The 72089-nt window shown below is 37.4% G+C and overlaps 3 protein-coding genes across 17 annotated transcripts; 2 read left to right on the top strand and 1 right to left on the bottom strand.

Moving 5' to 3' along the window:
- The first annotated feature begins 42529 nt into the window (after positions 1-42529).
- Positions 42530-53414, top strand: LOC107810154 (uncharacterized). Of its 14 annotated transcripts, none has more exons than XR_012702454.1 (12): positions 42530-42799; positions 43254-43395; positions 45253-45778; positions 46080-46224; positions 46715-46825; positions 46922-47600; positions 48424-48636; positions 48846-48900; positions 49835-49904; positions 50895-51079; positions 51429-51495; positions 52839-53414. XR_012702454.1 is itself a non-coding variant. In XM_016634896.2 (11 exons), the coding sequence occupies exons 2-11, from the start codon at positions 43264-43266 to the stop codon at positions 52985-52987; spliced, it is 2277 nt and encodes a 758-aa protein (XP_016490382.1). In that variant the 5' UTR covers positions 42530-42799; positions 43254-43263; the 3' UTR covers positions 52988-53414. The 14 variants fall into 14 exon arrangements, 5 of the variants coding, with proteins under 5 accessions (XP_016490382.1, XP_075093715.1, XP_016490396.1 ...); XR_012702452.1 differs by having other exon boundaries at positions 49805-49904; XR_012702455.1 differs by having other exon boundaries at positions 50887-51079; positions 52839-53412.
- A 1039-nt stretch (positions 53415-54453) lies between these two features.
- LOC107810205 (photosystem II 10 kDa polypeptide, chloroplastic-like) lies at positions 54454-57349 on the top strand. Its single transcript, XM_016634963.2, has 5 exons — positions 54454-54817; positions 56062-56120; positions 56421-56476; positions 56562-56614; positions 57101-57349. The coding sequence occupies exons 1-5, from the start codon at positions 54661-54663 to the stop codon at positions 57193-57195; spliced, it is 420 nt and encodes a 139-aa protein (XP_016490449.1). The 5' UTR covers positions 54454-54660; the 3' UTR covers positions 57196-57349.
- A 404-nt stretch (positions 57350-57753) lies between these two features.
- On the bottom strand, positions 57754-67900 carry LOC107810192 (DNA repair protein recA homolog 1, chloroplastic). Of its 2 annotated transcripts, none has more exons than XM_016634944.2 (13): positions 67553-67900; positions 67285-67376; positions 67037-67112; positions 66592-66654; positions 66149-66278; positions 65939-66024; positions 65736-65861; positions 65478-65582; positions 65335-65391; positions 64880-64942; positions 64728-64804; positions 58500-58572; positions 57754-58176 (listed from the first exon to the last, which is right to left on the bottom strand). In XM_016634944.2, exons 1-13 carry the CDS (start codon positions 67754-67756, stop codon positions 58069-58071), a joined length of 1260 nt encoding a protein of 419 aa, XP_016490430.1. In that variant the 5' UTR covers positions 67757-67900; the 3' UTR covers positions 57754-58068. The 2 variants fall into 2 exon arrangements, 1 of the variants encoding a protein (XP_016490430.1); XR_012702458.1 differs by having other exon boundaries at positions 57808-58176; positions 64728-64791.
- Between the last annotated feature and the right edge of the window lie 4189 nt (positions 67901-72089).

Raw genomic sequence — 72089 nt, 5'->3', positions numbered from 1 at the left:
ATTGGTATATTCTACTGATTTTGTTATTGCTGCTACTGCTGAAATTTACTCCTTCCACCTTCATTTTCAGGTACATGTCTTTTAAATTTTAAGTTGGAAAGAGATTCAACATGACTCATCAATGAAGCTTGAATTGAAAGTCTATTTTCTATTTGTCCAAGTTCATCAATTTAAATTTCATTTTTGTTTCATGTTAGTTAATTAGTAGTGAATTCAATTTGATAGCTATGAGCTAATTGTCTTACTTTGAAAGTTCGTATAAAGGTTTGTAATAATATTAGTTCATTATCTCATTAGTTTAATAAATTGTCCAAGTAGGGAATATGGCATGAATGTTGGTCATTATTTAATTTTGTTGTTAGCTAAGTAAGAAGTGATGTAGAAGTACCAAGAAAACTACAATAATGATATTTATTGTTAAATAAGGTTAAGATGGTGTTGATGGTATATTTTTATAATATAATAGATGTGGGTATAAACGTTGGCGAAAGGTAATATGATATAGCTTGTTACAATGTTAAAACGTTATGAATGTTTATGATATACAGTTAGGTTGCATGTAAGGTAACTCTGTTGAATTAACTTGTATAATAATTCCCTTTCTATAAATTCGATGCTTATCTATCTTCATAAAACAAAGTGACCAAATAATTAGGCCTATTAGATTAAAAGCGAGTATATGAGAATGAAAAGAGATGTACAAGCATAAATTGCCACACTTTACATCAATGATAATTAGAAATAGAATTTGCATTAAGTAAATAATGAAAATTCTCGGAAAATATTTCCTTTCTTTATGAATCATTTATTTTCAGTTTCATATGCAATTTATTCTTTGGCATATATATATATGTCATATTTGTTTAAAAATAGTATTAATCATATTTTTATTCTGTTCTTTGAATTTGAATAGTTGGAATGAATATAACTTATATTCGGAAATCATAATCGACGAACAACCTTTAATAGATTGCGAATTCTTTTCAAAGAATTTATAGGCCTCTAAATAGGAGTTTCTCATGATTTTCACATAAAAGAAATACATAAATATAATAAACAATTTGTGGAAAATCCCTGAACCATTACAAATATTTTGCGCAATTAGGGATACGTTCGCGTACCCTGATTATATTTTTAAAAGTAAAAAATTCGGATTATGCGTACGCGCAATTTCGAACGAATATTTAATAAAAGGATTTATCCAAAGGCGTTAAATCAATTTCATAAAAACCCGAGATGTACAGTTCACTATTCAAGAAAAACAAATATTCTTGATTCGACACAATTTTGAAAAAAAAATGATTGCTTAATAAATATATTATCAAAAGTTATTGTGTACACGTACGCGTGACACAAGTCCGCAATTTTTTAAAAAAACACGAATATACGTACGCGTAATTCGATTCAAAGAAGGGTCCTCAAACACAGTAAGTATAAGCGGTAGCAAAAATCATGTAACATCAATATGTTTAATAAAAATCAAGATAATTAAGCCAATAATAAAAACAGTTAAGCGACCGTGCTAGAACCACGGAATTCGGAAATGCCTAACACCTTCTTCCGGATTAACAGAATTCCTTACTCAGGATTTCTGGTTCGCAGAATAATAAACAGAGTCATATTCTCCTCGATTCAGGGATTGAAATTGGTGACTTGGGACGCCTTAAAATTCCCAGGTGGCGACTCTGAAATAACTAAATAAATCCCGTTTCGACTGTCCTTCAATTGGAGAAAACTCCCCACGCGCCCCGCGGGCGCGGTAAAAAGGAGGTGTGACAGCCACTTTTACTTGTATACTAGTATTAGTACGTGCGCGGATGCGCGAACACTAATCATGTCAACTACTTAAGTTATTTGGAATGTATGTAAATAATCTTAAAACTTACACTTTCTTAGTAAATATAGATAATCATTAGATATTAACAACATGAAAAAAATTAACCATTTTTTCTATTTTTCTTTTTTGATATCATTCTTGCCGGTGTCATTAGCTCCTAAAAATAGTTAGGAAGAAAAATAATAACTCTTATTTATGGCAAAATAATCAAATGTTGTGATAATGAATGATTCTTTGGATAAGACTTAATGCTTTTACTACTACTTGAACTCTTATTTGGTGTGTTGAGTCTCTTAAAAAATATTTCTTTATTAAACTTAAACGTTATTTTTTAATAATAATTATTTTTATAATAATGTAATTGAAAATATTATTCTTAATTCAAAACTCATTTAGTTGGCCATCTAGAAATATAAAAAATTCTTTAGCTAGTGAATTGTTTTACTCAATTTTGATATTTGACATTAACCATGTTAAATATCTGAGTTATTTGAATTATATGTAAATAACCTTAACATTTAAACCTTCTAAATAATTATAGATAATCGTAAGATATTAATTAAGAAACACTACATAATAAAGACTAACATTTTCTCAATTCTCGTAGTGATAATTTTACTTTTGCACTATTCGCATAGGTGTCATTGGAACCTAAAAATACCCACAACGTGAAATAATAACTCATATTTATGGCAAAGCACAAAGATTGACACGATATAAACGATTCTTTGATTACGATGTGACTCTTATACTACGGCTTGAACTCTTATTTGGTATGATTTTATCTTTCAAAAAATATTTCTATTTTGAAATTTCAATTTCTATAATCTAAAACCTTATGTATATTATAATAATGATTATCTTTATAATGATGCAAATGAAGATATTATCCTTAATTTAAAATTTACTTTAATCGGCTATCTAAAAATTTAAATGATTCTTTGGCCGGATTTATTTCAGTATGACTCCACTTTAAGTTTATCGATATCTCTAGCCCCAGAATTTAAATTTTTAATACCCTATATATACAAATTTTTGGCTCTTTGAATCATTAAATGTTAAATTAGTTGATTATTATTATAAAAATATTACATATATTGTCCTAAAGTTATCACATAGTTTATTTTTCGATACCATACTTGACTTAACCTCAATACAAACTACTCAAAATTGCATTCCAATTCAAATTCGAATATTATATCAGCTTGTTAGTAATAATAATTTTTTTAAAATGACACATAATGTAAAGTAAAAAAAAATATTCGAAGATATTCTTATCTTATAATCTATGTATTAGAGTTGAAAAAAAATATTTGAAATCGATGAGATTAACTTCCAAATTTTTTATACTCAACAAAGATGAAACATAAGAAGAAATTTGTTGTCATCTTTTATTTCTCGTTCTTAGATCTTTCTAACATTTTTTTCAATATTTATTTTCTTTTATCTTATTTTGTATGTCATTATTTATTTTGTTACAAAAAATTAATTTATTTCACTATAAAAGGATGAGTTTTAATAAAAATTGTCTACATATGAACTTTAATTATATTTTTAATCTTTGGTTGAAATTATTTCATATTTTTCTTTTGGCTTTATCTAATTAGCCTAAATAGGTGCTCACCCGACCACTTAAATTAAAAATTGAATGATGTACAATTTATATATAATCCATATATAATATATGTATAATAGTGTGTTGTCGGCATATCATCTATTTATATTAGCTATAAAAAAGTAAACAATAAATATGGCCGGATATTATGTAAATATTCCATTAGATTTCGGTTTTTTGAGTTTATCCATGATATAACTTCTATTATAATAATTTTAAAACTCTATACTAATGTTCAAAAATATCATATCTTTTTATTATCTTTGAATAAAAAAAAATTAAAGAGTTTTTTCGAAATAATTTGTTTACATTTAAAAAAAATCACGTCATACCAATTTTTTCTTTACATATACTCTTTGTTACACTTAAAAGTCGCTATAGAAACTATCAATTAGAAACCAATTTATCTCTTGTTGAGTTTGAAAAAAAAAACCTTTCACATAATCTAATGATTCAAAACTAATACTCTTCAACGAAAAATATATTATACCCTTGCAATATTGGCTTGACTACAACTAAATGAAGGGGTTTCAGCTTAAACCCTTCAATTCCTTAAATGTGCTAAATTGAAATTAATGATAGCAATTGTATACCCAAAGTTTTGTTATTTGTTTGATGTCCATTTATGCAAATTGACTCTTCAAACAAATATTCTTCGAGAAGAAAAAAGAAACAACTTTATTTTTTAATATTGACTGATTTTGTGATGCTTCTTTCTCCAGCATGTATGTTTACTTTATTATATATGTAAGTAAACTTTTATTTGGTTTTGTAAACTCTTTTTTGTTATTTAGATAAACATAGACGTGTACCCTATATATTATATTTATTTTAAAAGAATTTCATTTTATTCAAATCTAGCTACAGTGTTTCAAAGAACTATTACTTATAGGATTTTAAATGTGAAAGAGTTTTATAGTTATATGAAGTAGATTTTTTTTTGGCTATAGGCGAAGTAGTATTTAAATAATTATAAAAAATAACAAAAGTTCCTAACATAATTGCATATGATCATTAACCGAATTAAGTATGATAACATGTTTAAAAAAAAGATAAATTTTATTTTTAATTAAATTCGATTTTTAGAACTTTATCTATAAATTCAAAATTATCTTTTAATTCAAATTCCGTATATATATACACACACACACACACACACACACACACACACACACACACACACACACACACACACACATATATATATATTTAAAATGGATTATGTCCGCACATCGTGCGAGTACTAATACTAGTTTGTATTTAACTAAAATAGTCAAATAGAGAATAAAGTTACCATATACTATTGACATTTATTAGCTTGTCACTTGGTTTAACCATAATGTCAATTATATATGGTAATTTTCTTGCTTTAATATATATAGATTTTGATTTTTAATTTTGAGGTTAAGAGGGTCCTCTCTGTCCCATTTAAAGATAGATAAACAGAAAGATGCTTCTAGAATAATAAAAAAGAAGAAAAGACATTTTCATATCAACAAGACCAAATATTTTCTCTCTCTTCATCTCTCATTCCTTCTTCTCTGATAATGGAGTTTTACATTGTAATCGAGCTTTTCTTCACTTGACATGGAAAGTCTTATTTAGGGGAATGGGGTTCTTGAAAGAAAAACGACCAGTCAGATCGTTACATCTATTAGTTGAAAAATTATTTAAAGGACGTTATATAACGACCCGGCTGATCATTTTGAATAAGTACAACCTCGTTTCTCCATATACTGCTAAATTCATGCTTCACGGTTCTTATGTAACTTGCCGGAGAAATTGGTCCGGGTTCGGAAAAGTTTTGAAAGGAATTGAGACACTTAGTCTCCAAGAAGAGAGCTTAAGTTGAATTATATTGATCGGAAGGTGAAATATGAGTAAACGAATCCAGAATGAATTTTTGATGATTTCAATAGCTTCGTATGGTGATTTCAAATTTAGTAGCGTGCCTAAAAAATTATTTGGAAGGTTGTAGTTTAATTAAGCTTGAAATGGCGAAAACGAGAAGTTGCAGTTAGGAAGTTTGACCGAGGGGTTGACATTTTGATATCGAGATCAAAATCCGACTTAAGAAGTTGGAATAGCTCTATAATGTCATTTATGACTTGTGTGCAAAATTTGGGGTCAATCGGACTTGATTTGATAGATTTCGGCGTTGTTTGTGAAATTTGAAAGTTTCTAATTCCTTAGGCTTGAACCCGAAGTGGATTTGGTGTTTTGGTATTGTTTTGAGTAATTCAAAGGCTCGACTAAATTTTTATGATGTTATGGGATATGTTGGTACATTTGGTTGAGGTCCCGGGGGCCTCAGATTAATTTCGGAGTGAATTTTGAGAGAGTCCGGATATTTCGGAACTCTGAGATGGTTCTGGCACTTTTGGGAGTGCGGACCGCACCAAAAATTTTCATACCACATAGGGGAGTGCGGACCGCACAACATTTTGTACGGACCTCAGTGCGGACCACACAAAATGGCGTGCGGCCGCACACCAAAAAATGGTCTGCAGGATCACTGGTCCGACTTCGGAAGCTCATATCTTCTGATCTACATGGAATTTGGGGATGATTCAAAAATAAAGGTTGTAGATCATTGAATCGAGTTTTCTGAAACATATTATAATAGACATTTGGATATCTGTAGCGAACGTTATGGCAAAAATACCAAAGACTATCACTGCAGTCAAATCCACCGCGGACAGCATTCGATTTTGTGCAGTCAGCGGTGCTCCACCGCGGTCAGCGGTCGATTTTGTGCGGTCAGCATTGGTGGAATCTGGGAGATGAACTATAAATATGAGGTTTAGGGTTTTATTTCATATTTTGACCTAGAGAGCTCGGATTTTGGCGATTTTTCGAAGGTTTTTCAAGAAATTCATCGGGGTAAATGATTCTAACTCGGATTTGGCTAGAATACATGAATCTATTATTGAATTCATCATTTGATTCTTGATTTGGGGTGAAAATTTGGAGAAAAATTATAGAAACTTCTAAAATGAATTTTGAGATCCGAAGAACAATCCGATATCGGAATTTGATAAAATCGGTATGGTTAAACTCGTATTGGAATGGGTGTTTGGATTTCATAAAAATCAAGTCTCGTTCCGAGAGGCAGGTCCCGCGTTGACTTTTAGTTGACTTTTTAATGTGAATTTTTATGTCGATGTTTTATTAGCTGGAATTGTTTCCGATGTATTTTTAATAAAGTTATACAATTAATTTGGATAGATTTGAGCCTCTCGGAGGTCAATTCAAGCAAGAAGGCTATTTTGGAATATCAGCCTAACTTCAAAAAGGTAAGTATCTTGCCTAACCTTGTGTTGGGGACTTCCCCTTAGGATTTGAGTCTTCTATGCTAATTGTAGTCCATGCATGCGAGGTGACGGGTGTGTGCTCGGACTTATTTGTGGGAATTTGCCTTTAGGTTTCTTAGGCCCTTATGTTCATTATGTGGGAAGTATTCCATTATGACTAAGTTTTCCTAATTGCTTAATTTACCTCGATATGCTCCATACGATGTTGTTAGCTTCCCTCTAACTCTTACTTGTTACTTGGCCTTATTTGCTTAATTGAAGCGATTGGTCTTCTTATCGTTTTGTTATCTCTAAATTTTGCATTCCTCCATGACCCCGTGTATATATGCTAGGTGTCCAAATTGTTATAGTTGTCGGTGTAGTTATCACGTGCCTGTTATGTCTTATTATTTTGTTGAGGTTATTGCATTTCTTGGTTTTTTCGTGATTCTCTTGTTGCCGTGTGTTCATACTCTTCGTGGTGGAATTCCTTGTGATTGGTTTATTGGATTATTTTTTAGTACTCCGCGTGTTGCTGCTGTGTATTTACTTTAGGACTACGGGACGATATCCGGGGAGATCCCCCTGACATTTATATTGAGGATACCAAGAGATCCTCGGGATACCAAGAGATCCCTGACATTTATATTGAGGATACCAAGAGATCCTCGGGATACCAAGAGATCTCTAGCATTTATATTGAGGATACCAAGAGATCCTCGGGATACCAAGAGATTTCTAGCATTTATATTGAGGATACCAAGAGATCCTCGGGATACCAAGAGATCCCTAGCTCATATACGGAGGATACTGAGAGATCCCCGAGTATTTACATTTGGGACTACAAGACGGTATCCTGGGAGATCCCCGGTTGTTATCTCTGCATTGAGTTGTACTCCTCTATGATTATTTTGTCTCCGTTGTAATTGTTGTTATCAATTCAAGTATTTTTTTACTATTTAGATTCCTTTATTGGGGGGAAAATATTATTATTTTATTTAATGGCACGTGAGTTACCCGTGCGGCTATGATTAGAAATATGGGCACGATATGCCGTGAAAATATGAAAGTGGACTGAGACCTATATTATTTATGATTATGAAATGATGTGTCACAAGGTGACCTTTACTCGAAAGAAATATATTTGAAAGATATTTATTTGAAGAAAATATATTTGAAACATAATTATTGGAAAGGATTATATTTTAAAGGTTTCAATATAGGCACTTACGAATGAAAGTTTATACTTGAAGGATTTGACTATAATATTGGGGTTGTTGGCTAAAGCCTGACGTGGAAATTATTGCAGTGCTGAGTTACTAATTGTCCTACTGTATTGTGATTTTTGGGTTGTGTTTCCCGTCCATCCTTTTGTGTCGTTATTAAAAAGTTTCGTTGCTACTTGTTGTTTTCATTTCTTATTGTAATTATTGTACTGTTAGCCATACTGCGAAATTTTCATATGTAGACATCATATTCTGTTGATTTTTTTATACTCACACTTATTCACTTTATTAGACCAGTAAGGTGTCTTGATTGTTCCTCGTCACTACCCCACTAAGGTTAGTCTTGATACTTACTGGGCACCGCTGCGGTGTGCTCATGCTATACTTCTGTACATATTTGTACAGATCCAGGTATTTTGCTCATTAGCAGCTGTGCGGATCATTGTTGTGGAGACTCAAGGTAAACCTGTTGTTTCATTCACAGGCCTCGAAGTCACCTTTAATTGTATTTATTTTCATATGTTCCTTTTGTTTCGGAACAGTGATGTATATATTTTGTATAACTATTCTTAAAAAGGCTTATGACTTGTACCACCGTTTTTGGGAATTAAAATTGTTAGTTATTGAATTTAGAGTTGGCAAATATCAATGTTATTTCAATTAAATGTTAGGCTTACCTAGTTTAGAGACTAGGTGCCATCACGACTCCTTCGAAGGGATTTTTGGGTTGTAACAAATTGGTATCAGAACTCTAGGTTCATAGGTGCTACAAGTCATAAGCGAATTTAGTAGAGTCTTGCGGATCGGTACGGAGATGTCTGTACTTCTTTTCGAGAGGCTACAGAACTAGTAGGAAAAAAGAATTCCCACTTCATTCATTATTTATCGTGCGGCATTTATTCACCTTGAAGCATATAACTTATGTTGTTTTACATCCACTCGTGTATGAAATTGCGCACTGGGTAATAACTATGCACCAACGGTCAATGGTACCACAAAGGGGTTATAAGGGAGCCAGGATTGCTCGATCTTTGTTACCACGTGTTGCCAAGATTGAAGATGCAGAAGTATTGAGAGATCACCTAGTGAATCATGTAGAGGTGCAATGTGCCCTGGCATCTGGTTGACTTCTATGAGCCGTGAAGGTTAACATTGTGGATTATCGAATGTTGTGACCTATGGCTTTGTTCCAAGTGAGGGGAGTCCACTATCAACGATCAAATTGCGGGGTCATGTGTTATACCAATTTGGGTCTGAGATGTATTTATTAGGTATTGAAGAGTTTTCCAAAACTTATATATGATCAAGAGCTGAGATTTGAATGGGATGATGATGAGACTTGAGATATTCCCGCGTCCTTAATAATTCTACATTTTAGTATCAGCGGGGTCATGGAAACATATTCAGTATACTCGTAGTGCTTAAGTTAATCACAACACTCGCGTGGGGCAGTCATCTTTTAATGTACCAGTGACATGGAATTTCCTGCAATGGTTATTTAAGTTATCCGGTACGAACTCAGTATGAGCAGTCGAACTGCGGATAGGTTGTTATGAATATGGTGATACTAGGAACATCCTGAGAAATTGTCCTAGACTTGGGAGAAATCTGCTCCATCAGAGCATACGTGCCACGTACTCCATTACAGTTACTACTATACTTACACTACCAATTAAGGGTGGAGAAAAAGCGGGTAGATGGCGCCTAAGAGGTGAAGGCCCGACCCATTGATATATTTGCTATGGTATAGCTGAGGTCACTACACTAGATGGAGTCGTTACAAGTACGAACTCGAGTTATCATAAAGGAACAATTTCCTCAACTTGATTCAGTTATGAGTATCGAGGCAAGTCCTCCTTATATGCTCTATTCATGAGTGAGCTTCGCAGTCTTAACTTTACTTATGTGAATACTCATGTTGGGAGATTATATGGAGATAGTATGTCTATCATTATGTGTTAGTCACTAAAAATAGTTGTGATGTGGGTTTTGATGTGATTTCAGGAAAATTGATTTAAATAGTGAATTTTATTCCCTATCGGTGTGAGGGTTCATTATATGTTGTGATTTTGTTTGACGGAATTTATTTAGAAGAAAAAGAAAGGAAATGGAAAATTTCAGTTGGCACAATGTGCATATTATTTTTGGTACGGAGTTGAGGATGAGATCCTCGTATTTTTATATGATGTGAGATATTTAAACCATCTACAAGTTTCGGTGTATGCTATATAAGGACGAGGTCCTTGTGGTAAAAAATCTATGTGTTTAAATTCTCCCTTGTGAAATTAAAAATTTGTACTATAGTACTTATAGGGAGTCATGCCTATGAGACTTATTTGAAAGTTCTTGTATGAATATCTTTGTACATAATTTGCCAAATTGTATTGTAATTTTGAGTTTTAGCCTACAAGATAAGTTCTCAGGTGGCGTTAAATGTGACTCGTTAATTCGGGTAATTAATTATGAGGTCTTCATGCCTCGTTGTTAGAAAATGGAGGTTTGAAATGAGATTTTTGTTGGCATGAGATTAATTGGCGAATTGTAATCGATTATGAAGAACTATTAAGATCAGAGAAGTGGTTATGGCCATACATATGATGTGTTTCATGTCGAGATATCATTATGATAATACTGTGATTGTAATGCAGAGATTAGTGTTATTGATATATACATTCTGGTGATTTATTGGGTTGTGGATGTGTTGTTAGGAGTTGTTTTGGTATTACTCTGACAGGTGGATAGGCCCAATTACAGGGGAGACTCTGCCGAAATTTCTGATAAATTAAAGAGTTAGAAAAATTTGGGACATTGAGATGTGCGAAGAAAAAGAAAAGTTACATTATGTGTTTGAGAGCGGTCTCTACTTCTTATTTGAGGGTGAATGACCCTAAGTGGGAGAGGATGTAACAACCGCGCTATTAAAAAGTTAATGCATGGGTAGGCATGAGTTGCTATGGCCAGGTGAGACTAAGATCGTGTGATATGTGAAAATCAGACCTTTTAGAAAATGTTCGGAGCGCAAGAAATTTGGTCTTAAAGTTTACAAATATGGGTAAGAGAAATAGCCTCAATTGAAATGGTATTGTCGAACTTATTTTGAATGTGGTAATATGGGATCAACCACGAGTAGGTGTGTAAAAGTAGAAACATCAATTTGGTAACCTCAGAATAATCTTAGTACGTTTGAGGACGAGCGTTTGTTTAAGAGGTGGAGAATGTAACGACCCGACCGGTCGTTTTGAATAAGTACAACCTCATTTCCCCATATACTGCTAAATTCATGCTTCACGGTTCTTATGTAACTTGCCGGAAAAATTAGTTCGGGTTCGGAAAGGTTTTGAAAGGAATTGAGACACTTAGTCTCCAAGAAGAGAGCTTAAGTTGAATTATATTGACCGGAAGGTGAAATATGAGTAAACGAATCCGGAATAGATTTTTGATGATTTCAATAGCTCCGTATGGTGATTTTGGATTTAGGAGCGTGCCTGAAAAATTATTTGGAAGGTTGTAGTTTAATTAGGCTTGAAATGGCGAAAAAGAGAAGTTGATGTTGGGAAGTTTGACCGAGGGTGTGACTTTTTGATATCGAGATCAAAATCCGACTCAAGAAGTTGGAATAGCTCCATTATGTCATTTATGACTTGTGTGTAAAATTTGGGGTCAATCGGACTTGATTTGATAGATTTCGGTGTTGTTTGTGGAATTTGAAAGTTTCTAAGTCCTTAGGCTTGAACCCGAGGTGGATTTGGTGTTTTGGTATTGTTTTGAATAATTCAAAGGCTCGACTAAATTTTTATGATGTTATGGGATGTGTTGGTACATTTGGTTGAGGTCCCGGAGGCCTCGGATGAGTTTCAGAGTGAATTTTGAGCAAGTCCGGACATTTTCGGAAATCCGAGATGGTTCTGGCACTTTTAAGAGTGCGGACCGCAATTTTGCATACCACCGAGGGGAGTACGGACCGCACACCAAAAAATGGTCCGTAGGATCGCTGGTCCGACTTCAGAAGCTAATATCTTTTGATCTACAAGGAATTAGAGGATGATTCAAAATCGAAAGTTGTAGATCATTGAATCTAGTTTTCAGAAACATATTATAATAGACATTTGGATATCTGTAGAGAAATTTATAGCCAAAATAACAAAGACTGTCATTGTAGTCAAATCCACCGCGGACAACATTCGATTTTGTGCGGTCAGCGGTCGATTTTGTGCAATCAGCATTGGTGGAATTTAGGAGATGAACTATAAATATGAGGTTTAGGGTTTTATTTCATATTTTGACCTAGAAAGCTCGGATTTTGGCAATTTTTCGAAGGTTTTTCAAGAAATTTATCGGGGTAAGTGATTCTAACTCGAATTTGGCTAGAATACATGAATCTATCATTGAATTCATCATTTGATTCGTGATTTGGGGTGAAAATTTGGAGAAATATTATAGAAACTTCTAACATGAATTTTTGAGATCCGAAGAACAATCCGATGTCGGAATTTGATAAAATTGGTATGGTTAAACTCGTATTGGAATGGGTGTTCGAATTTCATGAAAATCAAGTCGGGTTCCGAGAGGTGGGTCCCGCGTTGACTTTTGGTTGACTTTTTAATGTGAATTTTTAAGTCGATGTTTTATTATCCGGAATTATTTCCGATGTATTTTTAATAAAGTTACACAATTAATTTGGATAGATTTGAGCCTCTCGGAGGTCAATTCAAGCAAGAAGGCTATTTTGGAATATCAGCCTAACTTCAAAAAGGTAAGTATCTTGCCTAACCTTGTGTTGGGGACTTCCCCTTAGGATTTGAGTCTTCTATGCTAATTGTAGTCCATGCATGCAAGGTGACGGGTGTGTGCTCGGACTTATTTGTGGGAATTTGCCTTTAGGTTTCTTAGGCCCTTATGTTCATTATGTGGGAAGTATTCCGTTATGATTAAGTTTTTCTAATTGCTTAATTTACCTCTATATACTCCACACGATGTTGTTAGCTTCCCCCTAACTCGTACTTGTTACTTGGCCTTATTTGCTTAATTGAAGCGATTGTTCTTCTTATCGTTTTGTTATCTCTAAATTTTGAATTCCTCCATGACCCCGTGTATATATGCTAGGTGTCCAAATTATTATGGTTGTCGGTGTAGTTATCACATGCCTGTTATGTCTTATTGTTTTGTTGAGGTTATTGCATTTTTTGATTTTTCCGTGATTCTCTTGTTGACGTGTGTTCATACTCCTTGTGGTGGAATTTCTTGTGATTGGGTTGTTGGATTATTTTTGAGTACTCCGCGTATTGCTGCTGTGTGTTTACTTTGGACTACGGGACGATATCCCGGGAGATCCCTCTAACATTTATATTGAGGATACCAAGAGATCCTCGGGATACTAAGAGATCCCTGCATTTATATTGAGGATACCAAGAGATCCTTGGGATACCAGGAGATCCCTAACATTTATATTGAGGATACCAAGAGATCCTCAGAATACCAGGAGACCCCTGACATTTATATTGAGGATACCAAGAGATCCTCGGGATACCAAGAGATCGCTAGCATTTATATTGAGGATACCAAGAGATCCTAGGGATACCAAGAGATCCCTAGCCCATATACGGAGGATACTGAGAGATCCCCGAGTATTTACATTTGGGACTACAGGACGGTATCCTGGGAGATCCCCGGTTGTTATCTCTGCGTTGAGTTGTACTCCTTCTGTGATTATTTTGTCTCCGTTGTAATTGTTGTTATCAATTCAAGTATTTTTTTACTATTTAGATTCCTTTATTGGGGGAAAAATATTATGATTTTATTTAATGGCACGTGAGTTGCCCGTAGGGCTATGATTAGAAATATGGGCATGAGATGTCGTGAAAATATGAAAGCGGGCTGAGATCTATATTATTTATGATTATGAAATAAGGCGTCACAAGGTGACCTTTACTCGAAAGAAATATATTTGAAGGAAATATATTCGAAACATAATTATTGGAAAGGATTATATTTTAAAGGTTTCAATATAGGCACTTACGAATGAAAGTTTATACTTGAAGGATTTGACTATAATATTGGGGTTGTTGGCTAAGGCCTGACGTGGAAATTATTGCAGTGCTGAGTTACTAATTGTCCTACTGTATTGCAATTTTTGGGTTGTGTTTCCCGTCCATCCTTCTGTGTCGTTATTAAAAAGTTTCGTTGCTACTTGTTGTTTTCATTTCTTATTGTAATTATTGTACTGTTAGTTATACTGCGAAATTTTCTTATGTAGACATCATATTCTGTTGATCTTTTTATACTCACACTTATTCAGTTTATTAGACCAGTAGGCGTCATGACTGTTCCTCGTCACTACCCCACTGAGGTTAGTCTTGATACTTACTGGGCGCCGCTGTGGTGTGCTCATACTACTCTTCTGTACATTTTTTTTTGTACAGATTCAGGTAATTGATCGTTAGTGGCTGTGTGGATCATTGTTGTGTAGACTCAAGGTAAACCTGTTGTTGCGTTCGCAGGCCTCAAAGTCACCTTCAATTGTATTTATTTCCATATGTTCCTTTTTTCGGAATAGTGATGTACCTGTTTTGTATAACTATTCTTAGAAAGGCTTATGACTTGTACCATCGATTTTGGGAATTATAAATTGTTAGTTATTGAATTTAAAGCTGGCAAATATCAATATTATTTTAGTTAAATGTTAGGTTTACCTAGTTTAGAGACTAGGTGCCATCACGACTCATTCGAAGGAATTTTTGGGTCATGACACGCTAACTCTCTTTTTCCCTTTATTTGGTATACTATAAAACATATTTATTAATATCTTTCATAAGTTGCATAGCCTAAGCAAGCCAAGAGAACAAACTCAATTTCTTTATTCACATCTTCCCAAATCTTCTTCATGTTTATGGCCTTGGTTTGCTAAACAATTTGCGCATTAACTTACCTCCCTCCAGATGTGTATAATAGTTGTCCATTCTAGCAACTGATCCATAACATTTAGAGGGGCATAGAATAACTTTTTTATTTTCAAAAATTATATATTTTTATAATATTTTAATTTACACCTTGACTACATGTGTTTATATATTAATATAATTTTTACATTTATGTGGTTTGGGAACTATCTAAGTTACTCAGCGCATCCAAAGGGTTTCCGTGCGAAGTTCAAAATAAAATAAACTTGATAAGCAACATTATTGACTACTAAATTTCCTCCTTCATTCAAAGACACGGATTCCGAGGAGTCAATCAGGTTTGTTGTTGTTATTTAAATGAAAATATCAATGTAATAAAGTTGAAAAGCAAGTATGATAAACAAAAATATCACAACAGTAACAAAAATATCATTACAGTAACTTGAAAATTTGGATTATTACATGAATTTGAATTCTTAAATTTTATAAAAGTTATAAAAGTTGGAATGATATAAGAAATGTCCAACTATTAGAAGCATGTTATTTAGATTTGAAAGGAAAGAATCGGCAGTGCCCAAGATTAATTGACCTATCAATTGAAAAGATGTTATAAATAGAATTGTATTTAATCAAAACGAACTAATATTATTTCATAAAATAAATAATACTAATGACTACTACTCATGAAAAGAACTATGATTATATGATGTTTATTCACTAGCTACTACGAATAGGCAAAAATAAAAAGCAAACTACTCAATCATCTTTAACCACAGATCCATCACCGGTCAAGTGATATATTTTTCCATCTGGGTGCTCAAAGAAGGCTGTCACATCCAAGTGGGTGATGCCAAATTCATTGTCAGAGACAAAAATAGCTTCAGGGCATTTATTCTTTAAAGATGCTTGGTAAAGTTCAACCAAATGTCATGGTGTACGACAAATATTTGTCCAATGCCATTTTCCATCGCAACGATAGCATTCAGTTTCTGAACCCTCTGCCTTTGGCTTCTCATCTTTTCCTTTTCACTTTTGGTGGTTATTTTTCTTTGGGAGTGATTAATACTAGTAAAATTTCTTTCTTGGCCACGACCACGACCATGAACAGGGCCACAACCTTTTCCATGCTTAACATAATGGGAATACTGTCACGACCCGGAACGGGAGTCGTGATGGCGCCTACTAATGTGAGCTAGGCAAACCAATCTTTAACAGCTTACTTCATTAATAAATCACTTCTTTTAACGATTATCAGTGATATCATGAAAACAACGGAATTTAATGAATATATGGAAGACTTAAATTAAAGAAACTGAACAATAATACGGAAATCAACATATGCCTCTACCCAAGAACTCGTGTCACATTACTCACGAACTTCTAAGAGTACTAAATACATCCGTTTGAAAGAAAAATGTAAACTGTTTTTCTCGTATACATGAGATAACAGACTAAAATAAAGATAGAGGAGACGTCGGGCCTGCGGACGCTTGCAAGGCTACCTCGGTGTCTCACTGGACTGAAAGCTGGCTCCCGCGCTACTGCTGCTGTCCAAGACCTGGATCTGTGCAAAAGAGCACAGAATGTAGTATCAGCACAACCGACCCCATGTGCTGGTAAGTGTCTGGTCTAACCCCGGCGAGGTAGTGACGAGGCTAGGACCAGACTCCAGATAAACCTGTGCAGTTATAAACTATATGGCAGAAAAGTAAACAGGTAATAAGCAATCAAAGCTGGGAAAGGGGAAACATGCTCCGGGCGTAGCAGATAAAATAGAATATCAAAGAATAGTAAGGAAACTACAATTTAACTTCTAACATGGATAAAGAGAAATAAGGAAACTTTCACTTTCAATTTCATCTTGTTGCAGGCGTGCAACCCGATCTCATTTCTCATATCTTGTGGTAGGCGTACCACCCGCTCCCATTTCAGTATATCTTGTGGTAGGTGTACCACCCGCTCCCATTTCAGTATATCTTGTGGTAGGCATATCACCCGCTCCCATTTCATCATATCTCGTGGTAGGTGTACCACCCGCTCCCATTTCATTATATCTTGTGGTAGGCGTACCACCCGCTCCCATTTCATTATATCTTGTGGTAGGCGTACCACCCGCTACCTTTTCATTATATCTTGTGGTAGGCGTACCACCCGCTTCCTTTTATATTTGATCACACAATCACAAGAAATCCTGGAAAGGGAACATAAATAATATAATAACTTCCCAGCAAGGGAACACAATAATATTATAATTTTCCCGGCAAGGGAACAACAATATTAAATTAGTCATCCCGGCAAGGGAGAATCAACTATAACCAATCTCAACTCAACTTGTACTCAGTTCAATTATTGAAAATGCTCAATCATCGAAGATCATTAAGTAAAGCACCCAAGTGTCATTTAAGAACACAACAAATTTCAATTTAAGACTCACGGTCATGCTTGACACCAACGTATAGATACTCGTCACCATGCATATACGTCGTACTCGACAAGAAGCAAGTAGCAAGTATGACTCAACTCCTAATCCCTCAAGCTAGGGTTAGACCAAACACTTACCTCGATGCCTTGATCACCACTCAAGTCTCAACTATAGCTTTACCTCTTGATTCCACCACCAATCCGCTCGAATCTAGTCACAAGTTACTTAATTACATCAATAAGTGCTAAATGAATCAACCCCAATGCATGAAAATGAGTTTTTCTAAAGTTTAACCCCAAAAGTCAGAAATCACCGCCTGGGCCCACGTGGTCAAAACCCGAGGTTCGGACCAAAACCCGATTATCCATTCCCCCATGTATCCAAATATATCATTTGTTTTGAAATCGGACCTCAAATTGAGGTCCAAATCCCCAATTTTAGAAAAACCTAGATTCTACCCAAAACACCCAATTTCTCCCATGAAAATCTTTGATTTGAAGTTGAAATCATGTTAAAAGATGTTAAGGAATGAAGAAAATGAGTTAGAAATCACTTACCAACGTTTTGGAGAAGAAAGGTTGTTTGAAAAGTTGCCTCTTATGTTTTGGGGTTTTGAAAAGTGAAAAATAATTGAAATTCCCGTTTATTTATACTCCTCTCAGACCCCCAGTGCGGATCGCATCAAATGGACCGCGACCGCACAGCCTCCACCGCGGACCGTACAAAGGCGACCGCGGCCGCGCTGGCCCCTCCCTGAAGACCTGCAGTTCAGCACCCTGGGCGGACCGCACATAGGCGACTGCGGCCGCACAGCCTCCACCACGGACCGCACAAAGGCGACCGCGGCCGCGCTGGCCCCTCTGCGGTCGCACACGATTTCTCGCAGACCGCACTAGAGGGTTCAGAGACTGCAACTTCCTGAACCTGCAACATCTAACTTTCTAAACCTAAGGCATTCCGGAGCCCACTCGAAACTCACCCGAGCCCTCGAAACTCCTACCCAAGTATACACACAACCTCAAAAACATCCTACGGACATATTCGTGTAATCAAATTACCAAAATAACATCACGAGCATCGAATTAAACCTCGAGATCAATAAAATTTCTCAAAACTCTTTTAACATCAAATTTCTCAATTAATGTCCGGATCACGTCAAACGACGTCCATTTTTAACCAAATTTCACAGGAATGACTCAAGTCATATATAAGACCTGTACCGGGCGCTAGAACCAAAATACGGGCCCGATACCATTGCTTTATAATCAGTTTTCACTTCAAATTTCTTTAAATAATTTCTGAAAGTAATTTCACTTAAAAATTCATTTCTCGGGCTAGGGACCTTGGATTCCGATTCTGGGCATACGCCCAAGTCTCACATTTTCCTACGGACCCGTACGGGTCCAGGTTCGTTTACCCAAAATATTGACCGAAGTCAAATTCATTCATTTTAAAGTCAAGACTTAACATTTTTCACAGAATTTCATATTTAAGCTTTCCGGCTACGCGCCCGGACTGCACACGCAAATCGAGGCGACTTTAAATGAGGTTTTCAAGGCCTCGGAAGCTCATAATGGGTAAGAAAACAGGTGATAAAGGGTCGTCACATTCTCCACCTCTAAAACAACCGTTCGTCCTCGAACGGACAGAAGAAGGAACTACCTGAGTCGGGGAATAAATGAGGATAACGGCTCCGCATATCGAACTTAGACTCCCAGGTCGATGCCCCAGGAGGCTGACCTCTCCACTGAACATGAACCGAAGGAAAACTCTTCGATCTCAACTGGCGGACCTGCTGGTCTAGAATAGTCACCGGCTCCTACTCATAAGACAAGTCCTTGTCCAACTGGATAGTACTTAAATCTAACACGTGGGATGGATCGTCGTGATACTTCCGAAGCATGGACACATGAAATACTGGATGCACGACTGATAAGTTAGGTGGCAATGCAAGTCTATAAGTCACCTCTCCCACTCGATCAAGAATCTCAAATGGACCAATGAACCTAGGGCTAAGCTTGCCCTTCTTCCCAAATCTCATCACGCCCTTCATAGACGACACTCGGAGCAATACCCTCTCACCAACCATAAAAGCCACATCCCAAACTTTGCAGTCTGCATAACTCTTTTGCCTTGACTGAGCCGTACGAAGCCTCTCCTGAATGATCCTAACCTTGTCCAACACCTCCTGATCCGTACCCAACAACCGAGCCTCTCCTGGCTCAAACCACTCAACTGGAGATTGACATCGCCTACCATACAAAGCCTCATAAGGAGCCATCTGGATACTCGACTGGTAGCTATTGTTGTAGGCAAACTCTGCTAAAGGCAAAATTTGATCCCACGAACCTCCAAAATTAATGACACAAGCTCGGAGCATATCCTCCAGAACCTGAATAGTCCGCTCGGACTGGCCGTCCGTCTGGGGATGAAATGTTGCACTCAACTCCACTTGAGTGCCCAACTCTCGCTGGAATGCTCTCCAGAAACGCGAGGTAAACTACGTACCTCGGTCCGAAATGATAGACACAGGCACACCATGAAGGCGAACAATCTCCCGGATATAGATCTCAGCTAACCTCTCGGATGAATAGGAGACTGCCATAGGAATGAAATGCGCTGATTTGGTCAGCCTATCAACAATGACCCAAACTGCGTTGAACTTCTTCCGAGTCAGCGGAAGTCCAATAACGAAGTCCATAGTGGTCCGCTCCCACTTCCACTCGGGAAGCTCAATCCTTTGAAACAATCCACCAGGCCTCTAATGCTCATACTTAACCTGCTGGCAATTCAAACATCGAGCCACATGTGCAACAATATCCTTCTTCATTCTACGCCACCAATAATGCTGCCGCAAATCCTGATACATCTTCGCGGTGTCTGGATGACTAGAGTACCGGGAACTATGGGCCTCCTCTAAAATCAACTCTTGAAGCCCATCCACATTAGGCATACAAACTCGCCCCTGCAATCTCAAAACCCCATCATCACCTAAGGTAACCTGCTTGGCACCTCTACGCTGCATCGTGTCTCTAAGGACACACAAATGGGGATCATCAAACTGTCGATCACGGATACGCTTCAATAATGAAGATCGAGCGACCGTGCAAGCTAATACTCGACTAGGCTCAGAGATATCCAATCTCACAAATCGATTGGCCAAATCCTGAACATCCAACGCAAGCGGCCTTTCACCGACCGGAATATAAGCAAGACTGCCCATGCTGGCTGACTTTTTACTCAGAGCATCGGCCACCACGTTGGCCTTTCCCAGGTGATATAAGATGGTGATATCATAATCCTTCAACAACTCCAACCATCTCCTCTGCCTCAAATTAAACTCCTTTTGCTTGAACAAATACTGAAGACTCTTGTGATCAATGAACACCTCACATGCCACGCCATACAGATAATGCCTCCAAATCTTTAATGTGTGAACAATGGCTGCCAACTCTAAATCATGGACCGTATAGCACTTCTCATAAATCTTCAACTGCCTCGAAGCATAGGCAATGACCTTGCCATCCTGCGTCAACACTGCACCAAGCCCAATATGGGAAGCAACGCAATAAACTGTGTAAGGCCCTGAACCTGTGGGCAAAACCAACACTGGTGCGGTAGTCAAAGTTGTCTTGAGCTTCTGAAAGCTTGCCTCACACTCGTCTGACCATCTGAACTGGGCACCCTTCTGGGTCAACCTAGTTACCGGGGCTGCAATAGATGAGAACCCCTCCACAAATCGACGATAGTAGCCTGCCAATCCCAAGAAAGTCTGAATCTCTGTAGCTGATGTTGGTCTAGGCCAGTTCTTGACTGCCTCAATCTTCTTCGGATCAACCTGAATACCTCTACTAATACAACATGACCCAGAAATGCAACTGAACTCAGCCAGAACTCACACTTCGAGAACTTAGCATATAACTGACTATCTTTCAGAGTCTGAAGAACCACTCTGAGATGCTTCTCGTGCTCCTCCTGGTTGCGGGAATATATCAAAATATCATCAATGAAGACTATCACGAATGAGTCCAAATAAGGCCTGAACACTTGGTTCATCAAATCCATAAAAGCCGTTGGGGCATATGTCAACCCAAATAACATAACCAAAAACTCATAATGCTCATACCGAGTGCAGAAAGCTGTCTTAGGGACATCGGATGCCCTAATCCTCAACTGATGGTATCCAGATCTCAAGTCGATCTTTGAAAATACATTGGAACCCTGAAGCTGATCGAACAAATCATCGATCCTCGGCAGTGGATACTTATTCTTTATGGTGACCTTGTTCAACTGCCAGTAATCAATGCACATTCTCATCGAACCATCCTTTTTCTTAACAAACAACACCAGCGCACCCCAAGGCGTAACACTGGGTCTAATGAAACCCTTCTCAAGCAAGTCCTGCAACTGCTCCTTCAACTCTTTCAACTCAGGCGGGACCATGTGATACGGCGGAATAGAAATGGGCTGAGTGCCCGAAGCCAAATCAATGCAAAAGTCAATATCCCTGTCGGGCGGCATACCCGGCAGGTCTGAAGGGAATACCTCAGGAACTCATGAACCACGGGCAAAAAATCAATAGAGGAAACCTCCGCACTAGAATCACGAACATAAGCTAAATAGGCCAAGCACCCCTAACGCTACGGGTAGAATGACCAGGAGTCCCTTTCCACTCTAAACGAGGCATACCTGGTAAAGCTAAGGTCACAGTCTTGGCGTGACAGTCCAAGATAGCGTGGTTAGGTGATAGCCAGTCCATCCCCAATATGACATCAAAATCGACCATGTCTAGAAGCAACAAATCCACATGAGTCTCAAGACCCCTAATCACAACTACACAAGAACGATAGACTCGATCTACCACAATAGAATTACCCACCAGTGTAGAAACATAAATAGGAATACTTAACGAACCACTAGGCATGACCAGATACGGTGCAAAATAAGATGACATATACGAGTATGTAAACCTTGGATCAAATAACACTGAAGCATCTCTACTATAAACCAGAACCGTACCTGTAATAACTGCATCTGAAGCCTCAATATCGGGCCTGGCTGGGAGAGCATAACATCGGGGTTGGGCCTCACTACCCTAAACTACCTCTTTGGGATGGCCTGCTGCTGGCTGGCCTCCATCTCTGGCGGCCTAAGCTCCATCTCTAGGACCTCTACCTCTACCTCTAGCACCTCTACCCCCACCTCTAGCTGGATGGGCGGGATGTGGAACATCTGGTGCCTGAACCATAGCACGGGAACCCTGATGCGGAGAATTGTTCGAAGCCCGAGGGCAATACCTAGCAATATGCCTCGTGTCGCCACAAGTAAAACAAGCCCTTGGCTGCTGGGGCTGACAACTCTGAAAACTCTGAAGCGGCGGTGCACTGATAGGTACTGGTGGTGCACTGAAGGACTGCTGATCAAAATACTGAATCGGAGGACCATGGCTACCTGAAGCACCGTGAAAAGCCTGAAGAGCTGACTGAAAGGGCCTAGGAGGATGGCCTCTACCATATGAATCTCTACCTCCAGATGAGGTGCCATTAAATCTGCTTGAATGACGAAGCCTCTTATCTGACCCCTGACCACCTCCCTGCGACAGAACCATCTCAACTCTGCGGGCCACATTGGCCGCCTCCTAAAAAGTGATCTCACTACCGGCCTCCTTGGCCATCTGAAGACGAATCGGTTGAATAAAACCGTCGATAAACCTCCTTACCCTCTCTCTCTTAGTAGGAAGTATGACAAGAGCATGGCGAGCTAAGTCGATGAACCTGGTCTCATACTGAGTGACCGTCATGGAACCCTGTTGGAGGTGCTCGAACTGCCTCTGATAGGCCTCTCTCTGAGTAACGGGGAGAAACTTCTCCAGAAACAATACTGTAAATTGCTCCCAACTCAAAGATGGCGACCCGACTGACCTAGCTAAGCAATAATCCCTCCACCAAGTCTTGGCGGATCCAGACAAGCGGAATGTAGCAAAATCGATCCCATTGGTCTCAACAATACCCATGTTCCTGAGAACCTCGTGACAGCTATATAGAAAATTTTGGAGATCCTCAGAAGAAGCACCGTTGAAAGTAAGTATGAAGAGCTTGGTGAACCTATCCAACCTCCACAAAGCATCGGCAGACATAGCCGCTCCATCACCGGTCTGAGCTACTACAGTCGGCTGAACTGCACCAACTGGCTGAACCGCTGGAGTCTGAATCTGAGGAGTTACCTGCTCCGGAGTGTGTGTAGTAGGAGTCTGAGCCCCTCCTCCAACCTGAGAAGTGGCTGGTGCTACAGGAAGCAAACCTGCTCGGGTGACAATCTCCATGAGGCCTACCAATCGGACCAGAGCGTCCTGAAGAACTGGGGTAGTAATAAACCCCTCTGGGACCTGAGCTGGGCCCACCGGAACTGCTGGGGCCGGAACCTCCTCCTCAAAATCAACCTGAGGCTCCGCCACTCGTGTTGCTGCTCGGGGCTGAACTCTGCCCCTACCTCGGCCTCTAGCACGGCCTCGGCCTCTACCCCTAGTAAGAGCTGCTGCTAGGGGCTCGGGATGCTGAGCGGTAGATGAGGAAGCGCGTGTTCTTGCCATCTGTAAAAGAACAGAGTAGAAATCCAATTAGCATTTGAGGAACGAATCCGCACGACAAGAAAGAACAAATGTGAGATTTTCCTAACTCTGTAACCTCTAGGAGATAAATACAGACGTCTCCATACCATTCCCTCAGGCTCTACTGAGCTTGTCCGTGAGTTGTGAGACCTATGAAACCTAGAGCTCTGATACCAACTTGTCACGATCCGGAATTTCCACCATCGGGAGTCGTGATGGCGCCTACTAATGTGATCTAGCAAACCAATCTTTAACAACTTACTTCATTAACAAATCACTTCTTTTAACGATTATCAGTGATAGCATGAAAACAACAGAATTTTATGAATACACGGAAGACTTAAATTAAAGAAACTGAACAATAATACGAAAATCAACATATGCCTCTACCCAGAACTGGTGTCACATTACTCATGAACTTCTAAGAGTACTAAATACAACCGTTTGAAAGAAAAATGTAAACTGTTTGTCTCGAATACATAAGATAACAGAATGAAATAAAGATAGAGGAGACGCCGGGCTTGCGGACGCTTGCAAGGCTACCTCGGTGTCTTACTGTTGTTGTCCAAGACTTGGATCTGTGCAAAAGAGCACAGAATGTAGCATCACACAACCGACCCCATGTGCTCGTAAGTGTCTGGCCTAACCCCGGCGAGGTAGTGACGAGGCTAGGACCAGACTCCAGATAAACCTGTGCAGTTATAAACTATATGGCAGAAAAGTAAACAGGTAATAAGCAATCAAAGCTGGAAAAGGAGAAACATGCTCCAGGGGTAGCAGATAAAACAGAATATCAAAGAATACTAAGGAAACTACAATTTAACTTCTAACACGGATAAAGAGAAATAAAGCAACTTTCATTTTCAGTTTCATCTTGTTGCATGCGTGCAACCCGATCCCATTTCTCATATCTTGTGGTAGGCGTACCACCCGCTCCTATTTCAGTATATCTTATGGTAGGCGTACCACCCGCTCCTATTTCAGTATATCTAGTGGTAGGCGTACCACCCGCTCCCATTTCATCATATCTCATGGTAGGCGTACCACCCGCTCCCATTTTATTATATCTTGTGGTAGGCGTACCACCCGCTCCCATTTCATTATATCTCGTGGTAGGCGTACCACCCGCCCCCATTTTATTATATCTTGTGGTAGGTGTACCACCCGCTCCCATTTTATTATATCTCATGGTAGGCGTACCACCCGTTCCTATTTTATTATATCTTGTGGTAGGTGTACCACCCGCTCCCTTTTCATTATATCTCGTGGTAGGCGTACCACCCGCTCCCATTTTATTATATCTTGTGGTAGACGTACCACCCGCTCCGTTTTACATTTGATCACACAATCACAAGAAATCCTGGCAAGGGAACATAAATAATATAATAACTTCCCGGCAAGGGAACACAACAATATTATAATTTTCTCGACAAGGGAACAACAATATTGAATTAGTCATCCCGGCAAGGGAGAATCAACTATAACTAATATCAACTCAACTTGTACTCAGTTCAATTATTGAAAATGCTCAATCATCAAAGATCATTAAGTAAAGCACCCAAGTGTCATTTAGGAACACAACAACTTTCAATTTAAGACTCACGGTCATGCTTGACACCAACGTATAGATACTCGTCACCATACATATACGTCGTACTTGACAAGAAGCAAGTAGCAAGTATGACTCAACTCCTAATCTCTCAAGCTAGGGTTAGACCAAACACTTACCTAGATGCCTTGATCACCACTCAAGTCTCAACTATAGCTTTACCCCTTGATTCCACCACCAATCCGCTCGAATCTAGTCACAAGTTACTTAATTACATCAATAAGTGCTAAATGAATAAACCCCAATGCATGAAAATGAGTTTTTCTAAAGTTTTACCCAAAAGTCAGAAATCACCCCCCGGGCCCACGTGGTCGAAACCCGAGGTTCGGATCAAAACCCGATTACGCATTTCCCCACGAATCCAAATATATAATTTATTTTGAAATCAGACCTCAAATTGAGGTCCAAATCTCCAATTTTAGAAAACCTAGGTTCCACCCAAAACACCCAATTTCCCCAATGAAAATCTTTGATTTGAAGTTGAAATCATGTTAAAAGATGTTAAGGAGTGAAGAAAATGAGTTAGAAATCACTTACCAACGTTTTAGAGAAGAAAGGTTGTTTGAAAAATCACCTCTTATGTTGTGGGGTTTTGAAAAGTGAAAAATAACTGAAATTCCCGTTTATTTATACCCATCTCAGACCCCCAGTGTGGACCGCATCAAATGGACCGCGACCGCACAGCCTCCACCACGGACCGCACAAAGGCGTCCGCGACCGCGCTGGCCCCTCCCTGAAGACCTGCAGTTCAGCACCCTGGGCGGACCGCATAGAGGCGATTTTGGCCGCACAGCCTCCACCGCGGACCGCATAAAGGCGACCGCGGTCGCGCTGGCCTCTCCGCGGTCGCACGCGATTTCTCGCAGACCGCACTAGAGGGTTCAGAGACTGCAACTTCCTGAACCTGCAACATCTGACTTTCTAAGCCTAAGGCATTCTGGAGCCCACTCGAAACTCATCCGAGCCCTCGAAACTCCAACCCAAGTATATACACAACCTCAAAAATACCCTACGGACATATTCATGTAATCAAATTACCAAAATAACATCACGAGCATCGAATTAAACCTCGAGATCAATAAAATTTCTCAAAACTCTTTTAAACATCAAATTTCTCAATTAAGGTCCGGATCACGTCAAACGACGTCCTTTTTAACCAAATTTCACAGGAATGACTCAAGTCATATATAAGACATGGACCGGGCGCCGGAACCAAAATACGAGCCCAATATCATTGCTTTCTAATCAGTTTTCACTTCAAATTTCCTTAAACAATTTCACTTAAAAATTCATTTCTCGAGCTAGGGACCTCGGATTCCGATTCCGGGCATGTCCCATATTTTCATACGGACCCTCCGGGACCGTCAAATCACGGGTCCTGGTTCGTTTACCCAAAATATTGACCGAAGTCAAATTTATTCATTTTAAAGTCAAGACTTAACATTTTTCACAGATTTCATATTTAAGCTTTCCGGCTACGTGCTCAGACTGCGCACACAAATCGAGGCGACTCTAATGAGGTTTTCAAGGCTTCGAAAGCTCATAATGGGTAAGAAAATAGGTGATAACCCTTTGGGTCGTCACAAATACACCTCATTTACTTCGGGTAATAGTGTAGACCCAGTGGGTCGATCATCATGATTTCTCATGAGCAATTTATTATTTCATTCAGCCACAAGAAGAAGAGAAATCAACTCAGAGTATTTCTTGAAATATTTTTCTCAATACTACTTTTGCAGGACCATATTGGAGGGATGAAATGTTGTGAACATGTTTTCAAGTTTATCATTGTCACTAATATTATCTCCATAAAGCTTCAATTTAGAAGTAATTCTGAACATTGCTGAATTATATTCAGAAACAAACTTAAAGTCTTGGAGCCTTAGATAAACTCAATCATATCGTGCTTATGGAAGTGTAACTTTAGGTTGTCATATCTTTCCTTTAAGCTATTCCACAAAATAAGTGTATTTTTTACTGTGAGATATTCTATTTTCAACCCATCATCAAGGTGATGACGCAAGAAAATAAGACCTTACCACCGTCTTGGGTAGATGCTTTATTTTTATCTTTAATGGCGTCTCCAAGACCCATTACATCTAAATAGATTTTAGCATTTGACACCCATGACATATAGTTCTTTTCCGAAATTTCAAGGGCAACGAACTTCCGTTTCATAATATTAGTCATAGTTAAAAGAGGGAAAAAATTATACCTTAATCTTCTCAAAGAGCTTCTTGAGACGGTAGAGTCACGTGCTGATAACGTGAAATAAAATAATAAAGAAAAAAAGAATATTGCAAAGAGAGAGAGAGAATTCTATTGATTTTGAGATGAATTACAATGGATAAAACCCCTATATTTATAGGAAAAAATGAACTAGCCACAGAGTAACAAACTCTCTAAAAGATAGGCATTCATCTAGAATATAATTTTATTTAAAACAAATAACAATTTTTTTTATTTGTATGATGAAAAAGGTCATGCATATTATGACAGAAGAAGAAATAATTTCATAGAGAACTTTACTTCTATAGTTAAGGTTCAAATAATTCATACATTACTATCTTTTCAAGGAATTTTAAGTTTTATTATTCCTCAATCAACTTTGAATTTAGTGATTATTTTTTATGAATTTTTTATAATCACCTTAATGGATAATATGTGTATTAGTTGAAAAAATTATTTAAAGGACGCTAACTCTTTTTTTCTTTTTTGGTAAAATAGAAAACATAATTTATTAATATCTTTCATAAGTTATATAGCCTAAGCAAGCCAAGAGAAAAAACTCAATTTCTTTATTCGCATCTCCCCAAATCTTCTTCATGTTTATGGCCTTGGTTTTCTAAAAAATTTGCACATTAACTTACCTCTTATGTTTAGTTTAAAGTATATATATTTCTATGTATATACCCTCATATTTTACTCTTGTTTCATGAATTTGGGATGTTAAATGCTATGATTTATATTAATTTGAAGTGTTTTTGCTTGTAGGAATGATTCGGGAGCAATTGGGGGCGAAACGTGCAAGATTTGAGCTAAAACGAACAAAACAGGAAAAAGAGGCCATTTGGGCGCCACAGGCAGCGCCTGGCGCCACCTGTGGCACTGAAGACAATGTGCACAATTTGGGCAGAGCCCTGGTGGGCGTCGGGCTGGGCGCCGATGACGCGGATTTCGTCCTGTTTTATCCGGGACACGGTTTATTCGACCTTAGACCTATCCAACACGTATAAAAGGAAGACTAAGCCTAATTTTGGGGAGAGACGCACTTTGGAGCAAAAAAAATACACACAAGAAACATCGAGGAGCAAGAACATCTCAGAATTCTTCATCTTTTCTAGTATTTTCAATTATTCAAAACTTTTGCATTTGTTTGATTACATCATGAGTGGTTAAACACCCATTGTTTTGGGGTTGTGATTTAGCCATGAATATTGTTGTTTGACATTAACTTGACCTTGATTATAATTCACCAATATATGGTTGTTTCTTCAATTCTGTGTTTAATTGCTTAATTATCTGGCCAACAGTTAGGTTCTATTTACTATCTATTCTATGCTTGAGAAAGCCGTGTTTAGGTTAGAGAAGAATTGAAGAGAGCATGATCTTAACCCTTAGGAGGAGCGGATTTGTGGTTACGATAGGAATATACCTAGTCACCGTGCTTAATTAAATATCGTCATCTTAATGTGTTCTTAATAGATTGATTTCATAGGAATATATGCGTTAATCTATTGAGAATAAGTGAGTAGTACTTCGAGAGAAGACTATGAGAGCATTTATCGATTAATTAGTAACCATGAGTGAATTATATGAAAGGGAGAGTTAATTAGAACACAATACGAATGGTGAATCGATCACAACCCTGGAATACTTGTCTCTACTGAATACACAACAATCAACTCGTTACTTGATAATCTAGTTATTATTTAGAATCATAGTATCATATAATCATATTATTAGACTTTGATTTTAGCTGGATTGAATAACAATTTTAGCGATTTAGTGAGTAATTTACACAAGTCTCTGTGGGTTCGACACTCAACTTATTATTATATTACTTGTCGAACACGTATACTTGTGTGCGCGTTTGGGAGCAACAACCTCCTTCCAGATGTGTATAATAATTGTCCATTCTAGCAACTGATCCATAACCTTTAGAGGGGGGTAGAATATTTTTTTCTTATTTTCAAAGATTTATATATTTTTATAATATTTTAATCTACACCTTAGACTACATTTGCTTATATATTGTAATAGGGGTGTCAATGGATATTCGAAAACCGACTAGATCGACTGAACCGTACCGTATCGAATCGATTTTTAGGTGTCTTTTTAAGAAATCGTAGGTTTTTATATAAATCTATAACCGCACCGATAATTAGGGTAGGTTTTTTATTTTATAAAAATAAATCGAAAAAATACCGAACCGTACCGAATAAATTTTATATGTAGAAAATATATTTATTTAGTAAGTTTAAAAATAATAATGCATTAAATTTTCTTTGAGCCTTGGAATTATGAAAACTATTACAAGCCAACAAGTAATCAAACTCAAAATACTAATTCCTAAAACCTATTATGCTACTTCTACTTAAACTAAGTTATTTCAAGTATCTTTATTAGCAAGACACAAAGTATTCTAGCGATTATGAGTAGCAAACTACAATGTATTGAATATATTTCCTTTCATATAATTTAGATTTATCTTTTTGAATATTTAATCTTCTATAGAATTTATTCTTGAGTCGTCCCAGCTTGGTATATCTTTCAACTCGTATGATTAATATTTTATTTGCCTTTGTTTGATTTCTTTTACGTTGTTGTAGAATAGTTGATGGATCTATACTTTAGCCATCTTTTTTTTTTAAATTCATCACCCTTTAAACAGTAAAAATGTCTAGAGAGTTTTGTTAAGTCCTATAAAAGAACATATATTATTGCAATTCTACTTCTACTGGTGAATTTATATGATATTAAAAAAAATACCGAAAATTAACCAAACCGTACCGATACCGAAGAGAAACCGACATGATTGGGACGGTTTCAAAAAGTCTAATTTTGGTTATACATAATAGAATAACCAAAAAATTGATATGGTACAAATTTTATAAAATAACCGGCCGAACCGAACCATTGACACCCCCACGTTGTAATATAATTTTTACATTTGTGTGGTTTGGGAACTATCTAAGTTACTCAGCGCATTCAAAGGGTTTCCGTGCGAATTTTTCAAAATAAAATAAAATTGATAAGCAACATTATTGAATACTGAAATTTCCTCCTCCATTTAAAGACACGGATTCCGAGGAGTCAATCAGGTTTGTTATTGTTATTTAAATAAAAATATCAATGTAATAAATAATTTAAAAAGTAAGTATGATAAACAAAGATATCACAATAATTTGAAATTTTGGATTATTACATGAGTTTGATTTCTTAAAAATTATAAAAGTTTTAACAGTTGGAATAGTATAAGAAATTTCCAAATATTAAAAGCATGTTATTTAGATTTGAAAGGAAAGAATCGGCAATGCCCAAGATTAATTGACCTATCAATTGAAGAGATATTATAAATAGAATTGTATTTATTCAAACCGAACTAACACTATTTCATAAAATAAATAATACTAATTGATACTAATGACTATTATGCATGTAAAGAACTATGATTACATGATATTTATTCACTAGCTACTACAAATAGGCAAAAATAAAAATCAAATTACTCAATCATCTTTAACCACAGATCCATTACTGGTCAAGTTGTCTATTTTTCCACCAGGGTGCTCAAAAAAGGCTCCCACATCCAAGCGGGTGATGTCAAATATATTGTTAGAGACAAAATTAGCTTCAGGACCTTTATTTTTTAAAGATGCTTGGTAAAGCTCAACCAAATGTCTTGGTGTACGAAAAATATTTGCCCAATGCCCTTTTCTGCCGCAACTATAGCATTCAATTTCTGAACCATTTGCCTTTGGCTTCTCATCTTTTCCTTTCCACTTTTCGTAGTTTTTTTTTTTTGGGTGATTAATACCAAGAAAATTTCTTCCTCGGCCACTAGCACGGCCATGACCATAGCCACAAACATGGCCATGACCTTTTTCACGCTTAGCATAATGAGAATACACCTCATTTACTTCGAGCAATGGTGTAGACCCAGTGGGTCGATTATCATGATTTCTCATGAGCAATTCACTGTTTCGTTCAGCCACAAAAAGAAGAGAAATCAACTCAAAGTACTTCTTGAAATATTTTTCTCAATACTACTTTTGTAGGACCATATTGGAGGGATGAAATGTTGTGAACACGTTTTCAAGTTTATCATTGTCACTAATATTATCTCCACAAAACTTTAATTTAGAAGTAATTCTGAACATTGCTGAATTATATTCAGAAACAAACTTAAAGTCTTGGAGCCTCAGATGAACCCAATCATATTGTGCTTGCGGAAGTGTAACTTTAGGTTGTCATATCTTTCCTTTAAGACATTCCACAAAATAAGTGTATTTTTTACTGTGAGATATTCTATTTTCAACTCATCATCAAGGTGATGGCGCAAGAAAATCAAGACATTACCATCGTCTTGGCTAGATGCTTTATTTTTATCTTTAATGGCGTCTCCAAGACCCATTACATCTAAATAGATTTTAGCATGCGACACCCATGACATATAGTTCTTGCCCGAAATTTCAAGGGCAACGAACTTCCGTTTCATAATATCAGTCATAGTTAAAAGAGGAAAAAAATTATACCTTAATCTTCTCAAAGAGCTTCTTCAGATGGTAGAGTCTCGTGATGATAACGTGAAATAAAACAATAAAGAAAAAAAGAATATTGCAAAGAGAGAGAGAGAGAATTCTATTGATTTTGAGATGAATTACAATGGATACGACCCTTTTATTTATAGGAGAAAAATGACCTAGCCACTGAGTAACAAACTCTCTAAAAAAACAGACATTCATCTAGAATACAATTCTATTTAAAATAAATATTTTTTTATTCGTATGATGAAAAAGGTCATGCATATTATAATAGAAGAAGAAATAATTCCATAGAGTACTTTACTTCTATAGTTAAGGTTCGGATAATTCATACATTTGTAACGACCCGACCAGTCGTTTTGAGCTTTTGCATTTTGATTGCCAGTTTTCGGACATGAATTACCCCGTGTGGTGTATTATGACTTATGTAAATCGTTGGAGTTGGGTTTCAGGTTAATCAGAATGAATTTGGAAGAAAAGTCACAGTTGAAAGCTTAAAATTTGAAAGGTTTGACCAAGATTTGACTTGTGTGTATTTGATCTCGGATTGGAATTTTTATGGTTTAGTTAGCTCTGTTAGGTGATTTGGGACTTAGGAGCGTGATCGGAATGCATTTTGGAGGTTCGTGGAAGGTTTAGGCTTGAATTGACAAAATTGAGATTTCAGCGTTTTCCGGTTGATAGGAGAGATTTTGATATAGGGGTCGGAATGGAACTTCGAGAGTTGCAGTAGCTTCGTTGTGTCATTTGGGATGTGTGTGCCAAATTTCAGGTCATTCGGACGAGATTTGATAGACTTTTTGATCGAAAGAATAATTTAAGAGTTCTTGGGCTTGAATCCTATGTTAAATTGGTGATTTGATGTTGTTGTGAGCATTCCGAAGTTTTGAACAAGTTTGAACGATGTCATGGGATGTGTTGGCACAATTGGTTTGAAGTACCGGGGGTTTCGGGTTGTTTTAGGCCGAAAATCATAGTTGTAGCAGGTCGAGAAGGGTTGCAGGCCTCGAAACCCACCAGCGCGATCCACACAAAAAGAAGTGCGTCTGCGGTAGATGCTGTGCGGACCGCACAAAATGCAATGCGGCCGTGGTGGGGAACATTTCACTGGTCCTACTTCAGAAGCTCATATCTTTTGATCTATATGGAATTTTGAGATATTTTAAACACGAAATTGTGGCCTTTCGTGTCTAGTTTCCATAAAGGTAAAGATATTGCAATTTGGACATCTGTAGCAAAAGTTATGGCCAAAATACTAAAGCTTATCACTGCAGATGAAAACTTGTGCGGCCGCAGTCGTTTTTGTACGGACCGCACTCGTTTTTGTGCGGTCCGCAGAGATGGAAATCCGTGGGGTACTCTATAAATACGAGGTTTTGGGTTTTATTTGATTTTTTGACCTAGAGAGCTCGGATTTTGGCGATTTTTTGAAGGTTTTTCAAGAAATTCATCGAGGTAAGTGATTCTAACTAAGATTTGGTTAGAGTACATGAATCTATCATTGAATTCATCATTTAATTCATGATTTGGGATGGAATTTGGGAAGAAAATTTGTGGAATCTTCCAAAAATATAAAATGATAATTTGAAGGACCAAATGGTACCGGAATTGGATAATTTTAGTATGGTTAGACTCGTGAAGGTATGAGGAGTTTGAAAATATAAATTTTACCCGATTCTGAGACGTGGGCCCGGGGCTCGGGTTTTGGTAATTTCGGGATTTGTGCCCTTTATTGATTGTTTTCGCTTGGGATTCGTTCCCCTAGCATATTTTTATGTTCTCGTTTTGATTTTGGATAGATTCGACGCGCATGGAGGCCGATTTGAGGGGCAAAGGCGTCGCGAGCTAGAGATTTAGCTGGTTCGAGGTGAGTAATGGTTGTAAATGATGCTCTGAGGGTTTGAAACCCCAGATTTGCACATCGTAGTGCTATGTTGAGGTGATACACACGCTGGATGACGGGCGTGGGGTCGTGCACTATTGGGGATTGAGACTTGGTCCGTCTCGATTGATGATTTTACCGCGTATTTGACTGAAACTTATTTGCTATCATCATGATTTGGGCTGATTGTCATATTTGGGCTGCGTGCCAACTACTTGAACACTTCGGCGATTTTTATTACTATTTTCCTCACTGTATTTGACTTATTACTTGAACTCGGTTATGTCATTTTCCACTGGTTTTACTACTCAACCATTTTTACTCAGTTTTGAGATTTAAATGATGTTTTGGGCTGAGAAAGACTGTTTTACTATTGGCCGAGGGGCTTGTGATGATTTTTAGACTAAGTAAGGCCGAGGGCCTAGTTGTGAGGATACACTGATACTGCTATGAGGTCGAGGGCTTGAGATACATATATACGCCACGAGGTGGCTTGATTGATATGAGGCCGAGGGCCTAGATTTGATGCCACGAGATGGCTTGTTATTGCGCTTGGGCCGTAAGGGGCCCCTCCCGGAGTCTGTACACCCCCAGTGAGTGCAGGTACCCATTGTGATGTGAGATATAGCCCGCGGGGCTGATATTGTTCTATGTGATTTGCCCGAGGGGCTGGTACCGTTCTATGTGATTGCGCGATGGGCTGTTATTGTTCTGAGATATTGCCCGAGGGGCAGAGTTATTGACATTGTGCCCGAAGGGCGAATCTTTATGTGTTTATCTTTCATATTTACTTGTTATTTACCTGTTAAACTATGGGATTTGTGCCCGAGGGGCGAATTTTTGTGCTTATCTGCACTAACTATTTTGCATTTATTTGCGTAACTGTTGAAAAAGTCATTTTCAAAGAATTTTAAACCGAGCTAAGATGTTTTAAGAGATTTTTACAGCTTCAGTGCTTTCTTACTAATTTTTGAACTGCTTCTATACGGCATCTTGATATGCTTTACGTGATTCCTTACCATTCAGACTTTAGTTATGATAATTACTCACTGAGTTGGAGTACTTACTTTACTCCCTGCACCTTGTGTGCAGATTCAGGTATTTATACACCCGGTAGCGGGTTTTGGCTGATCGGAGGCAGAGTCATCAGAGTTTAGCAAGGTAGCTACTAGCGTTCACAGCACTGCTTCTCTCTCTCTTCATTCATTAGTCTGTATTTGTACACTCAGACTTTTAGTTGTGTTTATGCCCTAGTAGATGCTCGTGACTTGTGATACCCCGGTTAGGGATTGTTGGGTTGTATTTCCGCACTTTATTGGCATTATTCGCTACTTAGTATTGCTATATCATGTTTCAGACTACTGTTATGTTATTTAACTGTTTTAAAAAGTGAATTGGGTTTAATTAGCTGGCCTTGTCTTCACGAGAGGCGCCATCACGACCGGGTCCGGGTTTGGGTCGTGACAAGTTGGTATCAGAGCCTAGGTTACATAGGTCTCACGAGTCATGAGCAGGTTTAGTAAAGTCTCACGGATCGGTACAGAGACGTCTGTATTTATCCTCGAGAGGCTGCAAAACCTTTAGGAAAAACTTCACATTCTTGAATTCTTATCGTGCGTCCTTGATTCAGCTTGAGATGTAACTCTTGAATTCCTTCCACGCATTCGTATGCGCGAATGAGCACTCAGTATCAGATGTGCATCGATGGCTTGTGATTCCTCGATCGAGGGGCGAGACGTGATCTCTGTGAGTTGATGTTGGGCCAGTTTGGAGGACTTGAGGCCGGATCTTTGCCTATAGCTTGAGCACCGAGGTGCTGATTGTGTGAGCAAGTGTCTTCGAACTGATATGTTTGGTAGTGTCCCTATTAGTGGAAGTGACGGCTGCATGGCTATGTGATGAGTATGTTGTGACTGCGAGATGTATTCTTATGAATTGGAAGTGACGAGGAGGGTCTGCTGGAGGATAGAAGAACTATTAGGTGCTTGATTTTCATCTTGATTTGAGGTATAGCCCCGAGTTATGGGTGTGCGAAGAGTCTTTTCATGTGTCCTAGTTGGGAGTGAAGTAAATTTCATGTTGCAATATGAGTTCAGACTTAGGAAGGCTAAGTGAATGCGTAATGTTTGTGACGGTGGAAGGTATATAGAAATGTTAGTTGAAGACAAAGCAGGTGGGTTATCTCCTACGAAGTGTTCCGAGGTTGTGTGATTCTTATGTGTCTTTTAGAAGGTCTCATTTACAAGTGAAATATAAGTGTTGAAATTTGAATTTTGAGTCGCTTAAGAGAGTGGGCTTGACTGTTGCAAGGATGAATGCGAGATTCGCAGAAGATTCAAGGTACCAGATGGTCTATGTTTCACAAGCTTATAAAGGTTTGAGTTTAATCTCACTATGGTATTGTGGCAGCAATAGAGTATATGTGTTATGCGTTATTGTGTGTGTTTTGGTCTATGGCTCCGAGCCAAGTGGGGGAGTCTACTATTGATTAAGCGATTGCACAGTTATATGCTATGTTGGTTCCAGTTTGAGACGTTCGGGTGAATCAGTTATGGTCTACGGAGGTTGAGACCGAGGATGGCTCGGGTAAAGGAAAATTTTGACAAAGATTATATTATGCTTCATATGTGTGTGAGAATCACGAGATGTCTTGAGTTGCTATTAGCAAGAATGCTCGGTGCATAGAGCGGGAAGTTGCTTGGTTGTATTGGGATGAGGTTACATTCTGCGGTGTCGGAGTGCCAATGAGGAACGGGTTGTTCGGCTAATTTGATCAGACTAATTGCAGTTTGAATAGAGTGAATGACTCTCGAGAATGGTTCTAATGTGTTCAATATTCTACATGTAAAAATTGGGTATTTTTAGTTGTATATGTGGTTAGGAATTGAGTTTTCATGGAAAGATATTAAGACTTGTGGTGTTTTCTATATTAATTGTGGGATTCTATGTATCAGTATCAGGAGGTAACAGATTTAGATTCACAGGAAGTTCTTCAGAGTAAAGTATTTCTAATGTGGTGCTTTTGGGAATATTTAAGAGAGTATTCAACGGCTTATGAGTCTTAGACAGTGTGGTTTTATGCTTGGGTCTCGTGTGGTAATCCTGGGTTGAGGAATTTTAGTGCTACAACAAGAGGGAATATCAAGTTGAAGATGAATCAGAAGGAAACTTAGATAGATGGGATAGCTTGATAGTAGACCGGATTGATATGGTAAGGATATGATTAGTTCCTTGTATGTGTTCGAGGTAATGAGTTCTTACATGTATTTCACGGCAATGCTCTTAGGTTTTGATGGCTTGCATAACTTGGTTGAGTTAGAAGGATTCAGTCCTGGCGGGTTTGATTTGTGCAAGGGGAACTCGGAGAGTTCTTGATGGTTTTACCGTGGTTTGGAGATGCATATTTTCTATGGGCATGCGGAGCATGGGATGTCTAATGATTTTCTTCTAGATGGGACCAATGGGAAGTTCTTGACTAGTTGAGTACGTAGATGTTTGTGGCTCGGGCGGAAGATGAAGCTCTCAGGTTATCCTAGGATGGTATGGTATATGCGGTATGTTGTGGAGGACTTAGATTTGCATGTGTAAGGTCACAGATCAGTTTTGAAAGGAAGGTCTCAACTCTTAGGCAGCGGGCAGTTTCAGACAATTAGAGAAATGAGCTTCAAATAATTAGAGAAAGGGTCTTCGGATGATGAAGGAAATGGTATTGCTAATTTGGGGTGATTTGACGAGGGTATATGTAAAAAAACAAGCAATGTGATTAAGTTGATGGTACTTCGGTGGTATTACGGCACTTTCTTGTTAGATCGACTGCTGATATTCGAGTTTTCTTGGTGGCCTAGAAGAATTTTAGAGTATCTCTCGTGGAATGATTGGATATTAGAGGTGTGGTATGTATTCGGACGGCGAAAATGGGATTGGATATGGTGATTCATGTGCCATATGGATTTAGAGACTGAGAGTTCTCATATTCAGACTATATTGTGGTTGTGGGTCGCGTGAATCGGCACTGCTTAGTGAATATCAGGGTTTGAAGACCCGAGCAGATCTTTTGTTGCTTGCTATGTTAGATTTGGATGTGATATTGGGTTCAGACTGGTTGTCTCCATAATGTGTCATTCTAGACTATTGCACTAAGGAGGTGCTGGTGGCTATACCGGGAATACCACGGATTGAGTGGCGAGGTTAGACAGATTATGTCCTAGTAGAGTGGTTTTATATTTCGAAGACCCAGCGGACGGCTGAGAAGGATTGTCTTTCTTATTTGGGCTTTCATGATGAATATCAGTGTAGAGGCTTCTACCATCGATTCAATTCCGGTGGTGATGGACTTTTCGGATGCGTTTATTGTAGTTGGGCATGTCGCCGGGTAGGGTGGTTGATTTCGGTATTAATTTGATACCGGGCACCATATCGTATGGCACCGGCAGAGTTAAAGGAGTGGAAAGAGCAACTTCAGGATTTCCTTGATAAGGAGTTCGTTGGCAGGCCAATGTGGATGCGTGTTCTAACTTGAGTCGGCTTGGTTGGCTCCAAAATGTATTGTTGAGGGATGTGTTGATTCGATTATTATTGAGCTTATTAGTAATCTAGGGAGATCTATGAGTTACCTTTCCGTGTTGCGAGGCATTATGATTTGTTTGGTTATGGGCACATATGTTGCGGTTAGACTCGTGAGGGTATGGGGAGTCTAAAAATGGTACCGGAATTGGATAATTTTGGTATGGTTAGACTCGTGAGGGTATGAGGAGTTTGAAAAAATAAATTTTACCCGATTTTGAGACGTGGGCCCGGGGCTCGGGTTTTGGTAACTTCGGGATTTGTGCCCTTTATTGATTGTTTTCGCTTGGGCTTCGTTCCCTTAACATATTTTTATATTCTCATTTTGATTTTGGATAGATTCGACGCGTATGGAGGCTGATTTGAGGGGCAAAGGCGTCACGAGCTAGAGATTAACCGGTTCGAGGTGAGTAATGGTTGTAAATGATGCTTTGAGGGTTTGAAACCCCAGATTTGCACATCGTAGTGCTATGTTGAGGTGAGATACACGCTAGATGACGGGCGTGGGGTCGTGCACTATTGGGGATTGGGACTTGGTCCTTCCCGATTGATGATTTTACCGCGTATTTGACTGAAACTTATTTGCTATCATCATGATTTGGGCTGATTGTCATATTTGGGCTTCATGCCAACTACTTGAACCCTTTGAAGATTTTTATTACTATTTTCCTCACTGTGTTGACTTATTACTTGAACTCAGTCATGTCATTTTCCACTGTTTTTACTACTCAGTCATTTTTACTCAGTTTTGAGATTTAAATAATATTTTAAATGATGTTTTGGGCTGAGAAAGACTGTTTACTATTGGCCGAGGGGCTTGTGATGATTTTCAAACTGAGTAAGGCCGAGGGACTAGTTGTGAGGATACACTGATACTGCTATGAGGCCGAGGGCCTGAGATACATATATACGCCACGAGGTGGCTTGATTGATATGAGGCCGAGGGCGTAGATTTGATGCCACGAGATGACTTGTTATTGTGCTTGGGCCATAAGGGGACCCTCTCGGAGTCTGTACACCCCTAGTGAGTGCGGGTACCCATTGTGATGTGAGATATAGCCCGAGGGGCTGATATTGTTCTATGTGATAGCCCGATGGGCTGATATTGTTCTATGTGATTTGTCCGAGGGGCTGGTACCGTTTTATGTGATTGCCCGATGGGCTGTTATTGTTCTGAGTTATTGCCCAAAGGGCGAAGTTGTTGACATTGTGCCCGAGGGGCGAACCTTTATGTGTTTATCTTTCATATTTACTTGTCATTTACCTGTTAAACTATGGGATTTGTGCCTGAGGGGCGAATTTTTGTACTTATCTGCACTAACTATTTTGCATTCATTTGCGTAACTATTGAAAAAGTCATTTTCAAAGAAGTTTAAACCGAGCTAAGATGTTTTAAGAGATTTTTACAGCTTCAGTGCTTTCTTACTAGTTTTTGAACTGCTTCCATACGACACATTGATATGCTTTACGTGATTTCTTACCATTCAGACTTTAGTTATGATTATTACTCACTGAGTTGGAGTACTCACTTTACTCCCTACACCTTGTGTGCAGATTCAGGTATTTATACACCCGGTAGCGGGTTTTGGCTGATCGGAGGCAGAGTCATCGGAGGTTAGCAAGGTAGCTGCCGGCGTTCGCAGCACTGCTTCTCTCTCTCTTCATTCATTAGTCTGTATTTGTACACTCAGACTTTCAAATGTATTTATGCCCTAGTAGATGCTCGTGACTTGTGACACCCCGGTTAGGGATGTGTTGGGTTGTATTTTCGCACTTTATTGGCATTATTCGCTACTTAGTATTGCTATATCATGTTTCAAACTACTGTTATGTTATTTAACTGTTTTAAAAACTGAATTGGGTTTAATTGGCTGACCTTGTCTTCACGAGAGACGTCATCACGATCGGGTCCGGGTTTGGGTCGTGACAACATTAAATTTTATGTTTTATTATTCCTCAATCAACTTTGAATTTTGGTGAATTATATTTGGGGGAAATTTCACATTAGAACAACTGAGCTCCATACTTTTCAATTTTATAGCTCATATTTCAATTTACAACCAACTAGCCCAAAAATAATAGGCTAAGATTCAACATCCAACTCAAATAGGTTCTCAAATTACTATTTAATTTTTAAAAAAGATTCCTCAAGCTTTTAAATTAATTTTCAAATCAGTAACTGTGACTCAAATATTAATTCAACAAACCAAATTCATTTGGGTGGTGAAAATTAGATTTTTAACAACTTTAAATATGTGGGTTTAAATTTCGAATTTGATTTTGTGATAAATTTGGAGTGAGTGTTATTTAGACTTGTTAGAAATAGTATAAGAAGGTTGTATATAAAATTTGAAGTCATTTAATGGAGATTTAGACTGGTTTTGAACGAGAATTACAATTGAAAATCGTGAAAGAAGTTCGTCTACAGACGTTTGTATAAAGGTGTATAAAAGTGTATAAGGTGTGTTTCTACACTCATATGCACTATTATACAAGATTATACATAATTATACAAAAAACTGACTTCGTTTTCTTCCTTGCGTCTTTTCTGAAATTTAACTCAAATCTTGCTCAAATTACTTCAAATTTAAATTTTGAACTTCTTTTGATATTTTCAATCAATTGGAACAATACCCAATCCAAACAACTAACAAATTCAAAAAAACCAATTTTCAAAAGCAAAGCTTTGAATGGTCTTCAATGGTGGACTTCTACTCTTTAATTTTCTTACATTGCAAGCAGGTGACACAAGAGGAGAAACAGAAAATACACGGCACTTGAAGCATATGTAGAAGATGTGAGAAGAAGCGAGAGTGAAAGCAATAGTTGTGAGAATAAAGAATTAACTTCATAGCTTTTAGAAACAATGGTTGTAAGAACACAAATATTGAATTTGCAAGTGCTTTCAAAATATGTACAATGTGGGATAGATGGGGTAAAACTTAAAAAACATGGACCATTTTTTGTTATGGTGTGAAGTCATATGTATTTTCTTGTAATTCTTTCTTATTTTTTATGAATTTTATATAATCTTAATGGATAATATGTGTATTAGTTAAAAAAAATATATTTAAAGGACGCTAACTCTTTTTTTTTTCTTCTTTTTTGGTATACTAGAAAACATAATTTATTGATATGTTTCATAAGTTACATAGCCTAAACAAGCTAAGAGAACAAACTCAATTTCTTTATTTGCATCTTCCCAAATTTTCTTCATGTTTATGGCCTTGGTTTGCTAAAAAAATTGTACATTAACTTACCTCCTTCCAGATGTATATAATATTTGTCCATTCTAGCAAGTGATTCATAACCTTTAGAGGGGGATAGAATAATTTTTTTTAATTTCGAAAATTTATGTAGTTTTATAATATTTTAATTTACACCTTGACTATATTTGTTTATATATTAATATAATTTTTATATTTATGTGGTTTGGGAACTATCTAATAGCCTGTTTGGCCAAGTTTTTTTGGGCCAAAAGTACTTTTGGCAAAAAATTGAGGTGTTTCGCCAAGCTTTTAGAAGGAAAAAAGTGCTTTTGAGAAGAATCAGAAGCAATTTTTGAGAATTAAAAAAAATGTAGTTTCTCTCCAAAAACACTTTTGAGAAAAATATACTTAGAAATAATTTTTAAAACGTGGCTAAACACTAATTACTACTCAAAAGTACTTTTTAAATTAATTAATCTAATGCAAATTCTTCTTACCAAATTTTTTTTAAGCACTTTTGAAAAAACACATTGTCAAAATAATCAAACTTTAGAAGATTGGCCAAACCGACTATAAGTTACTCAGCGCATCCAAAGGGTTTCCGTGCGAATTTTTCAATTATTTTTTGATAAGCAACATTATTGAATACTGAAATTTCCTCCTCCGTTTAAAGACACGGATTCCGAGGAGTCAATCAGGTTTCTTGTCTTCAAATAAGACACTCTAATGGCTCCTTAGACCTCTCTAGAGAGAGAAATATCGCAGAAAGAAAAGCAACTGGGTTTTTTTATTGAAGACGCAGCCCCTGAGACATGCATGCTACGTTTTAGACCTAATTTCTAAAGTGAGATTGCAAATTTACTTCCATTTAAGGTACATGTTTAAGCCATTTATCAATTTTTAAGCTACGTGCGTTCTATACATTTTGTGTTGATTTGTTGGATTAGTTGCATTTATGCAGAAATTGAGCTAAAAAAAATGGTCTGATTAACAACACAGTGTCTCCTAGTAGTAAGTACCAAACAAGCTGGTCTTGAAATGTTTGACTACTCTTTACCATTTTTCTGTGAAATTCAGCTCAGAGAGGACTTGAATAGAAGCATATTCATTTGTTGTTGCATGTGCAATATGCAATTGGATATGATCCCTCTATAGTATAGTAAATTCTTATTGAGAATGAAGAAATTTAGTCCTAATGTATTTCAGTGAAGAACCTTGGTTATAAAAATTACTACAGTATCATTCTTTTCTGCATTTTGTGTGGTGGCATAAAGCATCACATTTTGACTTTTGGTTCTTTATTTGTTTTCATCCCCCATCACAAAAGGATAAGGAAAATGGCATCAGCTTCTACAGAGGAAGTGGTGAATGCATTGCTGGAATACTTAGTTAGTCCTCGCTTGCCTTTGACATCTTCTGCCATTAAGGAACCTCCTTCTCTTTCTCAGCAGCACTCTGTTGCCAAACAGGTTAACAATACCTTCTCTCTTTACCTTCTATACTCATTGCCTGCCCTTCTTTTTGACCCTTGACATTTACTTGAAAAAAGAAGCATGACTGATTTCAATGTTCTTTTTTTTATTAACTCATTGTTCCTTTCGAAAATTCCTTTTAATTTAAGACTTTTGAGGATGTGTCCAGATGGGGCAGAGTGTTGTCCAGTTAAGAACTCTCATGTCCAGAAGATGAAGTCTCATATCCAGAAGACGAAGGTAGCTGAGATGAGGATGTTGAGGTGGATCTGCAGGCACACTAGGATAGATTAGATTAGGAATGAAGATATTCGGGAGAAGGTGGGTGTGGCCTCTGTGGATGACAAGATGCGGGAACGAGACTCAGATGGTTCGGGCACGTGCGGAGGAGAAGCCTGAATGCTCCGGTGAGGAGGTGTGAGCTGTTGGCTTTAGTGGGTACGAGAAGAGGTAGAGAACGGCTTAAGAAGTATTGGGGAGAGGTGATCAGACAGGACATGACACGATTGTAGATTTCCGAGGACATGACCCTTGATAGGAAGGTTGGGAGGTCGAGCATTAGGGTTGTAGGATAGAGTGGTAGTCGAGCTTCTCCTTCTCCATTCCGGGGTGAAGCGAGTTTGAGTAGGTTGGTCCTAGACGACTTGTGGTTAATGTAGAGTTCACACTAACCTTACTGTTTTCCATAGCTCTGGACCTTAGTTGCGGGTTATTGTTATTGCATGTCATCTATTTTATGGTTTTTAGGATGCTGTCATTATTTCTATGGTTATGTTGACGATACTGATGAATTGTCTTTTATTGTTTTATTTCCATCTTCCTGAGCTGAGGGTCTATTGGAAACAGCCTCCCTACCCTATCATGTAGAGGTATGGTCTGTGTACACACTACCCTCCCCAGACCCCACTTAGTGGGACTTTACTGGGTCGTTGTTGTTGTTGTTGAGGATATGTCCAGAGGCGGATCCAGGATTTGGAGGTTGCGGGTGCCACAATGTTTTGAACAGTAGCGTATAGGATTTTGCGTAAGCAGCATCAATATTTTCAGAAGAGAAGCAATAAATAAATTTATCATCAGTTATGTAGACAAGGAAGAGCCTTGACTCTTTCGTTTAGTTGAGTCTTAAGTTAGCAGTCTACGGTTCAATTCTACCTAATAAAATTTTTGGTTTAGTCGAATCTTAAGTTAGAAGAAGTCTACGGTACAATTCTACCTAATAATTTTTTTTAAAACAGTAGAGGCTCGCTTCAATATTTGTCAAAAAGGTTATCTAAGTCGTGGTTCAAACCTTTGACCAGTAGAAGTGAAATTAAGCTTCTAACCAACACGCTAGGAAGCAGCTTTTAACCAGCAGACTAGGAATCATCCTTTAGTAGGTTCGATTGAGTCTAAGTGCAGCATGCAAAAGGTTTTAAAAAAGTGTACAACATTGGAATCGAACCCACGCCCCTTGGGAGCTCAAACTGACTCTTCACCACTGGCCCTCGTGCTATTTCGTTACTCCGGGTGGCACAATAGTATTTAGCCTTTTTTTTGTGGATATATACATATATACACAAAATTTAACCGAGGCGTCCAGGTGGCGTGGTACCCCCATCCACCTATATAAATCTGCCCCTAGTGTTACCGTAGCAGTGTGTTCAAATAACGAGAATGGACTTACTTTTTGTTTCTCAGTTCTTATCTACCTGTTATAAATTTAGAAATTTTTTGATTAATACAATTTACCTTATCAAAAAAAAAAAAAATTTAGAAAAGACCTTGGAATGGAGAAGATTAATTTTGTAAATTGTCCAATAAGATCTTCGGCTGGCTTCTGTATTCATTTCCTTCCTCCTTTTTTTCCTTCTTCAGTTGCATGCTGTTGTGTTACTTTACAACTACTACCAGAGGAAGCAAAATCCACAGGCACAAAATTTAGACTTCGAGTCATTTTGCAAGTTGGCTGTGACTCTAAAACCGGCTTTGGTGTCATACATGAAGTTCATGAATCAATCTGATCTAACTGGCTCCAAGGACATGGGCGATGATCTTTCTGTAGCTGAAAAAGCAATTCAAGATGCTTGCAACATATCTTGCGCTTTAGATGCCTCAAAAAATGTTCCGTCTATAAACAAATGGCTAATTGCCAAAGTTTCTGTCTTATTACTAGACTCTAAGAAAGAAACTTGTTGGCTGCTTTATAGTTCTGTCACAGATGGGGTCTGGTCTCTCCTCGAAAAAAATCTTGAGCTTCCCTCTGCTGAAATTGAAGGTATGGTGGAGGGAAAACATCTAAACAAAAAGAGGCGAACCAGTATGAGACCAGTGAAGGTAGAGCAAAAAGGTGATGACTCTGGCTTTCAGCAGTTTGCATTTTTGGCTGTCAAGGATGCAACAGGTATGTGAATATCAGAATTATATTTGTAATATATTTCTAGATTGGCAAAATAAATTTGTGCTTAGGCTGCTCTAGATCATAAGCTGATTTCCTAAGTTCTTAGAATACCTTTGCTAGCAACGAGTCTCTTAAATAGTGTTCTCTCATGCCTGGGCAGAGAAAGAACTGGTCGACAGAGCTTTGACCTAGGCAGTGCGATCTTTCTGTTCCTGTTTTATAAAAATGAACTGCTTGAGTTACAGGTTTGTTCTGATTTAGAGAGCATTGTGTCATGTATGAGACTTTGCTTGATATGGAGCAGGTATTTCTCGGTCTGACCTTGTGGTTTTGGAGAAGCATGTGGTATATTCACTAACTAAAGAAAAGACAGCATCTTGCTTTTACATCATGCAATGCAAATCAATCAATCAAGACATTCAAATTCCTGTCAAGGAGATTTTTGAGAGGTTGGTTCTTGTTTTTTTAACTGCTTTGGCTTAGAGAATAATTAGGCTTATTTTATCAAGGGTAGTTTAAGAGATGGGCTTTTTCTACAAGAACTCTTGTATCTCTAGTCTTAGAATAGCTCATGTGTTTGATGATACTGCTACTTTTTGTGAAGAAATGATGTGATGGTTTCTCAAGTTCATCAATATTTACTTTCTTTGACAGAATCACGTGAATAAGGAGAATGATTTGTTTGTATACTCTTGTCCTTGAAGAGCAACTTAAAGTAGGTTATGGCATTAACTATGCGGAGTTTGAAGATTATAATGTCGTCTTGTGTTGTTATGAGTCGAACATTGATAAACTCACAGTCAAAGAACAATCCTAAACATCCACTAGGTGAAGTCAAAAGGCATAATTGCTTAAATAATTTGTCAGTAGCATTAATTCATATATTCTGGTACCTTTTGCTGCTAGAAAAAGAAAAGTGATAATTGTTTATCTCTGTAGTTTACAGGGTCCATTGGTGAAAAAAAGTTCTGGTAGTTGGTCCACTACAGAAGCAGTTGAGTACTTTCATCTGCTTCCCTATGCCAATATCATGTCAGCCTTTCTTCTGAGGTACCTTCAATTTCAGTTGGGCTTTGTTTGTGGTGAGTTGTCAATAGATCTTGCTTTGATAGTCATTTACTGTCCTGCTTAATTGGGTTTTCGTAGCGTAGAGGAACCGGTAAAAAAGATAGAAGCAAAGATGCCTGATGAAAGTTCTGAAGCTTTAATTGGAACAAAGTCAGATCGTATAAACCTAGAAATTTCAGAGGCAAAACATGGTGATGGTCGCCATGAAAAAGTTAGTCATTCTGCAGTTGGTCAAGAAGCAACTGCTGTAGATGGCCACCAGAGGATAAGGAAAAGTGAAGAAGCTGGAAGAGATAGTTCAATCAAAAATACAGAAACTGATTTCAGTGATGATAAGCTATCTGATGTCAACTTGGAATGTCTAAATGATACAAGTAAAAAGGTATACCATGAAAATAGCAGAGACTATAAAGATTCAACTGCAAAAGAATTGTATGATACCATCAACTGTCCACGTACACGAGAAGATAAAACTGAGGAGCTGGTGAAGTCCACTAAAAGCTGTGAAATCAATGGTTTTAATGGAATGGAGTTAGCTGGTGCTCATCCTGAATCTTTGGAGGTGCAAATGAATGATGATTATCACTTTTCTAGGTCTCCTACTAGGCCTCAGAGGATGGACATTGATGCTTGTATTCCCTGCTCCAAAAATGGAAACAGTAAGGATCGTAAGCTTATTACAAAGGTTTACCATCACGAGAAAAAGACGACGAGGGTGAGTGGTGGAGAAACCATTGGAGGTGGTGTAATTTGCAAGGTAAGACATTTTCAGTTATTGTAGTAAAATTTTTGAATTTAGGATGCATTTGTCTTATTTGTTCTTACTAATCCTCCCTTTCTCTTTTCAAGAGCTAGCGATCAATATTTTAAATGAAGGGAATTTCGTCTAGAAATAGCACAATTTTTTAAATAGAACTCTTTTCTTCTTTTCCTAAAGTTTTTATGGTTGTGCATTCTTTGCTGGTTCCAAAGCAGACATTAATTCCTTTCCCTGATAAATCTATGATACATTCAATTGCAGTTTTGGATGATATACATTCTTTATTTTAATATGTATCTTCCACAAGCCTTGTACAGGGGAGGCATCCACTAGTAACATGAGGACACCCAATATAGTAACATGAGGGAAAACACTAAGGCAACTTTGTGTTAAAGAGTTTCCTCGTGTTACTATATTGAACTTTGTTGAATGATGCTTGAGATAGTGGTTGAAATGGTAGTTTGTAAAAGAGATACTACAAGAAGTTGACAAGGGAAAAATAATGTGGTTTTATGTCCTTATCCTAATGTGAGTACCTGGAAATAGTGAACTTTTCCTTTTAGGAAAAAGTAAGGCAAAAGAATTGGATGGACTATATTGGAGATCTAGGTTGAGGCAATGTGTGATGGAGGATATAGTTTTATTCTCCAGGAAGGACATACAGCTGCTGCTGCCTTTTATTAGGCGTTATTGTAACTCCTTAGGCATCAAATCATGTTGATGGAAGTCATTTTCTTTTTCCATGTTTTTTCCTGGAGATGAGAGAGTCCCCTTTATTCTTCATTTCATTGTCATATTTGATACCAAGCATTATTTGCAGGCAGAAAGAACTGATGAAGGGAAGTCTGCTAAAGAGTGTGGCATTTCCACTATCTCACCCAATCGGAATTGGATTTCAGTGGCACATACTGCACTTGTTCCTTATCAGCATGATACTATGGATATAGGCAATTTACAAACTGTTTTGGCTTCAAAAGAGAAGGCTTTAACACAAAGTGCCCTTAGAGTTCTTCTTCATAAACGAGAGAAACTGGTAATTTTATGTTTGGTATGACGTAGAGTATATGTGTCAAGAGCCTTTTCATTTGTTTATTTGCTATTAATACTGCTGTTATTCCTTGATCAATTTAAACTTGAAAATCAGTGTTTGGAAAGTTTGGAGATGTCCCTTTTGTTGTGTCAGGTCTTATAGACAACAGAGCTATGGGTTCCAAACTAAAATCCAATTGCTACTGTTTCCAGCTCCGATGCTCTAAATGGTTAGCAATATACTTATGGCTTTTCCTGATCTATGCTGGTGAGCTGATAATTCAATTAATATTGCTTATAGGACCACGTTTATTTTTTCCTTTTCCCTTCGATCTTCCTAAGTACTCCCTCTGTTCCAGTTTATGTGAACCTATTTTTTTTTTGTCCGTTCCAAAAAGAATGAACCCTTTCTAAATTTGGTAACAATTTAGCTTTAACTTACAACTCTACCCTTAATGAGAAGCTTTTATAACCACACAAATACTCTGGGCCCCATTTGGACTTGTTAGGACCACAAATTCCAAAAGTCTTCCTTTTTTCTTAAACTCCGTGCCCAGTCAAACAGGTTCACATAAATTGGAACGGAGGGAGTATATTTTAATCAATCTTAATCCATTGATTTTTCATTTGACTTCCGCTTAATCCAAAATGAGACACTAGGTTCACCCATTAGTTCCTCAAGTTGGACTTTTTTTTAAGACGAAGACTATGATGTATATTTTCTGAACTGACCACTTAAAATGTCAATGAATCAAGAATGTTCATCCTTCAAAGTATAGTCCGGTAATTTATTATGGTCCTTAGCTATGGACTTTTAATGGGCCAAAAGTCTTGTGGAGTTTTTTCTGAATCATTTTACTACTCCCTCCCCTCCGTTTCAATTTATGTGAACCTATTTGACTGGTCACGAAGTTTAAGAAAAAAAGGAATTTTTTTGAACTTGTGGTGTAAAATGAAGCACGGATATTTTGTGTGGGTATAAATCATTGCATAAAGGTAAATTATATCCAAATATGGAAAGGGGTCATTCTTTTTGGCACAAACTAAGAAGGAAATAGGTTCACATAAATTGAAACGGAGGGAGTATTATTTTTCTTATTTCCATTTTAAAAATTCTGTGGAATAACTTTTTTAATCTGATTAGTGGAGCTTACTCTTTATTTGGTTCTCAGTAATATCAAGTTGCATTCATTTCTTGGCAGTGTCATCAACAACATAAAATAGAAGATGAAATAGCATTATGTGATAAAAGTATTCAAAGAATCTTAGATGGTATGATTTCTATCTCAGGCTTTAGTAGCTTTTTTTGTTTCAGTTTCTTTGTGCTAGTATTACTCTTTTTACATGGCTTGGTACTGTATGGATCAAAATTATTTTCTTCTGCTTGTTGTTTGTTTTTCCTCCTCTCTTGTTTGATCTTTTTTAAGAAATGAATGTCAAATGAACTAAGTTTCTATCCAAAATAGTTGCCTCTGTATCTCCTTTTAGACCCATTTTATTCCTAGCTGACATGGTGAGTGTGTAGTGGGCATGTCGTAATGAATTCAACCTTTAGGAGATTCATCATAGTTGGACTATTCTCATGCTGGTTGTCAAATCTACCCGCAACCATCCTTTATACATATGCTTGGGAAGGACGTCAAAACTAAAGCAATTACTCCATTTTTGACCTCAACTAATGTATGAATATAAAGCCTTGATGCATTATCATGTGGGAACTTATCAAATGCAAAAAATAAGTATTGCGGAGTTGGATAACTGAAGTACTGAACATGGAAGACTCATAGCATTGTATTTCTTCTCTCTTTGTTAAGCAATTAGATACAGTTACTTGTGCATAAAAGCTGCACTCAAAACAACTAGAAAAGCTATCAATATTATATCTCACATCGTAAGTGTATTACCAGTTTTATCATGTATGGACAAATGTTAGAGTTGGCAACGTTACTGTTATGCATGGAGTACAACAAAGACCCTAGGGTGCTCTGTCCTTAGTTAAGAGGGGACTAAAATGGTTTCCTTTTTCTTGCTTTCTTTTTTGCTCTCTCTGTGCTGGAGGGTGGGTGGGAGTGAAGGGGTACGGTGTGGTTGAGAACTGTGATTAAATCAGGCTTTGGTGGCCAAGTTTCCTTGTGGAGGTTTTGATTCCTCATCATGATTTCGTAGTTTCTTGGAGTTGTGAACTACTCAGAACTGCTGTGCCATGAACTTGATCTAAATTACTGAAGGTCAATGTGCTCATGTTATTTTAAAGCCTTGTAGGTGGCAAAGGTAATTTGGCTTTAAAACTAGAAACGCTACTGGGCTTCTGTGATGAAATGTGCTTGAAGGATAGAGCTGCTATCCAAGAAGAAGGCCATCAACCTGACGAAGAGCTTGGCTTGGTTCAACCTATGAGTGGAAGGAAATTGCCCAAAGCTGTATGCACTTCACAACGTGCATGTCAGGCATGTTTTGGCATCAGAACTTGCTTGGATTTTATCTCTCCTCTTTTTTCAGTGTTTGTTCCATGCTTTATTACTTGATCATTTCCATGTAGATTAATGATGTCTTGTGCTCTTGATATGCTCAAGCATCATGTCCGATAATTTGTCCCTGCGCTCCTTAATGTGTTGGGTGATCCTTAAGAAATGCTTGTGGTTGACCATACAATACCATCAGCCTTGCCTGCACGGGACTATATGTCATCTCTTTTATGATTGTTCACATTTTTTCCATTTTCTGAATAGCATCTTATGAAGCATTTACTCTGTTGTAATTTTCCCCAACTAAATGTAACAATTTTTCTTTTGGCAGGACTTGCATCAAATATGTTGTGTGAATAACTGGATGTCTCCATCATATAATGTGTCAGCAACAGACGGTATGTCATTTTTCATATATGCGAATGTTTTTTTTAAACAGGTAGAATACATTGATGTGAATATTAGATGGCTTCTCGTGTATTACTGCTACTACAGCAGCTACTACAGTGTGCTTGTGCATTTTTTTTAATTTCTAATAAAGATGGTGTAACAGCTACTCGAAAGGCGGTTCGCTGGAAAACTTGTTTTACGGAAATTCCACAACGGAATGGGAGGGTAAATTTAGGGGCCATATAAGGGGAGTTCAGGATTTAACTGTTGAGGCACCTTTTGGGTTAAAGCCCAAGTGGAAAAAACCATGAGGCGCAAAAGCCTTGAGGTGGCCCAGAGCTACCGGGCCAAAGCGGACTATACCTTGGCAGTTGGGCCTGGGCCGTGATAGATAGTTGAGAACATCTGGTTGCTGATTATAAAGATCAAATGTTCTTGAAACAAAGAGATGGAAGTAAATCTTCCTTTAAGACGACAAGAAAGATATGGAACTTAATTTTCCTTTTGGCCTGTTGGAACCCTGATGCTGTCTTTTCTTGTCACCCCTAAACGACAAGATCATATCATTTCTATTTGCACAAGCAGTTACAAATGAGTTTATTCTGTCCAATGAACTTGGAGTACATCAGTGTATGCTTCTCTCACTTTATTCGTCTCCCAGGCATACATGTGCTTGTACTGGTGAATGTCTATGTGTACTTGCTCTCAAACTTTCTCACTGGCACTTCCCCTGCAACTTCTGGCACATCACTCAAACATACTCTTCTACTCCACTGGCCTTGTCTTGGGGTTTCTAGTAATCTACCGTACCTAATGAGGGTTTTGACAACATTAACCTCATCTTCAACCATATCATGTGATGATTCTTTCATGTACTGCCCTTACCTATCCAGACCTTGCTTCACAATACATAGTGATTTTGAAATAAGATGCGATTCCTTTTAGGCATCTTAGTACAATGTGCTTCGACTTTTTATTGTTTATTTCCCGTAAAAGAACATCATCTTTTAACATGAAACCCACTTTTGACATTTCCTTCCCCATTATAATTTTCATTTGTTTCTGTGGTGAAATTCCCAAGATTGTGTAACCCTCCAAGATTTTGTTCTGTCTTTCCATTAATGCTTCACTGCTGAACATAATGCATTTGGGAGGGGGGGTTTCATCTGTCGGACAAGCTAGTAATACCTATTTATTGTCTGAAACACAATTTCCCTCTTATAAAAGGAAAACAGAAATTCCCTATATTGGCTGCTCACAACCGGATAGAATCTAATTTATGACATTTAATGGTACTAATTCCCTTTAAATTTCCAGATTCAACTAATCTTTTCAGTTCACTTTCTTATAGGTGGATTTCATGCTAGAGTTACTGTAAAGGGGGTTGACTTTCTATATTCTTGTGAGAGTGATCTGCATTCCAGCCCCTCTGAAGCACAAGAGTCAGCTGCATTTCAGATGATTACCAAATTACACTCTGTGGCAGATCACATGCATTAGATTGCATGATAGCAAAGAACATCAACACCAACATTTTCAAATTCTATTTCTAATGCTTCAGTTAGATACTGAAGGAATTAAATGCCAATTTGCTGCATTCAGTGGGTTTTGTCTGTAATCGAGTTCAAAGGCATGGCAATTCAACAACTAAATTCGGCTCTTTTCTAGGCAGCTTAGTTCTCTAGTTTCCAGGATAGTAAAATGTGGGATATAACCCATTGTTTAGCCTAATTTGACTAAGCTCACCTTAACTCAGCTAAACTTTAGAATGGATCGGGTCATGGCCAATCTAATGATTCAAATCATTTTGACCCATACAAATTTAGCCCAACCTCACATATTCTTAGTCAGCAGGTCCTATTGGTACGTGTCAAACAATAAATGTGACAAATGTCATGTCCATATATTCCATCTATATTTTGGCAAAGGGGATCCGTGGCTCAACTTAACTTGCATTCCTTATTAGATAATTCCTTTGTTTCAATTTAAATGACACACTTTCCTTATTAGTCCGTTCAAAAAAGAATGATACATTTCTATATTTGGAAATAATTTAACTTTAAACTTTTTATTTTATCCACTTTATGCTTAATGAGAAGCTTTTATAGTTACACAAATGTCATGGTCTTACAAAATTTTTGCCCTTAAATTTTTAGGATCACATATTTTAAAAGTTATCTTTTTTTCCTTAAAATTTGTGTAAAGTTAAACTACCATTTAAATTGAAACGGGAGGAGTATTATGTTGTATGTTCAAGTCGAACATGGAGTCTAATAATCACACAAATTTATGAGATCACAAATTTTTAAAGTCTTTCTTTAATTCATATCCCGTTATCTATGTCATATAAGTTAAATCGGAAGATACTAAATCTGTATTCAATCAAACTATGTCTGTATAAATCCAAACGAAAAAATAATTATAAATTATGTCACTTCAGTTCATATGGCTTAAACACCACTACACATACTAGTACCGGACCAGGAGTGTATTTAGTGCCCAAAATATGATATAAGTGAACCCATAGTATTTTTGTCAAACTAGGTTTCTTATGTATATATTTTCTATAATTGATTTAATATTATCTGCCGGCTCTTATACTACAAAATATTGAATGGTCTATTTGGCTGAATGTTAAATTATTTACCTAAAGGAACAATGATCGATTTACACTTAATATTTTCTTTTATTTCATCTTTAACGGTACACTCATATTCTAGAAATTCTAAATTCGTCTATATTGAGGACAAGGGGGAAAGTGAAAACAATCAGGCTGTCTTTTTCTTCCTAGCTAGCTCTAGTGGACAGAGTAAATGAAAGGGAAAAAAAGAAGAATGAGGAAAACAAAAATGTAGGGAAGCAAGTGAATCTCTTGGGCCCTATGGGCATCGAAAGAAACCAATGAATGGACTCCAACTGTAGAGCATTAGGATAAGGAGAATAGTAATTTGTAGAGGAGGTTTAAACAAGCAGATGGAGGAGCTTTGTAATATTGATAATGCTGGTAATATCATTATCTAGAAGCAATCCACAAAAGAGGTGCCACGTGTAAGGTTGTAAATCACAAATTGCAAGTCTTCACTAATATTATTATCAAGGGACCATGCAAGCCTAAAGGAGCACATTTACAAGTTAGAGCAGAAGAAGAAGAAGAAGAAAAGAGAGCATAGGAAATGGCAAGCACAGTAATGAGCTCATTGAGCCTTAAACCTGCAACTTTCAGTGTGGAGAAGACAGCAGTGAAAGGACTGCCATCACTTGCTAGGTCTTCTTCTTCCTTCAGAGTTCAAGCTAGTGGTGTCAAGAAGCTTAAAACTGACAAGCCTTACGGTATGTTTCAACCTATTTTCTTTTATTCCGTGCCAAAAAAGTAACCTCTTTCCTTATCATTTTACGCCACAACTTCTATCTTTTCTTGAACTTTATGCTCACTCAAATGAGTTCACATGAAATTAAAACGAAGGGAGTATATTTCTTCCTCCGATTCTTGCCACGTGCACTTTAACTTGGTTATATACATCGATAGTATTATACTCCATCCGTTTCAATTTATGTGAACCTATTTCCTTTTTGGTCCGTGCCAAAAAGAACGACCCTTTCCTTATTTGGAAACAATTTACTTTTATGCAATGATTTATAGCCGCACAAAATATATGTGCCTCATTTTACACCACAAATTCAAAAGTCTTTCTCTCTTTTCTTAAACTCCGTGCCCAGTCAAATGGGTTCACGTAAATTGAAACGGAGGGAGTAGCTTTTACATTATTGGTGCAATTTTATCTATTGTAATAGGTCATTATCATGTTTTACATCTTACTAATCGTCTTTGCTGTTAAAGTTACTCTACTTAGATTTTGTAGATCTTTAGACAAATAGATCGTCGGAGTCATTGTTTACTTTTTCTAGGCGGATATATAGATTATATACTGATTATGCATAAAATTTGCCAATTAATTTTAGTTTAAGCGGTTGGATATGCGGCTATTTAGATTAATTCTTCTAGATTTTTTAAGTGACGTAAAAGTACAAAAATTATGTATTAATATATATTCGTCAATCTCTTAAAAAGGTCCAAATTTACCCAGATATTATACGAAATATCTTAATCTTATTATTTGTTGTACTCTATAGCTATTCATATTTTTACCGTTAGCAAATTGTCTGGTACTTGACCTTGACTTTAATAGAGCTTTAGTGTTAACCGGAAGAATTCCGCATATCAAAATACTTTTGTAAAAGCTCCAAATTTAACCAGCGACTTTTATTATGGTTTAAAATTACCCTCCAGTATACAGCACCATAAGGGTCTAGGGCGTGATTTGCTAACGATGAACGTATGAATCACAAAGTATAATGGAAAATGAAATTAATTAAGATATTTTGTATAGAGTAGGCGTGTTTTTAATCCTTTTCCGTCAGCTCTTTAATGAACCCCAGTTTTGCCAGATTTCATTTTCACTTTCTAAATCGTGTTTTGGGTTTGTATATGTTGTAGATATATTCTCCCATATGTTACGTTGTTTCTTCCTTCTATCTGCTGATTATAAAGTGCTACCATTTGGTTTTGTCATTAGGAATTAATGGAAGCATGAGCTTGAGAGACGGCGTTGATGCCTCAGGCAGGAAGCCCAAGGTTTGTTTCTACAATTTTTGATTTCAAGTATTATATTGTTAATTATGAGGGCAAAAAATTTCTATTCTTTGATATCATATTTTCAAATATAAGTATGTAAATTTTTATCATGAAATTTTAAAATCTATGGCTAGATCTACACCAAAAGTTGAATGCGTTGATTATTGTAGTCTGATCGTGAAGATAACTATATCATAGCCTACGTAAACGAAATTCATAGACCCAAAAAATAGTCAAATTATTTTGTGCTGTGACACTTGTAAATTGTAATATATAAGCAAAACCGTTGGTTATGTTCAGGGAAAGGGTGTTTACCAATTCGTTGACAAATATGGAGCAAATGTTGATGGATACAGGTTAGTGAAAAATTAACTTCTTTGCTTAACGTAATTCCCACTAATAAAAAAATTAATCTAATTACTTTGTCTTATCCAAATGCAGCCCCATCTACAACACAGATGATTGGTCTCCAAGCGGTGATGTCTATGTTGGTGGTATGACACTTTTGAAATTGGTTGATGATGATTACTTCTACAAAATAGCCAAGAGAAGAATACTATAATTTAGGGTGGATTCCAAGAAATTTAATATGAAACCCTTGCTTTTAGCTCAAAATATAGAGTACATACAATAAGATCATATTCATTTTGAAGTCAAGGAATCTAGATCCAGAGACGGATTCAGGATTTCAAGTTTATGAGTTCATGATCCTAAATTATTTTAAGTTACTGGGTTCTAAATTAATAATTTTTATATATATTCAATGAACTTTTTAAGACAAATATAAGGTTCAAACCAAAGCTACTGGGTTCGGCCGAACCCATTAGGAACACTCTAGCTCCGCCCCTGTCTAGATCTTGATTCGCGTAGCCTTTCAGTTGTGCTTTTTCAGCCTCCATTTAATCCCTAACAATTTAATACAGAATGAGTTTCTATATTTGTTTCTTTCTTCTAAGCTTGAACGATGGTAAAAATTGCAGGTACCACTGGCTTAGCCATATGGGCAGTCACCTTGGTTGGCATTCTAGCTGGAGGTGCTCTCCTTGTTTTCAACACAAGTGCTTTGGCACAGTAGATCGTTATCCTTGTACTCCTATTTAAGTTGTATTCCAGCTCGCACCATGTCTTTTCAAGAATACTTTGCACTACAAAATATTTCCTGCCATCTTGATTAATCTTGTAATCGCTGTGATTTTACTGTGGATATATTAAACATAATGTTTATCTAAGGTCTTGTAATCTTAACCTTATAAGTTTAATCACCTAATCAGATTGACTACCTTCCATGAACTAATGACTAGCCTGCCAGTACATAACATAATAATAATACCAATGCAACAGCCATTTTCAAAAAATAATACCAATGCAACAGTAAGATGTTACATCCAATGCAGATGTAAAGAAATTCCACGATGCTAGCAAAAATCTTCATTAGCCTAGCACATTGTTAAATGTTCAAATATTGTTTTCTTTCAAGTCCAACAAAATGGTACAATTTTGACCTCTTAAAGTTGCTGTACAGAGAAAAGAGCTCGATCATAAATGCTGGCTAACAATACAACAAAACCACAAGGACAAAATATGCAGTAATGAGCTAACTACATAGTCCTTTTCACTACCTTAACTCTAATTCTTTTGTTTTGGCTTAGGTGACATCTAGTCACCCACAAAATTTAGACGTCCAAAATAGAAAAAGCATTTTTGTTTGCACAACAGGCAACCAGTCCAGCAATGAAGGACGTATCTATCTCCTTCTCCCCACCAAGATGTACTAGTATACAAGAATATACATCTTTCTTCAACAGTGTAGAGTACAGAAATGGTCTCATACAAAGCAATTCTATCGACTCTTTCAATTTTGTTCATTTCTTCTATAGAATCAGATGGATGTCAATATTGGTTGCGAAATTTGTTGTCATAATCAATCAAAGCAGAACTCTGATTCCTGTTATTGCATCTCTTGAAGTGCATCTTCCTCTTGAAGCTGTGGCAGTGGGTGTTTTGATGAAGAAGAGCCTAAAAACCCAGTTGCGTCTACCACGGATGAGCGAACCATCTGCACGGGCAGATAGATAATGTCATTTCTACACCCCAAAAATATTGATTTACAGTGTACAAGAAACCTCCCGTTGTGTTAAGCCAATAACTACGACATATAAAAATGTATCTTCGCTTATGGGACTATGACCACAAAATGGCCATAGTTTCCATAACTAATATGCAAATAAACTGAGGATGTTTGCTTTATTAGTTCTCTTTTATTATCAGGTTATTTATTCGCTTAAAACCTCCCAGGTTATCTTCAGATATTGAACTTATGCTACACAATATGACAAGTAAAACACTTCCAAAATGCACCTAAAAAGTGAGTATAATTACCTTCTCTATTTCTTCAGAGAGAAGAGGATTCTCTCTCAAATACTGCAATGCTTTCTCCCGTCCCTGTCCCAGCCTTCATTAAAGCATCAAGAATAAGTGTTGACCAGCATAAGTTTGTAATAAAGTAAAACATCAAAGAAACAGTGGAGAGTCACATAATATTAGTAATGAACCGGTTGCAAGATTCGGCTCACAGATGTAAAACAAGACAGACAAATCTTTGATTGATGTTAGCTTCTGCACGTATAATCAATAAATTGGACAGTTCTGAATCACTTCATTTTTTGTTGAGATGAATGGAGCACACATGACGATGCCCAATAGTTGATAAGTAGTACTGGGCCCAATATGCACAGCTAGCCCATTTCAATTGTACTTGTATTTTGTATTAGTATATTAGGCCCATTTTAAGATAGCACGGGGGATTTATCATTTCTGTACAGAATCATTTGACATGATGAAATAAAACATTCTTTTCCTTCTCTCTCTCATCTACCCGACCTAGGGTTTTCTTCTTCATTTCTTTCAATTTTTGCAAATAATCAGCTTAACATGGTATCAGAGCGGGATCATTGGAACGATCTCAACCTCAGCTATCGCCCGATCCTACCCTTGAACGAATTTTTGGAGATTTTCTCGATGTGGTGATTCTTCGGCAATGGAAAATTAGGTTTTTGCTTTCATAACTTCAAACCTGAGCTTCAGTACTCTCTATCCTCTCGATTTTATAGACGATTGGTAAATCTTCTCACTTTCCTTATTGCATGCTCGATTTGGGCTGATTCCTAGGGTTCGTTTCAAGTACTGCAACCAATATTAGTCTGGGTTACATCTACTGTATCTTCACAACACTACTGCTTCTTTTGTTGTATTTTTGCTGCTGAATTTGCTGATTGCAATGAGTACTAACACGAATTTGACTGAGGACTTTCATGGTACCACGACTGATTCTGTAGGTTTTAGTGAATTCACTCTTGATCTGTGTCACCTTTTCTATGTTCACCCATCCGACATTCCCGGTAGTCAATTAGTCACCATTCCTTTTAATGGAACTGGCTTCGTTATATGGCGTAGCAGTATGTTGACTTCTCTCTCAGCTAAAAACAAATTAGGGGTGATAACTGGTAGGATACCTCAACCTCAACCTTTATTATCCCTTTTGGGAGCGTTGCAATAACATGGTCAAGGCTTGGATTACTAACTCCTTGACTAGAGAAATTGTTGTGAGTGTTATGTGTTTCAACACTGCTAAAGTAGTCTGGAAAGACATAAATGATAGGTATGGTCAGTCAAAATGGTTCCAAGTATATCCAAATTCATAGGGAAATTAGTAGTACCTCTCAAGGGACATCTGATATAGCTAGCTACTTTACCAGAATGAGGAGTCTCTAGGATGAACTCAATTCTGCCTATGTTGGCCCAGCATGTTCATGTGGTGCACTTCTTAAATTTATTGAGGACCAACACCTATTTCAGTTTCTCAGTGGGTTAAATGAGACCTACTCCACAGTCAAAAGTAGCATTTTAATGATGTCCCCTTATCCAATCATCAGCAAAGCCGATTCACTTTTACAACAAGATGAAAGTGAAAAAGAAGCTAAGTCCATAGCTCATGGGTTTCTTTAGCATCCTCATTCTCTACTTCATCTGGCATCTCTTCTTCCTCCAATAGGCCATATAATCAAAGGGTAAATTTTGAGTCTAAGAGGTCTACTTCTCCTGTGACTTGCAAATATTGCAAGAAGCCTGGGCATAGTATAGGCAAATGATATAGACTCCATGGGTTTCCAGCTGATTCAAGTTTACTAAGTCCAAGAGGTCTGCTGCATGTGTTCAAGTCGGGGATTCTTCTGCAAGAAACTTGATTGCTACTGGCACTAACAACAATTCTTCGGACTCTGCTTATGGATTCAGCAAGGAGCAATATAAACATCTCATGACTCTCTTCCAACAGGCAAATCTTTCTTCTGGTTATCCTCAGTCCACTTCTCCCGGAGAAAACATTGGTTTTGCTAACTTTGCAAGTGTGCGCAATCTCCCTGTAAATCAGTTTCCTGCAGTAAATTCTGTTATGCGTTATGCATTCCTTGTCTGCTCAGTTAGGAAGAATTCCTTGGATTTTAGATTCAGGTGCCATCAATCATATGACCCCGCACAAACAGTTTTTATATAATATTAAACCTTTACCTTCTCCTTACTTAATCACCTTACCAAATGGGTATAAAGTGAAAGTTATTTCTACTGGATCTCTGCATCTTAGGCAGGATATAACTTTACACAATGTTCTTTTGGTTCCTTCTTTTCTATTCAATTTAATTTCAGTATATCAAATCCTTTGTCAAGTGAAAGGTCTAGCAATCTTTACCAGTTTCTCCTGTTTTCTACAGGGCCCTTCTCTGAAGAGGCCGTTGGAAATTGGTAAAGCTGCTCATGGGCTCTATTTTCTGCTACCTGATATGGTTACTCCTTCATTTTCTTCTAATGTTTCTTGTCCTACTGTTTATAATTCATTTACAGCAAATGTTATCACCTGTTTTCCCAATTCTACATGTAACTCATCTAGTACTATCAATAAAATGGATCTATTTTGGCATCAAAGCTTAGGCCATATGCCATTTCACAAGCTGAAATCTATTCCATGTTTATCTATTCAAGTGTCTTCTAAACAATCATTTGCATGTTCTATTTGTCCTATGGCTAGGCAACAAAGACTACCTTTCTCTGATAGTCATATTCATTCAACTGTACCTTTCCAGTTAGTACATACAGATATATGGGGACCCTACCACACTAAATACATATAATGGTTTTAGATATTTCATCACTTTGGTAGATGATTTTACTAGTCACCTGAACACACTTATTATCTTCCAAAGGCAATGCCCTTTCTGTAATCAAAGCTTTCACTATGATGGTCAAAGTTCATTTCAAATCTTTTGTCCAATCTTTTAAATCAAACAATGCTTTTGAATTAGGCAGTAGTTCAGAGGCTATTTCCTTCTTTGCTGACAATGGTATTTTACACCAAACCACTATACCTCACACCCTACAACAAAATGGTGTGGTAGAAAGGAAACACAAACATCTTTTGGAAACTTCCCGAGCTCTTCTGTTTCAATCCAAACTCCCTACCAAATATTGGGGTGAATGTGTGTTAACTGCAACTTACATTATCAATAGACTACCTTCATCTGTTTTGGCTAATGTTACTCCTTCAGAAAAATTGCATGGAACTCCTCTTACTTATGACCACCTAAAATCATTTGGTGATCTTTGTTTTGCAAATAACCTTAAATCTGGAAGAGACAAATTCCAGTCCAGAGTTGTTGCCTGTGTTTTTCTAGGTTATCCCTTTGGAAGAAAGGACTATAAATTGCTTAATCTCTCTAATCATTATGTATTTTTCTCTAGAGATGTAGTTTTCCATGAGCACATCTTTCCCTATTCCTCTGCTCCATCTTCTTCTGATTCCTTTGAAGATCCTTCTTCATTTCACTCCTCCACTGGTCCTTTACCAACTCCTCCTGTTGTACCTCATGAATGTCATCCTGATCCTAATCCTTCTCCTTCTTCCTCCCACCATCAAGAACCACCTGCTATGCCTGTTTCTTCCACTGCCTCTCTTCCTCTCAATGGTCCTATTCCGCCTCCTAACACCTTGCCTATTAGGCATTCTACCAGGGTCTCTAACCCTCCTTCCTACCTGTCAGATTATGTCTGTTCTTCCGTCCTTCCTGCCAACCTTGTCTCTATAAACTCCAAGGTTTCCACTACTGAGCTACAGCTGCAAGAACCACCAGCAGGCTGCCTCACATTGTGTTTGGCAAGAAACCATGCTAAAAGAGTTTCAAGCTCTTGAAGCTAGCCACACTTGGATATTGTTCCTCTCCCTCCTCACAAGGAACCCATTCCTTGTAAGTGAGCGTACAAGATTAATCAGAAATCTAATGGCACTGTTGAAAAATACAAAGCCAGATTAGTCATAAGAGGTGACACACAAAAGGAAGGGATAAAAGAGTTCCAAGCTCTTGAAGCTAACCACACTTGGGATATTGTTCCTCTCCTTCCTCACAAGGAACCCATTCCTTGTAAGTGAGCATACAAGATTAAACAGAAATCTGATGGCACTGTTGAAAAATACAAAGCCAGATTAGTCATAAGAGGTGACACACAAAAGGAAGGGATAAAAATGATACCTTCTCCCCAGTTGTTAAATTCACCACTAGCAAGTGCCTACTTTCTCTTGCTGCTAAAAAAGGGTGGATTGTTTATCAGCTAGATGTCAACAATGCCTTTCTTCATGGTGATCTCCATGAAGAAGTTTACATGAGACTGCCTCCTGGTTTAGTGGTTTCTGGTCATTCTTCCTCCTCTTCTCCACTAGTTTGCAAACTCAAGAAGTCCATCTATGGCCTCAAACAGGCCTCAAAACAGTGGTTCTCTAAATTGTCTGAAGCCTTGTGTTCCAGAGGTTATATTTCCAGCAAAAATGATTATTCACTGTTCACAAAGCCCTCTGGTGGTTCACTCACTGTCTTAGCAATATATGTAGATGACATATTATTGGCAGGAGATGATATTTCTGAATTGGATGGTCTTAAGACTTTTCTGGATGTTGCATTCAAAATCAAAGACTTAGGTTATGTTCACTATTTCTTGCGTTTGGAAGTTATCCAACAACCCCAAGGTTTCTTGATGTGTCAGCACAAATTTACATCTGATCTATTGGAGGAGTTTCACTGTGATCATTTCACTCCTGTCAGTACTCCTCTTGATCATTCTATCAAACTATCCTCTGATATGGAGGAGCCTCTTTCTGATCCTAGCATACAACAACAACAACTACCTAGTAAAATCTCACAAAGTGGGGTTTGGGGAGGGTAATGTGTACACAGACCTTACCCCTACCCCGATAGGGCAGAGAGGTTGTTTCCGATAGACCCTCGGCTCAGAAAGACGGAAAATTTCTGATCCTGGCATCTACAGAAGAATTGTGGGCACGCTCAATTTCTTATGACATACAAGGCTTGATATTGCATACTCAGTCCAACACCTTAGTCAGTTTCTTCAAGCTCCTCAAGTTCCTCACATGTTGGTTGTTATACATGTTTTGAGGTATCTGATGAATGCTCTTGATTTGGGTATTTTCCTTCCTAAGCCTAATGATCTTTCTCTCCTAGCTTACTCTGATTCTGACTGGGCCTTGTGCCCAGACTCGAATGTCTGTTACTGGGTATTACATTACCTTAAGGGGTTGTCCTATCTCTTGGAAAAGCAAGAAACAACCTACTATATCTCTCTCATCTGCTGAGGAGTATAGAGCTCTACGCAAAGTGGTTGCTGAGATTTCATGGCTTGTTAGATTGCTGGTTGATCTTGGGTTGGTTATTTCCAACCCTGTTCTTGTGTATTGTGATAGCCAAGTTGCTCTGCATATAGCCAAAAACCCAGTATTTCATGAACGCACTAAACACATTGAAGTTGATTGCCACTATGTTCGGGATAACTTACAATCTGGTCTCATCACTTTACATCATGTTTCTTCTTCTGCTCAACTTGCTGACATTCTCACTAAGTCCCTTCCAGGCACCACTCATCATCTTCTTGGCAAGCTCGGGGTGTCAACACCCTCAAGCTTGAGTGGGGGTGTTGAGATGAATGGAGCACACGTGATGAGGCCCAATGGTTGATAAGTAGTACTGGGCTCAATATGAACAGCTGGTCCATTTCAATTGTACTTGTATTTTGTATAAGTATATTAGGCCCATTTTAAGATAGCATGGGGGATTTATCATTTCTGTACAGAATCATTTTTACACATGATGAAATAAAACATTCTTCTCCTTCTCTCTCTCATCTCACCCGACCTAAGGTTTTCTTCTTCTTCATTTCTTTCAATTTCTGCAAATAATCAGCTTAACATTTTTTGGGAAAGTTCTGAATCACATTGAGAGTCAATTTCTTGCTTATTCTTATCACTACATAAAACTATTTCCTTCAATAACCATATGAGGTATGAGTAATATAAATTGACCTAAGCTGTTTTCTTTTCATTTGAGCGTAAGCTTTGACACTTCTAGTATGGCCTATAGAAAATTTTCAGACTCTTGATTGGTCATGACAAAAACATGCAAATACTTCTGTTGAAATATGGAGTTCCATAATTAACAGTTTTGTAAGCTTCTCGAGAGTCCCTATATTTTAGCAAAAGCTGCAAAATGTACAAACCTGTGCTCCCCATAGTTATACCATGAACCCTTTTTAGATACCACGTCAATCAGTTCAGCACAATCTAATACGCAACCCTGCAAAAGGTCAATTTCAGGAACAAAATTTGAGCCGACCACAAAGGAAAAGAAAGATAATAATGCCACACAGACCAGCTTGCTCACTCCTTCTCCAAAGATAATTTCAAATTCTGCTTGCTTGTATGGCCTAGAAACCTAAGAAGGAAAAGAGTAAGACCAATTAGCATATTGGCACCATAATCAGCAAGATGCAAACAGTAATAGATCAGATGTATACTGGCAATTTCTTTGATGTACTTGTATTTGCTAAAAGAGATTCAAAAATAAATAGAGGTCTTTGCTAGAAGAGATTTCTGCAAGGATGCATCACTAAAGTAGCTATCTAAAATCTTCGACAATATACACCAATTTAAAATAATTACACAGTGGAATCACCATGCCACCATGACAACCTTTATCATGCAAATGTCAGCTTTATTTAAGCACTGAACACTTGTATAACTGAACCATTAACACATGTTTTCCATTTCGACAAACATAATACTGATGCCACCACATTGAGTAGATATGATGTGAAGCTGTTTTACCTTGCTCTTTTGAACTCTTACCCGGACCTTAAGGCCCACTTCCTCATCTCCTTTTGCCTGAAAGAATCATTAACAGTGTTTCAATATAGAAAATTTAAATGTGTGAAAAATATAATTAGCCATCTGAGCAGTTCTGCACTCACAGATTTTATCTTTCCTGTAGAACGGATCTCAAGTCGAACTGAGGCGAAAAACTTCAAGGCAATCCCTCCACTTGTGACCTCAGGATTTCCATAATAAACACCAATCTGATTCCAATCATAGGAATTATTATCATTCAGCAAGTGAGTCCACAAGTAAGGATGAGAATCATGCAGTATATGGAGTTAATCATACTTATGGAAGCTAGAATGGCATGTTTACTTAGAAAGAGCATGCTGCAATTTCTAAGTCAAGAGTACCTTGTATCTTATCTGATTGAGGAATATAAGAGTACATCCAGCTTTCGAAGCATTGCCTGACATTTTACGTAAAGCTTGACTCATCAGGCGTGCTTGTAAACCCATTTGCTGCATCCCAATTTCTCCCTACACAAAACAACATACCATGAAATCAGGAACGGGTGGGACTTTCTAAGCATTCAGAAAATTAAATGTTGGCTTACCTCAATTTCAGCCCGCGGAGTAAGGGCTGAAACTGAATCAATACAAATGAGATCTATAGCACCCGATCTGCACATTCGGTCTGCGACTGGGGCAACCAAAAGTTTGGTTAAAAGTACAAACTCTAGTAAGACCACCACGATCATTGATAAGTTTGCTAGCGCAAAAAGCACAGAGTCATTTCTGATGGTGTAACGAGGGAAAAGTATTACTTTCTAGAGCCATCTCTCCGTTATCAGGTTGGCAGACAATCAAATTCTCTACATCTACTCCAAGTGCTTTAGAGTATGCAGGATCAAAAGCATGCTCAGCATCAACAAGCATTGCATTGCCTCCTAGCTTCTGCATAACGAGAATTTAACAATTTATAATCTCTCACTTCACACACAAACATCTTTAAGTAAGAAGCCTAAGATAAGTGGTTTCAGAGGATAGGCTGCAGCAATAAAGGTCTAATGGACCCTAGAAGGACTCTAAGCGTGCCTTTTACCCTTCCAAATTGTCCATTATATTTTTTCCAGTTCATCTGTAGATAGAACCATACGACTTCTGTTTTTCATCCAAATTATCAATTACCCCCTCCTGTCCAAGTGCAGGCCCATGCCCAGTAGAAGTTCCAAATTAATGAGTAGAATAAACCATACACATATTGCACCTGTACTTCCGCAATAGCATGGAGAGCTAAGGTAGTCTTTCCGCTACTTTCAGGTCCATATATCTGTAAAGACAAACGTGAGTGAAAAATATCAGAACAACAAATTGCACCAATCTTGTTAATATTCCACACGCTTATATCAGTTGAGGAATTCAAGATGTACAGAAAAATCAGAATCTAGTACCTCAGCCTATTGATGAAATAGTTTTGTAACAAAATCAACTTTATTAACGCATAAATTTCAATTGTTCTATGTAGATTCATGTAGGATTACTCCACCAATGTGCAATCAAAACCAACAAGTAGTAATGAATACCTCTATTTAAGCAGCCATATGATTTTGAAACTAAGAGAAATCAATTAATCTTAACCAAATAGATGATTAATAACCAGCAATAACTAGTGCATATTGAAAATACAGATGAAAAGTATTTAAAGTTAAAACCTCAACAATTCTCCCTTTGGGAAGGCCACCACCTAAAGCAAAGTCAAGCGTCAAGCAGCCACTTGGGAAAGTTTCACTGCAGAAAAAAGCAGATTGTGAGACTGATTTATCTCTACAGAGAGACTATTAAAGCTTCCTACGATAAGTTCCACCTACAGAACCTATTAAATCAGAAACAGATTCACCATTCACTTTTTCCAATTTATTTTCTTTTTTCTTTTATTTGGCATTGAGGAAAAATTACGTACACAAGAGCTCCACCAGCACTACCCAATCTAGTGACGCTTCCTTTGCCAAAGGAGCTATTTATATCATTCATTGCAGCTTCCAATGCCTTTTGCTGAAGCACAAACAGTTAGTCAAGTCAGTCACATGGAAAATCTTCAGTGAAGCTAATGAGTGTTAACAATTTTCCGTAAAATAAAAACAAGCAAATATATATATTTTCCCAAAATTTCATTTTAAACGCATGCTTTTTACACACATATGTTTTGTGTGCGGGAGAGAGAGAGATACCCGGTCGAGGAAGCGAGCGTCATAATCGGGAGAGAAAGCTCCATTGACTTTGTGGTCAAATTCTGAACGAACCCTAATTCCATGTACTGAAAATTGAGGTCGAGATACTTTGTGGTAGAGTTTTACTGAAGTAGAGTAGCTAGGGGACTTGTAACAAATGTTGGAGCCAAAAAGCTGAGCTTTCACTGGGAAGCTTAAATCCATGGAACTTGCTCTACTGTTTAAAGCTCACTTCAAAATTCAAGTTGTAAACATTATAGCTGAAGAAGGAGCACATCAGCAAAGACTATGGTGTCGCCGGAGTTCAATTGCTCGACGTTGTTAGATATTTCTCTGTTTTCAAGCCCAAACCACTAAACCATAAACGTGGGCCTCTTTTTGAAGGCCCAAGCTTGTGAATTCGTATACTACTAGCCTGTTTGGCCAAGCTTGTTTTGGGCCAAGAGTGCCTTTATTTTTTGCCAAAAGTGCTTTTGGCCAAAAATTAAAGTATTTGGCCAAACTTTTATATAGAAAAAAGTGCTTTCGAGGAGAAGCAAAAGCCATTTTTGAGAAGCAAAAGAACTTTTTTGAGAAGCATTTTTAAGAAAAATACACTTAGAAGCAATTTTCAAAAGCTTGGCCAAAACACTAATTACTGCTCAAAAGTATTTTTTAAATTTATTAGCCAAACACAAATTGTTTCTCACCAAAAGCACTTTTTTGAAAAATATTTTTGAAAAAAACACATCTCAAAATAAGATGATTCTACAAGCTTGGCCAAACATGCTATACGTAAGCTTACAAGCCCGATACTTGTGGAAATGGACATCTAAGTGAAGCCCAGCCTAATTGAAACTTAGTAGCTTTAAGGAATTTTTACTTATTTATACTACTTCTGAAATTTATTTACCCTTAATAGTGAAGTTTTAACTTAATTACACGCTAATATATAATTTACTACTTATATGAAAAATAATGTATTAGAATCTAATTTCCATTCCCCCTCCCTTTTTTCTTCTCACGCCTAATTGTTTATTCAATCAAATGATTCTTTCAAAATTCACAAAATACAATAATCACAACCAAAAGGATAAATTTGGGTACCTTCAAAATCGAAAATTGGATAGATACAAGAGTAATAGGACTTAATGAATATATTTCATGTGGTTCCTTTCTGGATTCCATTTCGAGGAATAAACTTATGCTATATGTTGTTGGATTATTATCATTGATCAAACTGTTCAGCTTTTTCGCCTGTGGAAGAAAGGTTTGGGAATCAAACTCTCTTAATTCTTAAGAACTTCATTGAAAGCCATTAAAAAGCTTTGAAGCTTTAAATCCGAAAATTAAATTTTACGAAATTATTATTTATTTGGATTGGATGTTGTTACAAATGATTAGGGATATTCTTTGAAGTTTATATCTCAATTTTAAGCGAATTTGGTGAAGATTCGAGTTGGTTTTGGTTGAAATTTCATATTGAAACGCGAGGAAGAAGACATAAACAAGTTGAATATATATATTTTATTTCGGGTGTAGAAACGACATACAAAATATAAACAAGTTATACATAAATTGTATGTAAACTATAATGTTGACCGGATATAAAAAAATTATATAGATAAATTATAGATTTTGACCAAGTTTATATACATTTTGTAAAAAAATTTATTTACTTTCTCTATATAGGAAAACTTAGATAAATCGGGTAAATAAATTTAAAATTTCGCATATATACGAAAAAATCCCTAGCTTTAAACTGTCGGCGACTATTGCTAGCCCACTTTTCCTCAGAAGAGGAGGGGTGGGGGGCTGAGATGGCTTCGAATTTGTATGAAAAACCCTAGGCAGTTTAGTCACAGAAACGTGCCTCTAAAAAAGTTCGATCTCCATACAGTATAACGACTCCCTCCCAATAACAACTTAACCCCCTCTTCTGGGCGTGTGGTGCTCACGCACCGTCTCATGAAGAGCGCCGATTGATATTAATATGGCACGTCTGACTGAGAATATGAAACCTACTTCCGAGAATCCTACTTCTATTTGTGTTGTTGCTCTAAAATCTTCCTCGATCCCGAGCCCTAACGAAACTCGCCATGGGAATCTTGATGTGAAAGCTCGATACTCCACCATAATGGAATGCGAACGATCATTTTCAAAATCTTGGATTACTATATAGTCATTGGCAGAAGAATGTAGGCTCACTATTGTGGGTATGTTCTTACGAACTCGACCTCAAATAGAAAGAATTTGATCTAAGTATGCAAAAAAAATCACAGTCAAAGGTAATGTCAAAATTAGGGTGTATGATTTTTGTACTGTATTTCTGGATTTTTCTAATGAAGATTACTTCAAAAATGTTTGGTATAGATTCTCTATAGAAATTGATGGTCAACTAATGTGGCTAGAGAAATGTTCACCGGATTTTAAGCCGGAAGAGGATTCACCTATAGTTTCAGTATGGGTGCTCCTTCCTGAACTTTCCTTTCACTACCGTACTTGGAATTATGTTAAGCTAGTCATATTATAATTCCCCTGTCTATGGATTTGGCTACAGACCACAAAACTTGACCAAGTATGGCTAAGGTTAGAGTGAAGATTGATCCCACCAAGCCAAAACTAAACTCTGCCTGGGTGGGATCAGAGGATGGATCTAATCCACTAAAATGATTTACTCAGAAATTGGAGTGTGAAAATATCCCTAAATTTTGTAGACATTAAAGATTGCTTGGGTACTCCATAATCCAATGCAGAAAAGTCATGAAAAAAAGAAGAAAGAGAAGGAAACACCAAAGGAAAAAAACACTACTGAGGAGAAGACAACCAATACAAATTTGAGTGAGGTTAATAAGAGAGGACAACTGATGACATCGACAACACACCTCGATAAGAGATATGATATGGTCGTATGCAATATAAATTACCCAACTATGAGTTGGGGTCGAATTCACAGGGAGTTATAAGGGATGTTAGGAGTATATACTTGATTAGAGTAAATGAACTAATTAAATTTGTACTTCTACAACACAATTTTGATTTCTACTTCTACTATTACTCTAATAAATGCAAACTAAAGAAAAGAAACTAGAAACGAATGATTGTTTTTAATGTTTTTCCAAATAGTTTAAAAGTCTAGGGATGTGACCACAACCTAGGTGTTCTAATGAGATAAAGACATTAATTTATTTTGGTGATTAGGGGTATATTATAGCTCTCAACTCTACATTACCCACTCAATACCTCTCGGTCAAAGAGTAAATTTTCCCAATTTGGCTTTCTCAAGTCCAAATGGGTATCAAACAAAATAGTTGATATGCGCTCAAGTCGAGTTCTTACTATCTCTAGTTTGAATCCTTTAATGAGGCTAATCAATCTCTCAATTTGCCCAATTCCTTGTTAGCCAAATTATTCTAGACTAGGTCCCTCTTTCTCAAGTAGAGACTAAGTCAAAAAGGCATGAATCAATGTTTGCAGCCATTAATTCTAAAATTTAAACATGAACTAAGCTAAATAATAAACACCCAATCATAAATAAGTATTAAACTAAATACTTTAATATATACACTAGGGTTGAGTTACAACCTTAGTAAGAATCTAGCTACTCATAATGGAAATTGGAGAAAATAAAGAAGAAAAGCTAATTAAACTCATATTTAAAGATTAAAATGGTAAAAGATAATGCTAATGCACTAAAATGGTTACAAACTTCCTAAAGTAGTAAAGGTACCAACTACAATAACTTTTTTTTTCAAAATTTGACCTAAATTTGTAAAACTCATCAATTTATAGTGGGCCAAAATTTGCTGACAAAAATATTCATCGGGGGGTTCTACGACCACACAATTTGATGTGCGGTCCGCATATGTCTTCAGTTGACAGGAGATAGGATTCTACAGCCGCAAATTTCTGGATTACGGCTGCGAAGCAACTTTTGCGGCCGCATAAATCTTGCACGGTCCGCACTTTAGTAAGGCGTTAGAACTTGGTCTTCTGCACACTCTCTGAACTTGGAACTATTTGTCAGTGCAGACCCTGTTTTGCGACCACACAATTTGTGTGCGGTCCGTGCATTTGTCAAAATCCTGTTAGTTTCTTTAGCTTGGTTTGCGGTCGCAGATGGAATTCTGCAGTCTGCAATTTCTTATGCGGACCGCACTTCTTTGCTTCTGCGCCCTTTATTGCCTTGTGCTTAGGAACACTCCTTTTTGAGTCGGATTTCATCATGGGAGACTAAACTTCTTACATTTCTGCAATTTTCATATTTTCATTAGTTTTGGGAATATCAATCAATACTTTCGGACTAAGACAAGAGTAAAAAGGTGTTAATAAGTAGTCAAAATCCCCACTTATCAACTCCCCCAAACTTAAGTCTTTGCTTGTCCTCAAGCAAATAAATTAGTTCCCACCTCCTAAAGTTAAGGGTCATTTCAGCGAGTCAAAGGTGAGCCATTCACACATCAGTTGGGACCAACAATTACCCATACTACTCATGCATTATCAACAAGGTGACAAGTCAAATATTCATGCACATATAGTTCTAATGTGAAATTTGAGC

The sequence above is a fragment of the Nicotiana tabacum genome, chromosome 18, assembly GCF_000715075.1.
Source record: "Nicotiana tabacum cultivar K326 chromosome 18, ASM71507v2, whole genome shotgun sequence".
Classification (NCBI taxonomy): Eukaryota; Viridiplantae; Streptophyta; class Magnoliopsida; order Solanales; family Solanaceae; genus Nicotiana; species Nicotiana tabacum.
The sequence above is the reverse complement of the archived record's forward strand: the minus strand, read 5'-3'. Positions and strand labels throughout refer to the sequence as shown.

Bases quoted from the DNA above. Each gene is read 5' to 3' on its own strand.
- LOC107810192 (XM_016634944.2), bottom strand. From the start codon at position 67,756: ATGGATTTAAGCTTCCCAGTGAAAGCTCAGCTTTTTGGCTCCAACATT. The intron at 65,862-65,938 runs GTAAGCCAACAT...TGTTTTGTGTAG, and splicing joins CTCCGCGGGCTGAAATTGAG to GGAGAAATTGGGATGCAGCA. The intron at 64,943-65,334 runs GTAAAACAGCTT...TTTCCTTCTTAG, and splicing joins TAAGAGTTCAAAAGAGCAAG to GTTTCTAGGCCATACAAGCA.
- LOC107810205 (XM_016634963.2), top strand. From the start codon at position 54,661: ATGGCAAGCACAGTAATGAGCTCATTGAGCCTTAAACCTGCAACTTTC. The intron at 56,477-56,561 runs GTTAGTGAAAAA...ATCCAAATGCAG, and splicing joins GCAAATGTTGATGGATACAG to CCCCATCTACAACACAGATG. The intron at 56,615-57,100 runs GTATGACACTTT...TAAAAATTGCAG, and splicing joins CGGTGATGTCTATGTTGGTG to GTACCACTGGCTTAGCCATA.
- LOC107810154 (XM_016634896.2), top strand. From the start codon at position 43,264: ATGGCATCAGCTTCTACAGAGGAAGTGGTGAATGCATTGCTGGAATAC. The intron at 47,601-48,423 runs GTAAGACATTTT...CATTATTTGCAG, and splicing joins GAGGTGGTGTAATTTGCAAG to GCAGAAAGAACTGATGAAGG. The intron at 51,080-51,428 runs GCATGTTTTGGC...TTCTTTTGGCAG, and splicing joins CTTCACAACGTGCATGTCAG to GACTTGCATCAAATATGTTG.